The sequence below is a fragment of the Mirounga angustirostris genome, unplaced genomic scaffold (assembly GCF_029215605.1).
Source record: "Mirounga angustirostris isolate CCGP_5_RB_7025 unplaced genomic scaffold, mMirAng1.0.hap1 SCAF_12, whole genome shotgun sequence".
NCBI classification, from domain to species: domain Eukaryota; kingdom Metazoa; phylum Chordata; class Mammalia; order Carnivora; family Phocidae; genus Mirounga; species Mirounga angustirostris.
The window spans coordinates 6,392,141-6,460,891 of record NW_026991720.1 but is presented as its reverse complement, the minus strand read 5'-3'; the positions used below and the strand labels follow the sequence as shown (position 1 = coordinate 6,460,891).

General features: G+C 46.1%; 6 protein-coding genes and 1 long non-coding RNA gene across 13 annotated transcripts in view; 2 read left to right on the top strand and 5 right to left on the bottom strand.

Annotated features, from left to right (window-relative positions):
• LOC135362222 (GTPase IMAP family member 5-like) overlaps positions 1-5,065 on the bottom strand; it is a 7,529-nt gene extending 2,464 nt beyond the window's left edge. The window contains exons 1-2 of one of the 2 annotated variants that reach the window (XM_064575748.1): positions 4,576-5,065; positions 302-350 (exon numbers count right to left, since the gene is read on the bottom strand). In XM_064575748.1, coding sequence (XP_064431818.1) covers positions 302-344 — 43 coding nt within the window. In that variant the 5' untranslated portion in view covers positions 345-350; positions 4,576-5,065. Of the gene's footprint in view, positions 1-301; positions 2,368-4,575 lie in introns of those variants that run through there. The other variant, XM_064575749.1, reaches the window with a different exon arrangement.
• LOC123841632 (uncharacterized) lies at positions 4,231-6,997 on the top strand. The gene is made up of 3 exons (XR_006790255.3): positions 4,231-4,376; positions 5,518-5,664; positions 6,299-6,997. It is a non-coding gene; the product is annotated as an uncharacterized LOC123841632 (long non-coding RNA).
• Positions 6,998-9,050: 2,053 nt separating this feature from the next.
• On the bottom strand, positions 9,051-11,347 carry GIMAP1 (GTPase, IMAP family member 1). Its single transcript, XM_045871838.3, has 2 exons — positions 11,305-11,347; positions 9,051-10,293 (listed from the first exon to the last, which is right to left on the bottom strand). The coding sequence occupies exons 1-2, from the start codon at positions 11,345-11,347 to the stop codon at positions 9,437-9,439; spliced, it is 900 nt and encodes a 299-aa protein (XP_045727794.1). The 3' UTR covers positions 9,051-9,436.
• Positions 11,348-21,664: 10,317 nt separating this feature from the next.
• On the bottom strand, positions 21,665-31,087 carry GIMAP2 (GTPase, IMAP family member 2). Of its 3 annotated transcripts, none has more exons than XM_064575746.1 (3): positions 30,969-31,087; positions 23,837-23,872; positions 21,665-22,987 (listed from the first exon to the last, which is right to left on the bottom strand). In XM_064575746.1, exons 2-3 carry the CDS (start codon positions 23,862-23,864, stop codon positions 21,999-22,001), a joined length of 1,017 nt encoding a protein of 338 aa, XP_064431816.1. In that variant the 5' UTR covers positions 23,865-23,872; positions 30,969-31,087; the 3' UTR covers positions 21,665-21,998. The 3 variants fall into 3 exon arrangements, with proteins under 3 accessions (XP_064431816.1, XP_064431817.1, XP_064431815.1); XM_064575747.1 differs by lacking the exon at positions 30,969-31,087 and adding an exon at positions 25,199-25,390; XM_064575745.1 differs by lacking the exon at positions 30,969-31,087 and adding an exon at positions 25,002-25,388.
• Positions 31,088-39,559: 8,472 nt separating this feature from the next.
• On the top strand, positions 39,560-44,411 carry GIMAP6 (GTPase, IMAP family member 6). The gene is made up of 3 exons (XM_064575744.1): positions 39,560-39,844; positions 40,962-41,046; positions 43,517-44,411. The coding sequence occupies exons 1-3, from the start codon at positions 39,671-39,673 to the stop codon at positions 44,272-44,274; spliced, it is 1,017 nt and encodes a 338-aa protein (XP_064431814.1). The 5' UTR covers positions 39,560-39,670; the 3' UTR covers positions 44,275-44,411.
• Positions 44,412-53,973: 9,562 nt separating this feature from the next.
• LOC135362220 (GTPase IMAP family member 4-like) lies at positions 53,974-59,677 on the bottom strand. Of its 4 annotated transcripts, none has more exons than XM_064575741.1 (3): positions 59,577-59,677; positions 57,768-57,830; positions 53,974-55,765 (listed from the first exon to the last, which is right to left on the bottom strand). In XM_064575741.1, the coding sequence occupies exons 2-3, from the start codon at positions 57,814-57,816 to the stop codon at positions 54,834-54,836; spliced, it is 981 nt and encodes a 326-aa protein (XP_064431811.1). In that variant the 5' UTR covers positions 57,817-57,830; positions 59,577-59,677; the 3' UTR covers positions 53,974-54,833. The 4 variants fall into 4 exon arrangements, with proteins under 4 accessions (XP_064431811.1, XP_064431812.1, XP_064431813.1 ...); XM_064575742.1 differs by lacking the exon at positions 59,577-59,677 and adding an exon at positions 59,199-59,527; XM_064575743.1 differs by lacking the exon at positions 59,577-59,677 and adding an exon at positions 57,931-59,070.
• A 1,988-nt stretch (positions 59,678-61,665) lies between these two features.
• The window catches only part of LOC123842136 (GTPase IMAP family member 7), an 11,280-nt gene continuing 4,194 nt past the window's right edge, over positions 61,666-68,751 (bottom strand). Inside the window, exon 2 of the mRNA XM_064575739.1 lies at positions 61,666-66,503. Coding sequence (XP_064431809.1) covers positions 65,588-66,463 — 876 coding nt within the window. The 5' untranslated portion in view covers positions 66,464-66,503 and the 3' untranslated portion in view covers positions 61,666-65,587. The remainder of the gene's footprint in view (positions 66,504-68,751) is intronic.

Sequence of the window (68,751 nt, the reverse complement as noted above, 5' to 3'; positions counted from 1 at the left end):
TGAGAGAGAGGGAGAGAAATAGCACGAGTATGAGGGGTAGAAGGAGACAGAGAGAGAATATGAAGGAGACTCCATACTGAGCAGGGAGCATGACACGGGGCTCGATCCCAGGACCCTGGGATCATGACCCGAGCTGAAACCAAGAGTCAGACGCTCAACCGACTGAGCCACCCAGATGCCCCTCTTCTTCACTTTAAAATAATAGGGTTTCTATCCCTGTGTTTGAAGTGGGGGTTGATGGAGAGAGAACGGCGACTGTCCCGGGTGCCTGGAGCTCCTGAGAACGTCCAGGTTTCCTTACCTTCAGCCATCGTTCCATATCTGCCCCTCTGAAGCCCTTCCATCCTCTTCTGGAATAGAAAACAGGAAAGGAATAAAAGCAAGTGTCCATATAGGAGTTGCTAAAGCCTGAGAACACTTTTAATGCAGACATCTAAGAATAATTATCCTAGGATGAGCCATTTTCATTGCTAATTTTTGAACTCATATTATACTTTCAAATACCTATGACTAACTTTAGGCAAACCCCAGGCGAAGTTAGCTTATGTTAACGCAATGCACTTGTTGCTTTTTTTTTTTTTTGCAACTTACAGGAAATTAGGAAATATTTTAAAACAGATCAGTTGATTCTCTCCCTCCAACTTGAAATGAAATGAAAAAAACCATTCTTCTGTGGAACCAGCAGTGGCACATTATGATTAGCGTTTGCAATCAAAGTAGGTGAACTTGCTAGAACATAGAAAAAAAAAAAACTGCCTTGCTGTAAATGACATTGGTTTGTCTGAAGTACTGAGAATTTCCAGTCCCAGAAGCTGTGTCAGATGGATATTCCAGGGGCAAAGAGGAAAGCACAAGTTTCCTTCCAGTGGGAGGGCAGAGCGGGGACAAGGACTCCTTCAGGGACTGACAGCAGAGGAAAGAGTGCTAGAGAGCCGAGCACTGACACCTTCCTTACCCCTTCCAACCCCCACCCCACCCCCCATCAGGGAGTTGGTGGAGAGAAGGTGGTGCCATAACTGAAGGGAAAGAATCAACATTCAGGACAAATTCAAGATACCTCATCCTCATCGCCTGCTCAGATTTTAATCCAGTTTCTTTCCTGGTGGGCTCTGAGGTCCTGGTCTCCCAATATCATCATTTTTGTATCCCAGCAGATTTAACCAGAAATCGACCCAACCATTGGCATAAAAGTTTCATTGGAATGAGGCAGGATATTGGGTCCTTCTTCTTGGGGTTAGAAGAGGCAAGTGTGCACGAGACACGCAACCGTAATTAAGATGAGCTCTGAGGCTGTATTGTATTTATTCAGTTTTAAAGGTGATGTGGTTATGAAACCACCTTAAGTGGTGAAGTCCACAAAGTTATACAACAAATGGCCACCATTTGCCATGAACGAATGTAAATATTTCAGCATCTGCTGCAGCTGTTCTGTTTGATCGAGAAGTGGAAACATTACACATAGAGCTCCATTTACATTTTCCGGCTCCCCAGTCTCAGTCCCCCTCCCTCTGTCCTTCAGAGGGAACCAATATTCTGAGGATTTTATGGATCATTCTCGTTTGTCTATTTATACTTCTACATACACATGTCTTTATAGATAATGTATAGTACGGTTTTCTATTTGCAACTTTTTACATAAATGATGTTATGTATGTAACATTTTATCAATTTTTGCAAAGATTTTATTTATTTATTTAGAGAGAGCAGGAGTGGGGAGAGGGGCAGAGGGAGAGAATCTCAAGCAGACTCCACACTGAGCGTGGAGCCCTACCTGGGGCTCGATCCCACAACCCTGAGATCATGCCCTGAGCCGAAATCAAGAGTCGGACGCTTAATGGACAGAGCCACCCAGGTGCCCCTCAATTATTTCTTAGCAAACGTTTAAGCTGTTTCAAACTACATGCTTGCTTCTACAAACAATGCTGCAGAATAATCCCATTTCTGTCCCCCGGCGCACACATGCAACAAATTACCTGGGACAGACAGCTGCCCCCTGACTAGATATTGCCAAGTATGACCCCAGGATGGTTGGGCGAACTCCCACTGGCACCGGCCACAGATGAGAATTCCCAAACCTGCACTTGAACTTGGTGACATTAGACTTAATTTTTTGTTACTCTTAAGGGCGTAAGTAAGGACATCTGAATTGGTTTAAACTTGCATTTTACTAATTACCATTGAATCAAAAATGTTTTTCTTAGTTTATTTGTTATTCGGGTTGCTTCTGTTATAATGAAATAACTTTTGCTCCTTCTTCCATTCATGCAGTGGATTTTTTGGCCCTCCTTGGGGGAAAACATCCACTTCCAGGTTATCAGAATATATTAAGACAACTTCTTTCCTTTGTTTCCTTTCTTCCTTTCCCCCGCTCCCTCCTTTCCTTAAGCCCTGAGAAGAGCATTTTCCTCACCCTTTTCCATGGACTGTCCTAGCCTCTGGTCAATTATCCGGCTTCTGCTAAAACTGCTCAAATTCTCTGACATCTTTTGTACTTTGGATGACATTTTCTGAGGTTTGGGAACCTCAGAAAATATGCTGGAATCAATCAATTCATGTGATAAAGACCATGATAGAGGTGAGGATGTTGACAATGGGCTTCATCATCGGAAGCATCCTCTCTGCAGCCATCTGTAACCTTCAAAGTTCTTTCCTGTCCCTGATTCTAATTGTCCTTCTAAATTCCCTGTGATGTGATCAAAATAGGTGTTGAAATGTCTATTTGCATATTAGGAAATTGGACATCAAATGACCTGCCCAAGGTCACCAGATTGCCACAGAGCTAAAGATTAAAAAAAGGGTGGGTGCTCCTTGGCCTGCATATTCTCCTTGATTCCACAGGGGGTAAAAGAGATTATTCTAAACAGGTCCACAAGCCTCTTGGAACACCACATACAATGTTACCATCCACAGTCAGGACATAAACTGATGTTGACAGGCTGGAAGCCTGCCTTAAAATCAACACAGAGAATTGTATTGCAAAACCTTGAGTGCATGGTTTTTTTTTTTTCTTTTTTTTTAAAGATTATTCAAAAATAAAATTGCAGGAGGAAGGAGTTGCTCTGAATTGAAGCATTTCAGTTTAAAACAATCTGATGTTTCGACTTGATTAAGTGAGAGCCAAATGGAGCAATGTGGCTGACACAAAATGCCAGTGAACCTCAGGTTACATTAGCTGAGATGCAGCCCAGGTGGTTCTCCTGAGCCATCTTCTGAGTGGTCAGACTGCAGGGGGAGACATACGTTCCCCCTGAGGGATAGATTTTTAGGCAGATATTAACAGATAAGAGAGTGTCCAGGCCGCCTGGGTGGCTCAGTTGGTTAAGGGTCCGACTCTTGATTTTGGCTCAGGTCATGATCTCAGGGTCTTGAGATCAAGCCCCTCGCCTGACTCGGTACTCAGTGCGGTGTCTGCTTGAGATTCTCTCCCTCATCCTCCCACCCCTGCCTGGGCGCATGCTCTCTCTAAAACAAAACAAATAAATAAAATCTTAAAAAAGAACATGTCCAGAGGCAAGTCAGAAATGATATTGACAGAAAAGCTATAAATGAGTCGTAGACAAAATAGTAACAGGATGGTAAAGCATTAGAAAAGACTGGGGGAAGCACCAGTAGCTGAAGAAATGTGGTATGTGTCAATCTCAGAGCAGGCAAAAGTGAGAGAACAGGGAATGGAGGCAGATTTCTCCTCCAAAAGGAAAATTCTGCCTCATCTCCTCCAAAATGGGACCAGGTGTGAGCAGAGAGTGGCAAGCAGCGAGCAAGCAGAGATTATGACAACATCAGACAGGGATAGTAGGAGGATCTAGCTTAGGTGAGAGTTTCAGGCAAAGAAACATAATGTACATTCTGATTTTTAAATTATATGAGCCTGATTTTATTTTTTATTTTATCAAACTTGAGAAAGCAGGCTCTCTAATGCTGTTCTAAGAAGGATAAAAATACTTCTCGTCTGCCTTATTCATAAGTATCTCCTTCACTCATCTGCGGAGTCCCTATATTTCCTGGTATGAGTGACACTTGTTGGGTACTTTAGTCATTGTGATGTTGTGATGTGTCTTTCACTGAAGGGTTAACAGACAAAAGGATTGTTCCCATATGTCCTGAGCATAGTCCGTTTGCCTTAGAATAGAGTCCCTCCTCATGTCACAGGAAATGGGGGGCGGGGGGATTTGGGAGAGAATGGAAGGGCTTCCAGATCAGAGTCATGAGACAACGCCCCCTGAGGAGTCTCCTTTGAAAGGCTGGGTTCATGGGTGGTGAGAAAATAATGATTCCATATTTGCCATTTGGAACCCTGAGAATCCATCTTCTTCTCCCAGACAGACCTTTTGGACGGAGAAGACTCCGTCATGAAATCGCTGGGTTGTGAGCACAGGGTGAGAGGTTCCCAGCCTGTTTCCCGGCCACCCGAGTGCACTGTGCACGAAACTCTGACCATCCCCGGCCGGGTCCACTGAGGGGCGAACCCACAAGGGCGGTAGCCTGGGTGAGATCACAGCAGAGTCCCCAGCTGGGGCCAGACCCGGGGCCCTCAGACCCCCAGAGATGCTGGGACCCGCACCGGGTTCCCCTTACCAGGCGCAGCGCTGCGGGCTCCGTGCTGGACGGCGGCTCCCCAGGCTGCTCTCAGGGCGCAGGCAGCTCTGGGCGGTGGGCAGCGGGCGGCTCTCCCCGCGGCTCTCGGGGCGCAGGCGGCTCTGGGGGGCGGGCGGGCGGCTCTCGGGGCGGCTGCAGGTTCTCGGGGCTGCTCTCCAGGCGGCGAGGGTGCAGCAGGAAGCGGGGGTGGCGGTGCGGCTGGGGAGGAGCTGCGAGTGAAGCCTTAGGTTCCAGGGCTGGGCCTGGGGGCCAGAAGGCAAAGGGGCTTAGGGAGCACGGCCCGCGGCTCCGACCAGGACAGACCCCCGGGGTCCGCGGCAGAACTGCTGCCCTCAGCACCGGGAGAGCAGGGAGCAAGGGGCATGTGGCTCCCTTAAGGGGTCAACTCCTGCCCCAGCCTGCCAGGGTCGCCATGCCTCCTCCCATTTCCTTTTTAGGACTCCTTGAAATAAGCAGGACGTGGAGGTAGAGGCTCTGAAGGCAGTGATGGGCCCCCCAGGTTAAGAAACGCCCCCATGACCTAGTGGGGCGCCAGCCACTCCCCTCAGCCCCTATGGCAGGAGCACCTGCCCCGCGGGACTCCCCAGGCCCCTGGTCAAGGCTCTGTTTCTAGAATGCTCCTGCCTACCAGGGACAGAAAGGCTGTGCTGGTCCACAGAGGGGCTGAAAGAACAGCTCTAAGCACGGGATTTGAAGGACTTGCCAGACCCCTTGTGCTGGCTGCCCCTTCTCTGTCCTCTGACAAACCAGCCCTAAGGGGCTTTAGGGGTCTGGAGCTTCTGGGCCCATTTATTGGGGATGGGGGGGTGGGGCGGGGAGGGTTGGGAGGCTGTGGCTCTTCTTTTTGTCTACTGATCACACAGTTAAGGCTACAGTGGTGAATATAAAACAATTACTTTGCGTTTGTTTCTCTTGCCATAGGGAGCTGTTGGGGCCACATCAAAATACAAAGCTTCTGCACAGCAAAGGAAACAATCCACAAAACTGAAAGACAACCTACTATATTTGCAGTGCCATTTACAAGAGCCACACTACGGAAGCAATAGATGAATGGATGAAGAAGATCTGGTATATATGCAATGGATCATTATTTAGCCATAAAAACAAAATCTTGCCATTTGCAACCTGGACGGATGTAAAGGGTGTAAGGCAAATAAGATAAGTTAGAGAAAGACAAGTACCCTATGATTTCACTCATATGTGGAATTTAAGGATGGAAACAAATGAACAAAGAAAACAAAGAGATAACCCAAGAAACAGACTCTTAACCATAGAGAACAAACTGATGGTTACCAGAGGGGAGGTGGGTGGAGAGTGGGTGAAATAGGTCATGGGGATTCAGAGTCCATTTATGGCGATGAGCAGTGAGTAACGTTTAGAACTGTTCAATCACTGTATTGAACACCTGAAACTCACATAGCACTGTATGTTAACTACACTGGAATTAGAATTAAACAAATAAGCAAAAACCAGTTACGTTGCAAAGCAAGATCAGAACACAACACGTGCTTAGGCAGGGCCCAGTCTTGTCCTAGAGAATCTCCAGATTCCTTTTTGTTCATATTGGAAGGTAGGCTCAGAGTCACCTAATCATCATTGTCTGCGATTTTGGGGGGAATAGAATTTAAAACAATCTCTTGCCAACTTGGAAAACCTCCCCATTAAAATGGAAGAGAAAGAAAACAGTTCTATCTTTGAACAGGCATGAAACCAGAATGCGATGTGTATCACAGGCGATCCTCCGAGAGATTGCGAAGACAAGGAGACTGTAGCCCGCTGTGCAGCCAAGCAGATGCAGCCCACTATGGATGAACTGTGACTACTCCTCAAGCCAGAGGCCCTGACAATACTATTTGTTACACACAGTTATGAGGAGCGTAGATTTATAGTACATCTTGCAATCAGGGAGTGTGAATCCTCCAATTTCTTCTTGTTCAAAATAGTTTTAGTTCTTTGTTTTTTTGCATACATTTTAGAAGAAGCTTGTGAATATCTACTAAAAATCCCACTCGGATTTTGACTGAGATTGCGTTGCTCTGTTGATGAAATTAGGGGAGGATTGACATCTTAATAATATTGAATTTTCTGACCCACAAACGTAGGCTCTCTCTCCATTTATTTAGGTCTTCTTTGATTTTTCGCATCAACATTTGTAGTTTTCAGCATTAAAATCTTAGATTTATCCCAAAGTAGTTTATGGTTTTTAATGCTATTATAAGAGTACTGATGATTTCATTCCAATTTCCAATGGTTCATTGCTAATAATCGATCCTTGCATGTTGACCTTGCATTCTCCTACCTTGCTAAGCTAATTTATTAGTTCTGGAATATTTTTTCCCTTTTTGGGATTTTCTGCATAAATAATCATGTCATCTCTGAATAAAGAGAGCTTTATTATTTCCTTTCCACTTTTTATGACTTGTGTTTTTGGTTGTTGTTGTTGTTGTTGTTGTTTTCCTTGCCTCATTTCACTGGCTGGATGTCCAATGGGATGTTGAACTGGAGTGATCAGGGTGGACATCCTGGCCTTTTCCTGACCTTAAGGGGAAAGTCTCCAGCCTTATGCCTCCTGTATTCTTACTGATTTTCTGTCTATGTGTTTTACTGACTACTAAGAAAGGAGGTTAAAGTCTCCAAGTATACTTTTGGATTTATCTATCCTTTTGATTTGTTTAGATTTTGCTTCATGTATTTTGAAGAAGTTTTAGGTGCACACATTTTTAGGATTAGGAAGTCTTCCTAGTAAGTTGACATATTTATCTTCCTGTAATGTCTGTATCTTTTTCTTAAAGAAAAATTTATTTATTTATTCGAGAGAGAGAGAGACAGATAATGAGCAAGTGGGGCAGAGGGAGAGAGAATCTCAAGCAGATTTCATGCTGAGTCAGAGCCCAATGTGAGGCTCCATCTCACAACCCTGAGATCACGACCTGAGCTGAAACTAAGAGTCAGTTGCTTAACTGACTGAGCCAGCCGGGCGTGCTTTTCTTTGCTAATATTCCTTGTTTGTAACCTATTTTTCTATTAATATAGTGATTCAGCTTTCTTTTCATTAGTGTTTTCATGGTATTTTCTTTACCCATCCTTTGACTTTTAACCTATCTATATGGTTGTGGTAGACAGAATTCTGAGATGGGCCCCAAGCTCCCTTTGTTCCTGGTGTACATGTCCTGGACTATTCCCTTCCCTTGAGCGTGGGCAGACCTGTGAATAGGATGGAGGCCACTTCCCATGGCAAAGGTGAAGGGACTCTGCCATGGAATTAAGGTCCCTAAATGCTGGTTTTAGGTTAGTCAAAGGGGGATTATACCAGGTGGGCCTGACCTAATCAAAAAAGTTTGAAAAGCAAGAGCTTCTCCTGCTGGCTTTGAAGAAAGCAAATATTCCTTATTGGGAACCCCCTATCAAGAGGGGCAGCAGCCTTGGCCAATAGTGGGAGCTCATGCACACGCGGCCCCGGAAGGCCAAGCTGGGGATGCCGGCCATCCCCTCAACCCCAGCCCCTTCCCTGCTGCCCCTTGGGTTGCCAAGTTGCTCCTTCATCTTGTTAGAGCTTGTTTGAATCCCTAGCTCAGAGCCCCTGTGTGAACCTGGCGGGGCTGCTGAGGATGCTAAAGAGGGGGATCACTAATAGAATTTTGCCCAGCCACGCATCATAGAGCCCAGCTCACTGCCACAGGGGCCTGAGGCCCCATGACCGCAGCTCACCCCGATGTCTATCCTGCTACCCCATTAACCGGGGGCATCTGAGCACAGGTGTGGTGTGTAGGCCCCTGCTTCTCCAGGTGGAGCTAGGATGGCTCTAGGGCCCCTCTCACAACCTCCTTCTTTCCCCACCCCTGAACCCTGGGCCAGGTGAGGAGGTGTCTCCTCTGGCGTCCAATCTGGACTAGAGCTTGGCTGATTTAAAGAGAAGGACTTCCTCTAAAGTGTTTTGTCACATTCTGAAATAGAAATAAGGAAATCCTATCAGTTGGTGACACAACCCAAGGATGGCATCTGATTTTCTAATGATGTGGCCTACAAGCACTATCCTGGGCTGGCCCACCCCCACAAAACTCTACAGGACCAGCATACCCTCCTAATTTCAGGTGCTCTGAGGCCTTGTGCGGGTGGGCCTGCAGCTCCCGCTCCTTTCCATTGCCTGAGAAGAGCCTGGGTTGTTTTGTTTTGTTTTGTTTTGTTTGCATAAAAGTCCAGATCAATACATACATTGAAGACATTACCCAAATGTGTATTTCACTTTGGTGAGACGGGAACCACAATCACTACTGGAAAATTGGGAAATATTATTTTCAGTATGGTTACATTTGTCTTTTTGGCAGTAAATTATTGTAAAGTAAATAGACTGATTAATCAGAAGTAAACATTAACATGCATGAACCTGACATCTCTTTCACAGGGAATAATAAAACCCAGAAGGACCCCAAAGGCGGACATGTAGCCCTATGTAAGAACCAGATAGGGAGGAGGGAGGGTCGTGTCTGCTTCGGTCGGTTGGTGTGCCCCCAGTATGTTTCATGTGTTGAAAACTCAGTGCCCAAGGGGATGGTTGTAGGAGGTGTGGTGTTTCGGAGCTGAGCATGCGGGAAAGAGCTTTTCCTCCCCCTCGGCGCCACGTACTTCGTGCCTTTCAGTCCAGGCTCCCAGTTCTTGGAAGGGCAGCTCCTGGGAGGGCCACGTCCCAGGGGAAGGTTTTGCGGGAGCCCGGCCCTGGCGGGACGCTGCCTAGCTGATCCCCGCCAGGAAAGGAGGAAAGAAGAGCCTGTGGGCCCCGAAGGCACACCGCACGAGCGGCGAAGTGACCCTCAGTCGACGGGCCCAAGTCCTCCTTGGACCGTCAGTCGGGACTGACCTCCCGCAAGGCCTTGGGTCTGAGGCGCCAGAGAAGCAGGCCGAGGAGCAGCGCGCCGCCGAGCAGCAAGAGCGCCCGCCAACCCCCGCGCGGCGCCACCTCCAGCCAGCGCCGCCCCTGCCCCGGGCCGCCGGCCGCCAGCCGCTGCGCCACCCGCCGGAGCCGGAGGTCGGGGGGCGCGTGGCGCAGGGCCTCCGCCAGGCCGTACACGGCGTTGGTGAAGGGCGCGCCCGCGTGCTCGCGCGCCAGCCGCTCCACCAGCACCAGCAGCTCCTCCACCTGCGCGTCGCGCGCCGCGCCCGCGGCCCGGTTGCTCAGGGCGCACACGCGGCCGCCGCACTCGGCCACCAGGGCCCGCAGCGCGCGGTTGTCGGTGTCGCGCACGTAGTCGTGCAGCGAGGCCCCCTCCAGGTCCTCCCCGCGGGTGAAGACGAGCACGGCCCGCGCCAGGACGCCGGCCCCGAAGAGCTGGCGGACGCCGCGCACGGCCTGCTCGTCCTGGGCGGTGAAGCGGCCCAGCTGGGTGACCAGCAGCAGCGCGTGCGGCCCGGGCGCCGACAGCAGGTAGCAGCGGCCCCGCTCGGCGCAGTCCGGGTCGGCGCGGCGGCCGTCGGCGCTGAAGAGGTCCGGGGTGTCGGTGACGTCGACGCGCCAGCGGGCCCAGCGGCGGCTCCCCAGGGCGCAGGTCCTGGTCACCGGGGTGGACGCGAGCCTGGACGGGAAGCGCCTGTGGCCCAGGATGCTGTTGCCCGTGGCGCTCTTGCCCGCGCCGGTCTTGCCGGCCAGGACGAGCCTGAGCTGGGGCTCGTGCGCGGGCGGCGCGTCGTCCGGGTCCTCGGGACCTGTGAGGACACAGAAGGCGTGGGCTGCCCGCCTCGGACCCGCGTCCCGCTCCCGCGGGCCCCGGGGGCGCCTGTGGAACACGGCAGAGCACCAGGCCTTGGGCTTCTGCTTCTCCCACCGAGCCCTCCCTAGGGGTCTGGTCGGAGCTCGTTGCGCCCCGCGGCGTCTGTCCCCGTGTGTCTTCCGTCTTTGGCCTCAGCACAGGCCCCTGTCCCCGCTGCAGCAGCTGGTGCTCATGTCTCTGGAGGGCACCCCTCCGTGACGGCAGGCCCGGACCCCGCGGACGTGATCTCTGGGCACGCACGCGCTGCAGACCTGTTGCTGCTGGACGCCTGCCCTGGCCTCTGGGATGCTTCTCCCAGGCGCCGTCCCAGCGTCGCAGCCAGGAGAGGCGGGAGGGCACGGAGGCCCGGGAGTGAAGGGCTGTCTGCAGTCCCGGCCACCGCGCGTTGGAATCACAGCCCCAGCGTGTGCCCGCCGTGTCACCGTGGGGAAGTTGCCCCATCTGAGTGTTAAACCTCTTCTGCACAGATGGGAGTGGTGACAGAGAGTTGTTTCTCCCGGGGTTGCTCAGAGGATTAGGGGAGCTGGTCTCTTTCCTTCTTCCCTCCTTCCCTCTTCCCCTCCTCCTCGCTAGCTCTTACACCTGCTGCCCGGAAGATACCTGTTAAGCCCCCATCCTTGTTCTCTAGCGCAGTCTACCTAGTAAATCGTGTTCCCTCTAGTCCATGATCTCATTCCCTCCACCTCCTCTTCTGTGGGGGTCAGAGTAGATTTCTTATCCTCGGTTTACCCTCTGGCTTGGGAGGCACAGGCTAGTCAAAGCACTTAATATCTCACCGTAGGGCAGGGGCAGAGATGCAGCACAAAGGCAAATCTGGGCTCTTGCTGTTTCAGCCCAGCATGGAGACACCTCTGGGATTTGTGTCTGTTCAGTCTTGACTTAGCGCATCCCCTTGTTCCCTAGAGCTGACACCTGAGGCCAGTACACACCGTGAGGAAATTCTTACCATAGGCATTTTCTTCATCCCTTGCCATCTTCCGTCCTCCCATTTGCCCTAAAGAGCTCCAAACACAATTTGTTCATTCATTCATTCTTTCATTCATTCACTCATTCATTCATCAAATAGGTATAACTACCTATGTGGGTCAGGCAAGGTCCAAAACGCTGGTGGCACCCCAGTGAAAAGGTCCAGGCTCCTGCCTTCCCCTGACAGCAGCATCTAGGGAAGAACCCTGGAAGGACCTGGCTGGCGTTGGAACGATACCGGGAGAACATTTGGTGACTTTTCAGGGACCCCGAATGCAAAAAGCAGAGGGCAGATGATAGCAGGTCCTCTGTGTCAGAGAGTGAGCTTTAGATGCTGATGTTTTCCCAGGTGGTTCTGTGTCAGTGACATTAGCTGTAGGTTCTGAGTTTGCCCAGGAGATTCCACAGCCAGGGGAGACTTTGGAAAACCCTGAGAATCCGAAAATTTGCTCAGTGACTTAGGAACCGCCTAAGGGCAGTTGGCCTGGGGCAAAAACAAGAAGAGAATTTGCATTTTGTTTTTGGAAATTGGAAAGAAAACATCCCTCCCAAGCTGATCTGAAGAGCCTGTGATCTGCTCTCAGAAAACCGAATAAGTGGGCTTGTATCATTGGTCTAAGTTTGATCTGTGTGCCTGGGGAGACGGGCCACTGCCCTCCAGCTCCTGATGGTCTTGCCCCAAATCTGAGGCCTCTCAGAGTAAGTGATGATACCCAATTCCGACATGGTTTAATACAGTTAAACACCTCATGATGACGTTTGTCTGAGCACACGAGAGCCTGGACACAGGCACGCAGCCCGTCCTCCGTCTGCCTCCCCAGCCCCGTTTCCCACTCGCCCCCTACTCAGCCAGCTGCTCGGCAGAGAGCGGGTTTCAGCACCTTTCCTTTCCCACCTGTGTGCTTGCTCCTCTGACCACTGATTCTCTCGCACGTGTCTGAGTCCTGTCTGTGCCTCCCCATCCAGTTCATGTCTACCTCTTCATGGCGACACCTGCTGACTGTGCGTGACCGTGTTCTGTCCCGTGGGCACCACATGAGGAAAAGCAGAGGGCGGGGCTGCTGGAGAACTTGTCTCTGGCCAGAGGACTCAGGTGACAGGTTTGCCTGGTACTCAGTCCAAAGTGTTTTGTGTTTCTGCAGTAACACCCCTGCCACCCCCCCAAAGCCCTCAGTAAAGGTCACCCCACAGGCCTTAGGTGATGAGTGATCTTGTGCATACAAATCAACAAACTCCCATAACTGACCCCAGAGCAGAAGTGAAGAAACAGCCGGAAGATTCAGTGCAAAGAACAAGCATTTAGCTAAAGCCAGAAGTCCTTGTCCATGCTGGAGATGAGAGATTGTGCTCTAGAATATTCACGGAACTCCTGAGTAGGTCATTAGAATTTTCCGTATAGTTTAAAAAGGGTGTTGATATGTTTTTACCTAGTTTTTAAGTGGGAACTAAGCCCCAGCTGACATCTGGGGTAACAAATGGCATCAACTGTTAAGGTGTATAGTACATATAGAATTCATATTCATAGCACTCCTAGTCCTCAAAGTTCATCTAGTTGAGTGTCTCCAAACTTGCTGCTTTTCAGAATCACTTGACTGTTTTTAAAAGTACACATTTTGGGGGACCATCTTCAGAGATTCTGATTCTTGATCTGATGTGGCTGATGTAATCACTCACCAACCAGAGTGTGGAAACCAGTTATTTATTCAAACTCTTGCATTGCACAGATGAGGAAATTGAGGTTTCCTTGCAGCTGGGAGGGGGAAGCTTGACTTGGGGAGCAGAAGACCCCTTTAAAGGGGCTGGAGACCAAGTTCCTAAGCTCAGATGTCTCCAGAGGTCCCCCTACTGTGGGCAGTGAGGAGAAAGTATGGGGGTAGGAGTAAATTCATATATATCTAGATTTGCCACATTGTAACTTGCTCTGAGGTTAGATTATTTATGGTCCATAGAAATATCTTTTGCTTTTGCTGAGTATGTCATTTGGACTATCTTTAATGCCTTTTAAACTGTATTCTGTTCCTGGAAGGGCTTCTAGCACCCACTGCTCTTACTGTATTAAGAGAATGTGGAAGGAACAGGTTTTGCCACTAACCAGGTGTGTGTGCCTTCCCAGCAGGAGATGATGCTTGTAAAACTTCCTCTGAGCTTACTCAATTTGAAACTCAGCACATCTTTAAACGCCTGGAGGCGAGATCTTGAGTGCTCTGCCTCTTGTTCACCTGCATGGTGTTGGGTGGAATGTAGGTGTTCAGGCAGTAAACACTCTCAGAACCATGTTCCTGCTGGTGGGTCACAGCTCCCACAGCTCCGGCGGCCCCCTTCCCCTGTGGGCTCACCTTTCCCACAGCAGTGGTGACTCTAGAAGCCCCTGACCTAGTATTTTCCCTTCAGTTATGCGTGCAGAAGGCTGTTCCTCCCAGTGCAGGGAGGAAGTCTCCGAGCCTCCTCAGAGCACAGAGCCCCGGGAGAGATGGTGACAATTTAAAGGGACAAAATGTTTGTCTTGAGTTATGGGTTTGCAGTGTTTCTCCTACAAAACCTGCTCCATGCTGTAACTAAGATGGTATGTGAATCCAGCAGGGCCCCCAATACCAAATATTTTGCTGTAGCCGAAGAAGGGAGGGTGTTATAAACCCCCATGGTTTGATTCTACTTCTTCTTTTTTTTTTTTAAGTAGGGTCCACGCTCTCACGGAGCCCAGTATGGGGCTTGAACTCACAACCATGAGATCGAGACCTGAGCCAAGCTCAAGTGTCAGACGCTTAACCAACTGAGCCACCGAGGTGCCCAGGTCTGAATCTACTTCTAGAATTGGTTACTGATCTAATCTTTAATTACTTTTCACTCTCTAGGGGTCTTTCTTTCTTTAAATATATTTTGGGGCGCCTGGGTGGCTCAGATGGTTGAGCATCTGCCTCCAGCTGGGATAGTGATCCCGGGATCCCGGGATCGAGCCCGCATCAGGCTCCCTGCTGAGCGGGGAGCTTGCTTCCCCCCCCTGCCTCTGCCTCTGCCTGCCACTCCCCCTGATTGTGCTCTCTCTCTGTCAAATAAAAAATAAATAAATAAGAAATCTTTAAAAAAATAAACAAATATATTTTAAATATATTTAAATATATTTATTTATACTTTATACAAATATATATATGTATAAATATGCTCAGAGAGTCTTCTGCCCCAGAACAAAGAATGTGACAGTTGTGCTCAATAGCTGTCTATTGATTGGACATTCGTGTGGCCAGAGCTACTCTGGGGTCCAATCTGTCAGAAGAGTCTGAAACAGAATCTCATCATCCTCTAAGGAATAAAGGCTTCCCAGCTATTGAAAGCCCAAGGGCTAGCTGGTACATTGAGTATGTATACCTTTACACAGTTCTTAAATTAGCCTTATTACAAGGCTTGTTCTAGTTATCCATGTTGATATCACCAAGTCTAGTTCTTCTCTCTTTTCTCAAGAGGGTCATGAGAGTAAGATCAGCAAAAGAGCCAATCATTACATGGTGAACAGGCTACAAAAGACTGGCTACAGGCCCAGTAAGGTCACTAACCAGTTGTGTGATCTGACTTAACTCCCATAAACTTTCTGAAGTTGACTATCCTAATGGGGAGGCTAAACTGAGCACTAGTCTATTGACTGGGAGCTGCTTTTTATCTCTTTCTAGCCAGTCCATTTTTTCTCAGGTAGGGAAGAGACTCAACTTCCAGTATTTTCTATCCTTTTTGGGAGACAGAGTTTCTTGGATGGACACCCCTACTGTTTCTATTCAGCATTGCTGAAGCAGTTCTCCCACTAGATCAGCAGGACCAGGACTAGTGCAACTGTGGTGTCCAGGGCACAAAATTTAAGGAGGCACCCACTCCTACAGTCACTCAAGTGCCAACCCTGAAAGTGAGTGCTTCCTTAAGAGTAAGGTGCCTGTTGCTCCCCAAATGTCCATCAACTGATGAATGAATAAAGAAGTGGTGTATATATACAATGGAATATTACTCAGCCATAAAAAGAATGAAATCTTACCATTTGCAATGATGTGGATGGAACTAGAGAGTATTAGGCTAAGTAAAATAAGACAAAGACAAATACCATATGATTTCACTCATATGTGGAATTTAAGAAACAAAACAGATGAAAATAAGGGAGGAAAAGAGAGAGAGGCAAACCATAAAACAATCTCCTAACTATAGAGAACAAATTGAGGGTTGCTGGGGGGAGGTGGGTCAGGGCTGGCTTAAATGGGTGATGGGGATTAAGGAGGGCACTTGTTGTGATGAGTGCTGGGTGTTGTATGTAAGTGATGAATCACTAACCTCTATACCTGAAACTAATATTGCACTGTATGTTAGTTAACTGGAATTTAAATAACTACTTGAAAAAGAAAAAAATAATCCTCCACAAAGCAGGAAAGAATATCCAGTGGAAAAAAAGACAGTCTCTTCAACAAATGGTGCTGGAAAATTGGACAGCCACATGCAGAAGAATGAAACTGGGGCCATTTTCTTACACCATACACAAAGATAATCTCAAAATAGATGAAAGACCTAATGTGAGACAGGAATCCATCAAAATCCTAGAGGAGAACACAGGCAGTAAACTCCTTGACCTCAGCCACAGCAACTTCTTGCTAGACACATCTCTAAAGGCAAGGAAAACAAAAGCAAAAATGAACTATTGGGACTTAATCATGATAAAACGCTTCTGCACAGCAAAGGAAATAGTCAACAAAACTAAAAGGCAACCTATGGAATGAGAGAAGATATTTGCAAATGACATACGAGATAAAAGGGCTGGTATCCAAAATCTATAAAGATCTTATCAAACTCAACACCCAAAGAACAAATGATCCAGTCAAGAAATGGGCAGAAGACATGAACAGACATTTCTCCAAGGAAGACATACAAATGGCCAACAGACACATGAAAAAATGCTCAACATCACTCGGCATCAGGGAAATACAGATCAACACCACAATGAGATACCACCTCACACCAGTCAGAATGGCTAAAATTAACAAGACAGGAAACGACACATGTTGGTGGGGATGCAGAGAAAGGGGGACCCTCTTACACTGTTGGTGGGAGTGCAAGCTGGTGCAGCCACTCTGGAAAACAGTATGGAGGTTCCTCAAGAAGTTAAAAATAGAGCTACCCTATGACCCAGCAATTGCACTACTGGGTATTTACCCCAAAGATACAAATGGAATGAAACTAAGGGGCACCTGCACCCCAATGTTCATAGCAGCAAAGTCCATGCAGCCAAGCTGTGGAGGGAGCCAAGATGTCCTTCAACAGATGAATGGATAAAGAAGATGTGGTTCATATATGCAATGGAATGTTACTCAGCCAACAGGAAGGATGAATACCTACCATTGACATCGATGTGGAGGGAACTGGAGGGTATTATGCTAGTGAAATAAGTCAATCAGAGAAAGACAATTGTATGGTTTCATTCATATGTAGAATATAAGAAATAGCACACAGGATCATATGGGCAGGGAAGGAAAACTGAATGGGAAGAAATCAGAGAGGGAGACCAACCATGAGAGACTCCTGACTCTGGGAAACAAACAGGGTTGCAGAAGGGGAGGTGGGTGGGAGAATAGGGTGACTGGATGAGGGGCATTAAGGAGGGCACATGATGTGGTGAGCACTGGGTGTTATACGCAACTGATGAATCATTGAACACTACATCAGAAACTAATGATGTACGATATGTTGGCTAATTGAATTTAAATTTAAAAAAAAGAAAGAAAGAAAGAAAGAAAAAGAGGGAAAAAGGTGCCATTGGCTCCTCACCAGCCTCATCCTACTCCAAGCCATGCAGATCAGCCTTGACTAAATCTTTGAAGTTTGACATGTACCCTTCCTGAAGATGCTTTCAGTGCTTCTGTGATAACTCCTTATCATTCACTCCTTATCATTTCCATGAATGCATAGGATGTCTTACTTCAATCACTTATAACTCTCTGTTTGAGGGTTTATCTGGCTGCAAGAATTGCTTAGCTAGTGCATGGAACAGGCTGAAATTGTCAGAGAGCTGGTGTTCCCCAAAGCAGAGCTTATCAATGGCAGTCAGAAGTGAGTGATTAGATACCTCAGTGTCCTTGCTTATTAAATTGTCTACTCCTCACCAAGTAAGGTAACTCTGAGGTGTATGTCACACAAATTGCTGAGTTCCGCAGCAGGACCAAGACCCAGTTTTCTATAGTGAGAACATGCTCATTGGTGCAACCCAGATTGGCTCTTTTCCCCTTCTCTGTCTCATATTCCCACTTCTCTCCTAGTGCTTTCTGGGATTACCTTCCTCTACAAAAGCAATTGTCTCTGTCTCCATTTTCCTCTACATTCCTGTTAGCTTTTGATTATTTCTCACTGTGTCTGGGCTTGGTCTCCTATTGTTCACTGACTTGCCATCAATTGTGGAACCCATCTGAGGTCTATGGCCCTGAGACTCCTGGGACTCAGAATTATCCAGGACCTCTGCTTCCTCTCCTCTCTTCCTACAGTTCTTCTCTCCTTTTTCAGTATTTGCAGGTTCATTGTTTACTTCTCTGTCCTTATAAAGTCAGGAAAGATGACATGGAAAGCATTGAATTCATGAGTTTTAAGGAAAACATTCTTCCTGAACAGATCTCCAGTGAGAAGTTCAAATGTTCTGGGATCATTATTCAGCCCTGATGTTGCCCTGTCTTTTTTTGGTGTGCCCAGAGTTCAATTATCAGCATCCCTGGGGTTACAAAAGAATAAAGTAATCCAGATATCATCTCAGCAGAGGAGGTTATAAGGAAATAACTCCTTCAATAAAATACTGACTATGTGAAACACATTGGCCCACTGTGCCCCAGCATTTAGAAGCACTCTTTCAGCATCATGTAGATATTACTTTCCTTTCTTGTGGGGAGAGGGAAGTTGTGGTAATCAAAGTTTCATTGTTAGAAGTACCAACCAAGGCAGTTCTAATAGCCGAGGAGGTGGTAGTATCTAGGATTCAGTTTCACAAGACAAGAATCAGGTCATGCTTCTTAGTTTGACAGCGTAACATAAAAGGGGGTAGAAGTTTGTAAGCCAAATCAGAAGCTAAAATGTCATGTATTTCACCTCCAAATATTATGTATGATGGGTCACTGAAGTCAAAGGTATAAAATAGAGGTTCTGGGAGAGACACAAATATTATAATAAACTGAGACTTGTGTAAGAACCCAGGATGAGTTTCAGTTAGTAAAGGACCAGGAGAAAGGACTTAGGTGGAAGTATATTTGAAGAAGTATCAGCATGCCACAAGACACAAATGGATGGTGGGGGGAATCACTCAGAGAAAATGTGTTGGGTATGAAGAAAAAAGGACTGAGTACAGAACTCCAAAGACCCTTATAATTCTGGAACCATCAAGGGGAAAGCAGTGCAAATATTTGAGAAGTGGGACAAAAGCTGAAAATTGTGTTGTTATTAAAGACAAGTTGAAGGAAGTTTGAAAGAGAAAAAACTCAGTGAAATGAAGGATTTTTTTTCTTCTGGTTAGATCGGAGAGAGATGCAAAAGTCTTTAGTCTCCATATTGACAAAAGGAATTATATGGAGTAAAAACATACTTCTCTGTGTCTAGTGAAGGATGTGGATGCCAAGCAGAACTGAGGAACTGAATTCTCTGTAGAAAACAGCCCTTCATAGGTGAGCAGAGAGGTGGGGGGCCTTCTATACCTGGAGTAGGGACTTGGTTTGTATATGTGCTGCCGAAGCGAGCACTGGGGACTTGGTTTGGATAGAAACAAATGGAGGTGTTGGCTTGCCAAAGAAAGTAGACTTTGCAGAGTGGAGGAGAAATCAGATGATCATTTGACAATGTGGACTATTAAAATACATGGGGATCTATACAATCCCAGGGGGAAAACAAAATTGCTTATCTTGATACCTCCTCTCCTTCCCATCACACATTTTTCCTAAGAAAGCAGCAGTGTAGAAGGACCAAGAAAACAGGTAGAAGTGATTCAATCCCATTAGGCCCTATTAGTGAAATAAAACCATTTTCAGTTAGAGGCTGACACTATCCCATTTCCAATGCTGACTAGATAAAAAAGCTGCTATTGGTTGTATAGGAGATTATTGTGGGTTGCATGAATCAGAGGTAAACTCAATCTGTTGGTTTTTTTTTTTTTTTTTGAAGATTTTATTTATTTATTTATTTGCTATAGAGAGAGAGAGAGCACATGCAGGGGGACTGGCAGGCAGAGGGAGAAGCAAGCTCCCTGCTGAGCAAGGAGCCTGATATGGGCCTCCATCCCAGGACCCTGACCTGAGCCAAAGGCAGATGCTTAACCAACTGAGCCACCCAAGCAACCCAAACTCAATCTATTTAAAGTGGCAGCTCATTCTCAGTTCAACTCAAATTTAGGAGCCAATGATGTGATCACTCTAACCAACAGACAGATCAATGAACTTGTACTCTTCAGGAAATAAACAAAACCAGGGTAAACATACTTGTCCGGAATAGAATACAAATTTACATGACACATGAAGAATCAGGAAAATAGGACTCATAATAAGAAGATTAAACAGGTAGTAGAAACAGAACCACCGATGACTCATTCATTGGAATTATGGTAAGGATTTTTTAAAGATTTTATTTATTTATTTGAGAGAAGGAGAGAGCAGGAGTGGGGGGAAGGGGCAGAGGGAAAAGTGGCTCCCTACTGAGCAAGGAACCCAATGTGGGGCTTGATCCCAGGACCCCGGGATCGTGACCTGATAGGAAGGCAGATGCTTAACTGACTGAGCCACCCAGGGGCCCCTCAGTTAAGGACTTTGAAATAACAATTATAAATGTGCTGAAGATTTATAGAAAAAGAAATATAATGACTTAATTTCAGGAGAGAAATATAAACTCTAAAAAGAACTAGAAAATAAAATATCTGAAATTTTAAAAAAGAACAACTTAAGTGGATGGACCTACAAGCATATGGGACATTGAAGAAGGCATCTATAAAATTGAAGATAGGTTAAGAGAAATTATTGAGACTGAAGCACAAAAAGGAAAGAAAATATTGATAAAAGAAATGAACATGGCACTAATGATCAGTGGAATAGTATCAAGCAGTCTAAAGCAATTAGAATCCAAGAAGGAGAAGATAAGACTGAACTAGGTAGCATAAAAACAAATTGAGATGATAATGACCACAATTTTAAAAATTTGATGAAAAACTTTAATTCTTAAATCCAAAAATCTTAATCAAACTTAAGTAGGAAATACAAAGAGAAACAAACTATTGAAAACCAAAGAAAATGAAAAATTTTCTATCAATCATAGGAGGAGCAAAGACCACTATATATATATATATATATATATATATATATATATATATATATATATATATATATATATATAGGACCAATATAAGAATGACAGCTGCTTTCTTATGAGAAACAATGTAAGCCAGGAAACACTGGAATATGTTTAAAGTGCTGAAGAAAAATAAAAGAACAACCTAGAATTCATTACTCAGTACAAGTATCCCTCAAGAATGAAGATTAAAAAAAATACATTTGAAGACAGGGCAAAACCAGAGAGAATTTGTTCCACTAGGGCTTGCATAATGGAAATGCAGAATGATGTTAGGTTAAAAAAAAAAAAAAAACTTGGATCCACAGGAAAAGGCAAACTTTTCCAGAAATGTAAAACATGGAGGAAATATGAAAAGACTACTAGGCCTTATGTATTCAGTTAAAAAATGAATTTGTAATATTAGTTCCCCGAGGAGGTCCTGACATAACAGCGAAGCCTCAGAGTCAGCTCTTCCACTACCCGACCACCCAAGGCTGGTTTTTTTGATCTCCAGATTGATAGTGGCATTTGTCTGTTGGTCAACCCTGCCTTCTACGTGTGCATCTTCCTAATGGCTCTCAACTCATTTTAGCCCCGCATTCTTTTTATGTGTATTGTTTGCTTCACCCTTGGAGTTTTCCTGATTTTCTAGTGAGCTCATCGATCACAAAGATTCTGTTTATTTTAATAAATTCTGCTTCTATTTGTCTCGAACAGGACAGTGCTGCTGAATACCCAGCAGACCACCTTGTCTGAAGTGTAAGCCTCTATGTGTGTTTTAATACTAAACATGACTGAGGCCAAAAATAAAATCTGGCTGAGCCCGTTTCAATATTAAGCAAATTTGACACACATAAAACAGACGACTGATGTGTGAGTGTGTCTATGTGTCGTTGCTGCACATGGATTCCTTCCATTCTAGAGTAAATAAGCCCTGTGTTCACTTACCAACTTCTGAGGATAAAACTACAGAACAGAATGAAAGACATGGGATCTCAGGAACTTGACAACTTATTTATTATTGCTATGTTCTTACACCGAGTAGAAGTTTTATTGTTGTTTTTATTATATTCAGTAGAAATAATAGTATCATAAAGAAGAAAAGGAGTTTCCAGAAACATAAAACTGGCTTTAGAGATTTGCAAATGAGGAATTTTATGCTTACAGCTTTCAAACGCTTTTCGTATTAAATTTCAAGGCAGACAGTAACTGTTAAAATAACTCGGTTCATTAAGAGAGTGATGTTAAGATTTAAACACTTCACAGAATCGCAAACATTTACTGATGTCAGGCACCGCGTTTTCCAGGGGAGGCACGTGGATTCACCCAGTATCTGGTCATGAATAAATAATTGCTGACCTGTAACTATAATCTAGGAGTCTTTCCTTCCAGCCCAGTGATCTTTCTCCAACTTATCAGCAATATTTTGGCTATCATTAACAGTAAGGTACAGAACAAACAGCATACACTCAAAAGAAAGCAGCAAAACGAGACGCACATTCTGTACAATACACAAAATAACAGAATTAGCAATTTGAGAAAGAAATGAATAAAAAATAAAAAATAAAAGGCTGGTGTCTTGATTAGGGCTTGTTTCAGGTAATTTGCTTTGGCCATGGTGGAGTAACGTCTCTGATTTTCCATGTACTTCCTAAGATCTCTTTTGAAATCCTTTAACCTTTCCTCTTCGCACACAGGTCCACATCCTGACGCTGTTACTAGGCTGTAGAGCCCATTGGTGTAGTGGCCACCCCCTCTCTCCAACACCAGGCCTTCCATCAAGTCCATTAGCTCCTTCGCTTGGCCATCCCGATCACTCCCTGTAGCACAGTTGTTAAAGGCACACACTCGCCCCCCACATGCTGCCACCAGCTTGCGGAGGGCTGTGTTATCTGTGTCCTGGATGTAATCCGTCAAGGAGTCTCCCTCGAGGTCTTCTTTGTGGGTGAAGAGGACAATTGTGTGACTCATGGCATCTTCTCCAAAGATCTCCTTCATCCTCTGCACAGCCTGCTGGTCCTGGGCGGTGAATCGGCCCAGCTGGGTCACCAGGAGCAGCACATGGGGTCCTGGTGCCGAGAGTAAGTAGCATCTCTGCACCTCTTTGCACAGGGAATCGGAGTGGTCCTCCCCAGAAAACATATCCGGTGTGTCGATAATGACCATCTCTCTCTTTCCCCAGCTTCCCTGACTTTCACTGCAAGTCTTAGTGAACGGCTGGGCAGTCAGCTGCGACCCAAATGCTTGCTTCCCAAGGATGCTGTTCCCGGTGGCACTTTTGCCCGTTCCTGTTTTGCCCACCAGAATGATTCTCAGCTCTGATCCTCTGGCACGTTGGTTCTTCATATATGGTCCTGTGAGAGCGAGTTTGCTACGTTATGACTACTGGTTACACCAATGGAATACTTTTAACAATAAGAGATATTCCCACATTATGAGCAAAGGTAGTCTCCCAATACATTGGATTTATAAAATAGAGGCTAACTCCATTATCAAATCAAATCAAGCCAACAGTGATTTTTAAAACATCTCTGTTTCTCAGGGCACCTGGGTGGTTCAGTTGTTTGAGTGGCCGGCTCTTGATTTTGGCTCAGGTCATGATCTCAGGGTCCTTAAAATGAGCCCCGTGTAGGGTTCTGTGCTCAGCGGGGAGTCTGCTCAAGGATTCTGTCTCTCCCTCTCCCTCTGCCCCTCACCCCGCTCACTTTCCCATGCTCATTCTCTCTCTCTCTCTGAAATCAATAAATAAATGTTTAAAAAAAAACTCAGTTTCTCTAGGACTGCAGGATGCTGCCATGTTGGATCATAGAAAAACATACTTGGGGGACGATGTGGATTTAGAAACATATCTAGTCATGCAAGGCTTGCCTGATTCACCCAGTTCTGGCTGTGTACAAGACAAATTTTCTGAAGATCAGAGATGTGTAGTAGCCACGACTGTGGGTTCGATCTCCAGGTGGCTTAAGTAACTTGACTCTGTTCTAAGGCCAGAGATGGCTCTTCTGACCTCGCTGGGCTGGGCTGTGGTCTTGACCACCAGTGAAAAGCCTGGACTGGGGAAATACTGGAATAAGCAAAGTAAAATTATTCTCTCTGAGGAACTATCTGATAGCTTATACTTTGCTTAGAGAAGGTTGCATGATTTTTATATAAAATTGGCACAGAAATTGGTAAAATAATCACACACACAAGAAGTCACTTACCAGAGTGACCGCATTCGTGTCGGTCCATTGTTGTTCCTGAGGCACAGAGAAACCAGAGACCAATTATATATATAATGTATATATATTCCCGAGCCAGACTGGGAGTTAACAGTCATTAACCCTTAAGGGATTTTGAAATAACTCTCTCATGGCTTCCGTGGCCCCTGCTTTTCTTTCCTATCCAGCTCTGCAATTTCAGGGAATATAGATATATTATAGATATCATATATTTAGATAATTGTTTTAGTTCTGCATCAGGAAAGACCCTTGTATTCCTACAGCACTGTCACACCCACGCCTCATTTGTTTACACATAGCTGATGGGGGAGAGAATTATCCTGTCTTACAGGGACATAGTCATTTGCCCAGAGTCACCCAGTGAGTCAGTGAGTGGAGAAGAAGTAGGTTTCGTTTGTCCGCCCCTCCTCCTCCTGGTCTCCATGCCCACCTCTTCTCTGTGTCCTTCTTCCTTCCTCCCGTGGCCCCCCAGCCCCTCTCTTGCTCTCCCTGGCCTCACCCATTCCTTCTCTCGCCTTCCTTTCTTGTTGGCCTTCCCTGATGCGAGGTTCAGTCTTCTCTTTCCTTCTCTCCTGCTTTCCCCACCTTGCTCCCTCCTCTCCCGTGCTCTTGCCTCTCTCCAAACCTCGTCCTTCATTTGAAATTCTTGTGAGAGACTCAGTGAATTAAGTACACTATCCTTGAAGCCTGAAATACATTTCATTCAATCCATCAATTACTTGAATTTTCCTCAATCCTCAACAGCCAGCTTGAAGAAGCCTTGGGACCCATTCCCTTTCCCTGTGCAGTGAGAAACATCCGTTCATTTTCATCAGATGGTTTTTCTCTCTTGCTTAAGTCTGGCAGCGTATACCAAAGCGACAAGGCACAGAAGACTCACGAACACATGTGAATGCCCACATTCTTCCCAGTTAGCACTCTTTATTGGCTTCGTGCTAAGGAAGCTCTGTTTGCCAGTAACGTGTAAACGAAAACTGTACAAAGTTTACGGTCTTGTAAACCGGCTGTACTTCAGCCAAAGGCAGCCACTCTAAATCGCTTCCCTTAAAACAGGGAAAATTTGTTCTAAAAAAGATTTTTTTTTCCCCAAGCATAGCCTGGGAATTAGAAATCAACACTGTGGAACTTTTCATGAATGTGGGCTTACCTGATTGACTGTCCAAAGAAACCCAGATGACTCCCATTCAAACCTGAGACTTGCCAGCTCAGCTCAAAGAGAAAGAGAAAATAAAACAAAAGCCCAGCCTGTCTTCTTCCTCTCCTTAATGTCTGCAGAGCTTCCCTGCTGCAAAAGAGCCCCTCCGTATGCCTGTGTTAAAATGGGAAGATTTAATCAGTAGTTACTTGCTATCGTGTGGACCCCGTTTTCTTGCCAGTAGTGAAAAAGCAGTGTTGGAATGATTTCAGCTGGACAGGGGAGGAAGGCAGGCACGTCAGGGTAGCTGGTAGATTTGATCTCTTCCTGCCCCGGGCTGTGTCGTGCGGGTCACAAGTTTGCCCAAATGCAAAGCCCGCCCAGGAGTTAAGCCTCATTCTCACTGGTGGCAGTGACTGTTCTAAAGGCAAGTATCATTGCGGGGGGTGGGGGGCAAGTGCATGGGTCTGGGGGTTGGGGGGACACCTCTAGCGGGGCACTGTGCAGAGGGAAAAGGTATGTAGAAAGGGGAACCTGTGAGAAGCCCATTTCTTGAGTCAGACTGGGAGTTAACAGTTACTGGGAGTTAACTGGGAGTTAACTTGAAAGGATTTTGAAATAACTCCCGATGGCTCCCATAGTCCCCCTGCTTTTCTTTCCTAACCAGCTCTGTCATTTCAGGGAACACACCTCTGGGGAGTAATGATCTAGTAGTGTCTACAGTAATAATCGGGAGTGTCCACTTTCCGGAAGAACAACCCAAAGAGTTAAAGTCGAAATCGTTCAAATGCTCTTTCTGCTTATTTATGTGACAGTCAGCACAACAGGGAGAGAGAAAATATGGAGTTTATGTTGCCTTCATCCCAGATTCCTAGTGACCACATGTGGCTTTCTCTCCCAACCCACTGATGAGGAATAATCCACTGAGCTCTGAGCTCACTCTAAGGGAGGCTGGGAAATGCAGGGGAGCCACGGGACTTGGGTGAACATCACTACCTTGCTACAAACTATTATTTGTATTGAATTATTGCATTATTCACAATAGCCGAGTTATGGAAACAATCTCTGTTTGTCAATGGATGAATGGATAAAGAAGATGTGATAGGTGTATACAATGGAAAATTGTTCAGACACGAGAAAGAAGGAAATCCTGCCATTTGCAACAACATGGATAAACCTCAGGTCATTATGCCAAGTTAAGAAAAATCGGACAGCGAAAGACAAATACCGTATAATCTCACTTATACGTGCAACCTAATACGAAGTGGAACCTAACAAGAAATGGAACTCATAGAAACAGGGAGTTATCACGGTGATTACCAGGGGCTAAGGATTGGGGGAGATGGGGAGTTGCTGGCCAAAAGGTAAAAGCCTTCAATTATAAGCTGACTAAGTTCTGGGGATCTAACCCACAGCATGGCAACTAACTGTAGGTATAATTAAAGTTGTTGAGACAGCAGATCTGACGCATCCTCACCACACATATAAAGAAGTGCACTGAGAGGGTGTGACATGAACTAGCAAAGGCTGGGGTAGTGTGTAGAACAATCCACACCTGAGGTTTGTTGCTGACTTCCAACGTTTCATGGAAGAGATAAGTGCAAACCAAAGCAAAGGAGAGACACAACACAACAGACAAACTTTGATAAACAAACAAAATACCAAATTGGATCTTTTGGAAGAGGTTAGATTTAGTGACTTGTCCATTGAAAAGTGTGGAGAACTGTTAGCTTAACAAAGCATAAGACCTGCCACCAAGGAATTCGATAAAATTGACACCCATAGTTGTAAAAAGGGCCAATCTCACAGTATAATCATAAGAATTAATAACTAAAGTTTTAAATTAAAAGTTTTTAAAGACCTTTTAAGTCCTACAAGAGTGTCGTCACGCACCGAAATAAAGTTCTCAGACATCAATCTGAACGGCCCTGCAGGGCTGCCTTTGCAAGGGAGAGCAGGGGCAGCTAAATTCTGCACATAGCTTTTACTTTATTTTTTTATCAGAAAAGCAAGGACAGAGGCATGGGAAAGGAGTACCAAGGGATGGCAACTATCTCGAAGGCCTAAGGCAGGCTTGCATCCTCCCCTAGGCGCCCACACACACGGAGGCAAGTCATGGGATAAGGGAGGAGGGGGACGTTTGGGCTAGCAATCCCCAGGTGCGGAAGGGGGACTGAGGGTCACATTCTTTCATGGCTCCTAACCTATGCCCTGCCCCTGGGGATCGTGGGATCCTGCTCCTACCGGGCCATTGCGTTCAATAGCCCGAGAACAGGAGCGCGGCTGACTTTTCAGCTCCTTCCACAATCGCTCCTTAGGGTTTACAGTACATTTTCTGAGAATAACTCCACACAAAAGACATCAACAGGAGCATTCCACTAAATGATTCGATTCCCAGCAGTGTCACATCACCGAGAGCCATATCCTGCCAAGTGAGGGAGCGCAGAGACGTCCATTTTGAATTTTATTCCATCGCTTTGTTTATAGTCTCAGAGGATGGATCACCATCATCCCCTTCTGGAGCATCAAGTACCATGATGTGAAGACAGTTCCCAGTTCCTTGGAATGGGACACGGGCAAGCCTGAGGCATGGGTCCTTCCACTCTCTCCTTCACCAGTTCACCCCCACACCATCTCAACCCCTCTGAACAGCCACTGTGGCCGCTCTTCAAACTCCCTACTCTCTCAGGGATTAAAGCTGACCAATACTCCCTTTAAATTCCTGACTTGACTTCACTGTGAGGAACTAGTAATCCAAACAACCAGGAGAAGAGTGCTGTCCCCTTGGTGAAGGAGTGGAGAAGCCATCTTGGATGTTCCAGCCCCAGCACGTGCAACATGGAGAAGAACTAGGCACACACAGCTGACAACCAGGAAGCCACAGCCATGTGGCTCTCATCTAGCTGTGTCCCAGCTACCTGCAGCCATTTCAGCCACCGCAACTAAAGCCCCGGTCTGCCATGTAGGAGAAACAAGTCATACTCTCCTTCTCTGCCTGAATTCCTAGCACATGACATCATGAACGTCATAAAACTGTTTTATGCCACTGAGTGTGGAGTGGTTTGCTGTACAGCAGGAGAAAGTTGGGTCACCCGAATAGATTCCTAGAAGTAGCACTGCTAGACTCTTGGTACACGTATTTGTAATTTTGATAGATACTACTGGATTGCCCACAGTAAAATGTTCATCAAATTACTTACACCAACATTGTATTAGTTTCCGCATATCCTTCCTCATGATTGTATCTGCCTATCTGATCACTGAAAAACTGTATCTTAGTGATTTTCATGCATTACTCCACATGAGTGTGGGTGAATATCTTTCATATGTATAGGAACCGTCTTTTTCTTTATTGACATCTGTCTTATATATTTGTTGCCCACGCTAATCATTTTGATCTTGGTTTGTTAGAGTTCTTTCTGGGGCCCCAAATGATCATTTTTCCTCTTCTTCTTGGCTTTTTTCTTTTAAACTTCCAATTATGGTTCACTTTTATCGTGGCTAGTATCTAGAAGAATGTCAAATGATCACAGTGACAGGAGGCCTCCTTATGCTGTTCCTAACTTTTGTGGCAATACTTCAGTGATTCTCATTGAGCAAGATGCTTCGAGGTTCAGATGGAAAATTCTACTATGCTAAAAACATAACCGATTATGAGATGTTGAATTTTAACAACTTACCTTTCAACAGCTAAACGGATTATCAGATTATGTGGCCTCATAGCTTTATAATCCATCAAGTTATACCAAAGTATTTCCTGATATTGATCCTTCTTTGCCTAGCAGTTAAGGTATTGCTGGATTCTATTTGTTAATTGCTACATTAGGATTTTGCATTGCTTCATAGTGATCTTATCCATCTCTAGAAGAGAGTAGCTCCTCTCTCTCTGATTGCCCCATTGCCCGGGTTCCAGCTGTATCTGGTTTCAGGCTCCCCTCTTCCCTCCAAACGTAATAGCCATGTTGTTTCTCTGAACAGAGAATTCCGCTCCAGAGGAATTCTGATTCTATCTTTGAAGAAAACAAGATTTTTTACCATCACCACCCTTCCACCATCACGACATCCTTTCTTAGGCAAGCCTGACACCGAACAGAAACTTCAGCGTGGTGAGTGTTCTTAAGGAGAGCGTAGGGCGCGCTGGGGGATAAGCTACACTGATGGGAGGGAGGTAATCGGGAAAAACTTCTTAGAAGTAACATCGTATGAGCTGAAGTTGAAGAGTGAGTAGAAGCTGGAGGGATTGAAGGAAAAAGAAACAGCGTATTTTGAGGCAAGTCAAAGCGTGGAGCTCTCTTGGGTATTCATTCCAAGGAAGCCAGGATGTCTACCCAGAGGCAGGAAGTCTGATTGTGTGGAAGTGAGGCGGGAGTTTGGAGATAGACCATCCGTATGGGGACTTGTCATCGAGTTTGGATCCTGAAAGTTCTCTTACGAAAAGTGGAAAATCGCGGCAGGATTGCCTTGGGGTCATGTCACAGTCAGATGTACGGTGGGCTGTGTGAAGAATGGATTCGAAAGCCCTGTCCCTCATTGTGCTTGACATGATCTGCTTTTGGGTAACCTCACTGGAGTCCTGCATCACGTCCTCTGCCTCCCTCCCCCTCCCCCCGCCTTAGTGCACAGAAACAGAACAGGTGCGGTTAAAGCTAGCTGGAGAGGAGCCCTGGCCGTGACCTCGGAGGTGAGCACTCTGAGTCTTGGCCCCCATCTATCTCCTGACACCTTCCCCTGTGCTCCGGACCCTGCCTGCCTTCATTTCCTCACCAACATTTCTGTATAAAAGCTTTTCATGTTTACTTCTTGTTCTTGCGGAGTTCAACTGTATCTTGAAAAGAACCTGCTTTCTGGGTGTTTTTGCCAAGACTGAAAAATAACTTTGTGGTTTAGTGCAAGAAAACCACAAGCGCAAAGGTGCTCCTGAGGCAAGCTCTGTCCTCTGAGGGAGCAGAGACCCATCTCACCTGGTGTGATCACAAGTGACTGAAACTCTGTCCAAACACCTGTCGGCAGCCCACCACCCTAGAGCTATCGTTCCTCTCCAAGGAGGAAAGAATTTACCCGGGATAGTGGGTAGGTAAACAAAACAACACCCAGGGAAGAGACTGAGAAGGTCAAAGGCATTCAAGCAGAGCTGAAGATTCACATGCTCAGATAGCAGCCAGAAGATGCATTTGGTGTGGTCTGTGGCCCAGGGCCCTCAGAAGGGCAGCGTCTTAGAAGGCATGAGCTCTGCAGGTCTAACTCGTGACCAGATCCCCAGTCTGATTGTTACCCACCGAAATGGTAGACATTGGTCTATTTGGTCTATTTGGTCTATTTCTAACTTGCCCTCTCCCTCCTTGCCCCCAAACACCACCCCCACCCCCACCAATATTTTTAGCTGCCCAGAGTTCATCAGCAACCACGTATAGCCAAAACACATCCTCCAGTGATCTGTGGTCCTTGAGCTACAGCGATAGGGTCTACAGTGATGATGGTTTCTTGAGCAACAGACACATGCTAAATCTGAACGGCATAATCTTGACTTTGTACACACACATTAAACTAAAGAAGTGAAACCAGGACAAGAACTTCCTTCTATCTACATAAACTCCCCCTTTTCTGTCCCTTCTCTCCTCTCTCTTACTCCCCAAATCCTGTATCCTCCACTCTTGTCTGTGCCTCTCTGTCCCACCTCACTGCATTTCTCTCTTTCTTGCACAATGTCCCTTTGGCAGTGTTGGTCCCAATACCAGGAGGGGCCTATGCCGGGGAATCTAAAGTATCCCGCCCTGCTAGAACACTGTTCCCCTCAGTCCTGGCTTGCAGTCCTGAACAGATTCCAGAACTGATGGGTCCTGATGCTCACAAACAGCTGACAGAAGCTTGGGCTCTTCTGGAAAGGCCACTCTAGACTCTGCCCAAGCTGCTTCTCAGATACAGCCACAACCAAAATACAACCCCCCCCACACACACACAGCCCCCCTGCCCATTGCCAACCTCTACTTTTAGGTGTTATCCTTTCTGAGTTGAGCACCTCTGTGGAGGAACTTGCTTCAGAAGGTAATTTGATCTGGAGACTAAGCAATGATTTCCTCCCCAAGAGTCAGAGGAAGTTTCAGGATTCAGGCAGACCGTTCGGCTAGGGTGGTGGGAGGTGGTTGCAGGGTCCCCATTTCCTCTGAGCGTGACTCACTGGGCATGAGACATTTTCACACGATGACAGGAATTGGAATTTCTAACAAGAGATCTGTACAGATGTTAACAAAGGGGAGTGTATGAACTCCCAGATCTGTGTTCTACTGCATGAACACAATGGGACTTTTTTCTAGCCTTCCTCTACAATCAGCTCTGCCCCTTCCCATCGATACATTAGGGCCTACCTTCTCTGAGTGGCGCCATGGTCCCGATTGTGATCACGTAGTGACGAGAGGACTCTTCCTCAGCACAGAGGCGCTGGTTTTCCCGCATGGCACTTTCCCATTGTCACCTAGGCGTATGTGCCTTGCGTTGATACACAAGCAGAGTGGAAAGAACACGGGTTTGAGGAACAGGAGGTGCAGGTTATAGGCATTAGGCTGCATGTGTTTTGTGGCGGTGGGCCGGACTCACAGAGGCTCTGAGGCTCCCTTCATGCGTTTTATGGTTAAAATGAGGGCTGTGGCATTGATTGAAGGCCTTTTCCTACGACGGCATTAGAGTCGTCTGCTACTTCGGGCTTACCCAGTGGGCATGACTCAGCCCACCAAGCCCCTTCAGGGCTGACCGGATTCGCAGGGAGCCCGGTGGCACGTGCCTGTGACTAGTGATCCCTAATGGGATACCATAGGTAGTGACCAGATCAGGGGAGGGACAGTGACAAAACTGGGAGGTTTGGAAGAACGCGTCCTGTCAGGGCAACACCGGTGAAAGCCCACTGGCCCGCTGGTCCTGGGGTTTTGACTTCTAGGGTCATCGGAGAAGTGTTGAGTGGGAGACATTTAAGGGTAAATTAAGTCAGCTCTATCCACCTCTTGGCACAAGACAGTCAAGGAGGCGAGGTGTGCACAGAATAGTTCCTAGTATTCTCAGACCCTTTCTCAGCTCACCACAAGCAGACGGTGCCCTTCAGAGCCCTGAGTTCTGCCCTACTCCCCAGCCTCAGTGGCGGGGGCACGGCCGGCGGGAGAGCATGCACAGTGGGGAAAAGCCCAGGCTCATGGCTGGGTCTGCGCAATGTCCCCAAAACGTGGGGTCTCCTCTTTGCAACGTAACGTCGTGTCTTTACACATGTTCTCCATCACTCACTCACCCAAGTGTGTAGCCCTTTATTAGATATCGCCAAAGTTCAGAAATCACAGAAGGAAACCCAGTGAATCGCAGCAGTGGGACTTAGTACAAGTCTATGGTGCACGCACCAAGAAGACAGATTGCAAACCAGGAGCAGTCACACCGAACGCGGACCGAGGGTGTGTGGTTCTAAAGCCCCTGGTACTGGGAGACCGCAGAGCTGGGTGTTCTTCCCTGTGGCGGCTTCTAATACGAGAGTTTTCTGAAATGGTAGGGACTTGGCAACTCGTTCCCTGGTACTATTCTGGGCGAGAGTTTTAGGTTTTGCTTGTGATTTCCAGAAGCAGAAGCAAGAACTGACCCACGTCAAGTAGTCTTGCAAAATCAGCCAAATGAAGCTCTGTTTGTGTGGCTGGTTTGTTTGGTTTCTCCCAGAGAATGGCCAAGCAGGTCTTGTGTGTTCTACTTAAACAAGATGATGGGGTTTTTCTTCTTGTGCATCTCCAGGAAGTCTGTGGTATACACTCGATGTCGGCCCATTTCCCAGAAACGTTTCGAATGATGAGAACGTTTGCTGGTTGCTGTAAATTCACCCGTTTGTGCCTCAACACTCCTGGTGTCTTCTCACCGTCCCTTCCTCCCTCACCTCCTCCACAGTTGGTCTTCCCTGTCCCATAACGTCATGCTCGCCTCACAGGACAGAGCTGGAACGTTGGACCCATGACCCCAACCCCGTATGGGGGTTGGCGCTGGGAACAGGTTAGAGGGGTGGGCAGGGACCAGGAGGGATGGCCCCGCAGAGACCGCTCTGAACCCCCTGGCTGGGCTGGCGAGGGTGAAGCAGGAGCGTTTTCCCCTCAGTCTCAAACCCACACCAGGGCCTCATGCAGAAGAGGCAACGAGCACTTTTGACTCTCTTGTGAGCAAACAAGCGGCCACTCAGTGGGCACAAGTTTTCCTGCCCTTACTCTGCCTTCCAGCCTGAGCCCAAGCTGTGGGCTCCAGTGAAGGGAGCCTGGGGTGTGAGCAAGCACACTGAGCAGGTGAGCCGACGCCAGCCCAAGGGCACCCTCAACCACTCGGTGATAAGCACTGGGGTGACTGCGTCAGCCAAGCTCCTGGGGGATGAGGGCCCGCTGGAAGTGAGGGACATAACCGTGTCCTTGCCGTGTGTTTGTTTCCGTTCCTGTTCCCGCTTCACGGTGTGCAATTGCCCTTTCCGGGTCCCATTGGATCTTCATGAAATGACGCAACGCAAAAGGAGGCAAACATGGAAAATGGGAGCAAAACTGGCAAATGCCAGTGGAAGACCAGAAAAGGCAATCCCTAAATGTCAGGCGGTGCTCTCCTGCACAGTTTTCCCCACCCGACGCCTCAGTATTCAACCCTTGGCTCTACACGTCCAGATTACCCGGAGGGGCTGCCACCAGCCTCCCGGCCACTGGGGCGCCCCCCATCCCCGCCCTTGCTGGCTGCGCGCAGACCGGCCCCCTGCCCCACAACCACGTCTCAGGGGGGCCCTAAGCAACTTCCCGTGTGCGAACCAGTGCTTCTCTGCAGTCCTAATTAATAAAACCCCAAATGAGTGATTGTTAAGAGCTGGAAACCGAAGCACCGGAGCAGATTCATAGAGGAGATGCTTTTGAGGATAGAGGGGGGAGGTTTAAAAAGCTGGCTCTCCTGTCCCGCATAAACGGCACGCCTGTAGACCGGAGCCAGAATCATCAACTAGGGAGCAGGCCAAGTCCATTAGCAGTGGTTCCCCTTGCTCTCCTACAGAAACGCTCATGGTGGTACCCAGCAGTACAAGGTCTCTGTTCCAACTCTAGTCTCCTCCCCTTGGGGGGTCCCTCTTGTATTTTTCAACACCTGGGTTAGATTTTCCTTTGTGGTGAAGAAACCCCGAAATACGTGCCCATTTGTCTGTCTCCTGCATTTGCACATCAACAGACAGTAAACTTCTTCCCATCTGTGTAATTGCCAAGCATGTTTGTCTTGATACTTTTAGTCAGTTCCTTCCTCATTTTCGGTAATTATTTTACGCGCTTCTTTCATATTCTTTGCTACCCCACTCTGAACAGTCCACGTTGGCAATACCCCCCAAATCTAGTCTCTGGAATTGATCATAAGCTTGTAGCTGTTGCCGGTTCAACTCAGAGACCCTGGACTTCCTTCAATAGAGCCTGACTTAAAGGGGCTGCTTTTGGTGACTGCTTTTTTGCACCATTGGTTCATATTGAGTTTGAGCTCCACTAAGAGCTCCAATTTCTTTTCTACTGAAATTTTTCAATGAGAACACCTCCAGTCTGATCTTCAAAAATTTATTTTGGGAAGAACTATCATTTAAGAATTTTCAAAATGATTATCGAGCTTTTTTAAAGATTCTCTTTATTTGTCTTTTTATTTGAGAAGGAGAGAGACAGAGATACCAAGAGAGAGCAAGAGCATGGAGGAGAGGGAGAAGCCGGCTCCCTGCTCAGCAGGGAGCCCAGCATGGCACTGGTCCCAGGACCCTGGGATCATGACCGAGCCAAAGGCAGACACTTAACCTACTGAGCCACCGAGGCGCCCCATATCCAACTGGTTTTAGTGCATGGTTCTAGCTTGCCATTTTGTTTCCTGGCCTTAGGATGTCTCAGGGCAAGTATTACTTAGAATAATAGTTCTTCCTCCAGAGAATTAAGAGAACATATGAAAAATAGAAGCTTGAGTTAGTCTTATCATCCCAAGCTGCACAGAAAAAGGGAGATAAATTTGATGTCATTATTTTAAAAATACTCCAATATTTAAGAACAATACTAGGTCCCTTGGGCTCTATCGTAAGATAAGGTGTAACCAGCACTCGGATAAAGAAAGAAAATCCCAGAGGTGCCCGTAATGCTCTCCAGGGTGATCTCTAACTGAACATCTAATAGCATAGATTGATTTTAGCCATTCTTGTACTTTATATAAATGGAATTATGTACTATGCATTCTTTTGTATCTGCTTTCTGTTTTTGTTTTTTGCTTACCATTATGTTTGAGATTTATCCATGTGTAGCAATAAATTGTGTCTTCTCACTGCTATTAGTATTCTATTGTGTGAATATAACTTAATTTATAATACATGTATAATTTATAATTTATGAATGAATATGTAATCTGTATAATTAATCCAACAATGTAGGCTATGTTGTTTTTGCGTTTTCATTTTACAAACATTTTTCAGCTATTTTACCTTATTTTTAAATTGTTTTTATTTAAATTCAATTCCTTAACATATAATGTATTTTTAGTTTCAGAGGTAGAGGTCAGCGATTCATCAGTCCTGTATAATACCAGTGCTCATCACATCACGTGCCCTCCTTAATGTCCATCACCCAGTTACCCCATCCCCCCACCCACCTCCCCTCCAGCAACCTTCAGTTTGTTTCCTATGATTAAGAGTCTCTTATAGCTTGTCTCACTCTCTGATTTCGTCTTGTTTTATTTTTTCCTCTCTTCCCCTATGATCCTCTGTCTTGTTTCTTAAATTGCACATGTGAGTAAGATCATATGATAATTGTCTTTCTCTGCTTGATTATTTCACTTAGCATAATACCCTCTAGTTCCATTAATGTCATTGCAAATGACAATATTTCTTTTTTTGGTGGCCGATATATGTATATACCACATCTTCTTTAGCCATTGATCTGTGGATCATAGTTTGGCTATTGTGGACACTGCTGCTATGAATATTGGGGTGCAGGTGCCCCTTGGTTTCACTCCATTTGTATCTTTGGGCTAAATACCCAGTAGTGCAATTGCTGGGTCCTAGGGTAGCTCTATTTTTAACTTCTTGAGGAACCTCCATACTGTTTTCCAGAGTAGTTGCACCAGCTTGCACTCCCACCAACAGTGTAAGAGGGTCCCCCTTTCTCTGCATCCTCGCCAACATCTGTTGTTTCCTGTCTTGTTAATTTTAGCCATTCTGACTGGTGTGAGGTGGTATTTCATTGTGGTTTTGATTTGTATTTCCCCGATGCCGAGTGATGTTGAGCCCTTTTTCATGTCTGTTGGCCATTTGTTGTCTTCTTTGGAGAAATGTCTGTTCATGTCTTCTGCCCATTTCTTGACTGGATTATTTGTTCTTTGGGTGTTGAGTTTGATAAGATCTTTATAGATTTTGGATACTAGCCCTTTATCTGATAGGTCATTTGCAAATATCTTGTCCCATTCTGTTGGTTGTCTTTTGATTTTGTTGACTGTTTCCTTTGCTGTACAAAAGCTTTTTATCCTGATGAAGTCCCAATAGTTCATTTTTGCTTTGTTTTCCTTGCCTTTGGAGACATGTCTAGCAAGAAGTTGCTGCGGCTGTGGTCAAGGAGTTTACTGCCTGTGTTCTCCTCTAGGATTTTGATGGATTCCTGTCTTACATTTAGGTCTTTCATCCATTTTGAGCCTATTTTCATGCATAGTGTATGAAAATGGCCCAGTTTCATTCTTCTGCATGTGGCTGTCCAATTGTCCCAATACCATTTGTTGAAGAGACTGTCTTCTTTCCTGCTTTGTCTAAGATTAGTTGGCTATAGAGTTGAGGGTCCATTTCTGGGTTTTCTCTTCTGTCCCATTGATCTATGTGTCTGTTTTTGTGCCAATACCATACTGTCTTGATGATGACAGCTTTGTAATAGAGCGTGAAGTCCGGAATTGTGATGCCACCAGCTTTGGTTTTCTTTTTCAACATTCTTTTAGCTATTTGGGGTCTTTTGTGGTTCCATAAATTTTTAGGATTATTTGTTCCAGCTCTGTGAAAAAAGTTCATGGTATTTTGATAGGGATTGCATTTTACTTTATTTTTTTTTCTAAAGATTTTATTTATTTATTTGACAGAGAGAGACACAGCAAGAGAGGGAACACAAGCAGGGGGAGTAGGAGAGGGAGAAGCAGGCTTCCCGCGGAGCAGGGAGCCCGATGCGGGGCTCGATCCCAGGACCCTGGGATCATGACCTGAGCCGAAGGCAGATGCTTAACGACTGAGCCACCCAGGCGCCCCTGCATTTTACTTTATTTTATTTTCCAGCTTTACTGAGGTATAACTTCGACAAATAAAATAAACTGGCAAATAAAAATTATATCTATTTAAGGTACACAACTTGATGATTTGATGTAGGCGGACATTGTGAAATATTCACCCCAATCAAGCTAATTAACCTATCCACCTCCTCACACAGTTACCATGTTTCCTTCTTTCTTTCTTTGTGAGAACACTTACCCCTTGGTGGGCACTAACATTTTTTCCAGTGGTTTGCTCTTCTGAGTGCCACCACTCTAAATACCACAGGCATTCCCTTGCCTGGAAAAGAGGCACAATGTCTGCTGGGTGTGTGCCTCCGGGGAGGATAGCTCAGTACTGACTCTGTGTAATGTTCAGGTTTCCTGGGTACTACAGATTTTTCCAAAGGGGTTCTACCAATTTATATTTTTCACCGAACATCATGCGAGAGTTCTATTTGCTCTATAGCTTCAGAAGTTTCCTTTATACAGAAGGTTTGCACTGTTGTCAAGTCTATTCTTAGGCATCTTACTTTTTGTTATTTTTTAAATCAAACGTTATCTCTAATTGGCTACTCTTTGTTAGTCAATTCTTATGGTTTGTATTTGATTTTGCATTCATCAATTTATTAAGTTCTCTTATTGTATGAGACCTTATTGGTTTATTATTTTTTAAAGATTTATTTAGTTATTTGAGAGAGAGAGAGAGTGTGTGTGTGTGTGAGAGAGAGAGCAGGGGGAGTGGCAGAGGGAGAGGGAGAGAGAAAATCTCAAGCCAACTCCAGCATGTGCAGGGATCCCAATGTGAGCCTCGATCCCAGGACCCTGAGATCATGACTTGGCTCGATGTCAAGAGTTGGATGCTCAACTGACTGAGCCACCCAAATGCCCCTTGGTTTATTCTCTTGATTTTTCCAGATATGAAATCATAACACTTACAAATAATGATAATTTTATATCCACCTTATGTTTTTTATACATGCAATTTATTTGTCTTTTATGGTCTTCGTGTATATTTCCTCTAAACATTGAAAATAGTGTTAATAGTGAACATTAAACCTCCAAATCTCCATTAAACCTCCAAAATGCTTATCAAAATCTTTTTATAATAGAACACCTTCCCGGAGAAACATTTTGGTTCCAGTTCTTCACAGCAGCTCCAGAGAAAAAAGGTGGGATGAAGCATCAAGTAAGTAAAGGAAGTCCATCAAGGCCAGAGAAGAGGGAAGAAGAGAGAGACTGGAATCAAATGGGGAGAAAAAGGTGGAAAGTGATCAGATCACCTGATTCACTCAAAGCAGGCACAGCGGAGGAAAAGGTAAATAAATTGGGATGATCACAGCCCATCACGGACCCACTAAGAGAGGGCGATTTAATTTCAAGATCATGCTCCCCCCACCCATTCCTGCCACCACATCGACAGGGCTTTGGTGTAAAAACAGTGAATTAAAGCCAAAAGAACGGCACAGCACAAACTCTATTTAAGAAGGGCTTCTTAGGGAAACCCACAGACAGCAGTGAAATGAGACTAGAGTGCCGGAGGAAACCGAAAACTCTGCACCTACAGCTACAGCAAACAGAAACGCAGCCCGACTCCTAGACAGATGAACACACCACCTCGTGCTATAGCCCTAGTGACCTCACTTCCTAATATCCCGTAGATCGCATCCAGCCTGGCACGTCAGCACACGGCATGCTAAGAAGCAAGAAGTATAGTCTGGACACAGACCAAACCAGACTCAGATAGGACTCAGAGTTTGGAATTGTCAGACGTGTGTGTGTGTGTGTGTGTGTGTATACACGTACATAAAGAGATTTATTATAAAGAATTGGCTACATGATTTATTCTGAGGGATCGGCTCCACTGCCGTGCTGCTGACAAGTCCCAAGGCCCCCAGTGCCAGGAGCGGGAGGCCCAGGGGAGCTGGTGGGGCAGCCCCCATCTGAGGACGGGCGACTCAGGGCCCGGGAAGGGCTGGTGCTTCCGTTCCAGCCCTTGTCCTGAGAGAAAATACTTAAAGGAAGTTGGAATTAAGGAGGGAGGAAGAGACGACAGGCATCTGCCACGATGGTGAAGCCATGGGTTATCTGTAGGAAGCGGGAACTCACACAAAAGGGAGATCCGTGAAAAATCATTCCCCTGGCACAAATTTCCTGGAGCATCTGTTGCTTCTCCCTAAGCCTCTGAGATCTAGTTGTCCTCGTACAGGATCAAAATAATAACAACACCGGTGTTCTTGTTCTTCCCGTTCACACTACCAAAACCGCAGACAAAATGCAAACGGCACGTCTTCTGACTGAGGAGGGCCTGGCCTGCGTGTTCCCATTCACTTCCTGTTCCCCCCACAGCCCACAGCTGCTCTTTCAGGGCAGTTCTGGAGCTGAGCTTTCTCATCCCAGGTTGCTGAAAAATAGAAGCCATGTCCTTTCTCTGTTCCTACGCGGTGGACACTTTCCTCTACCTCCTCCACTCATGGTCCGCAGAAGCCTACGATGTGTCGGCCCCAAAAGGAAAAACAAAGAATTCACAAGAGCACATGGCCCCAGGAGACAGAAAACATCGCCATTCCTCTTGCCCAACAGCTGACAGAGTGGTAAGTCCGAGTGTGAGGGGAGCGTGTCTGTGTGCCTGGGTGCTGCGTGTGTGTTTGTGTGTGTTTATATATTTGTGAGTACATGTGTGGTAATGCTTTGAGTGTATGTTTGTGAGTCTGTTTGTATGTTTGTGACTGTGTGGATGTGTGTTGTGTTTGTGACTGTGTATGTTAGTGGGTGTGGGATTGTGTTGTGTTTGTAAGTGTGTGGGTGTGTGTTATGTTTGTTAGTGTATGGGTGAGTATTGTGTTTGTGTGTATATGTGAGTGTGGGTGTGTGTTGTGTTTGTGTGTATATGTGAGTGTGGGTTTGTATGTTTGTGAGTGTGGGTGTGTGTTGCGTTCCTGGTTGGAGGGACATGGCCCTACTTTGCAAGGAGGACTAGGAGTTGCTCTAGAAAATGTCATAAAGTGTGTTGGAATCTCACAGGGGAGGAAATCTCAGGGACGTTTAGCTCAGGCCCCGCACTCACACTTACGGGAACACTAGGGCCCCAGGCAGTGTGGCCATCGTAATGATGGCGGTTGGAGAGGAGCACTGAGGTCCCCCGGCTCTCAGGGGGACCCTGCCCCCCACCCCGAAGACCCCTTCCCTGTCGTCCTCACCGCAGAACCCGGCCACCCACCTCTTGCCCTCCGCAATCCTCACTGCCGAGCCTTCCCCACAGGTCAGGCCTGGACTGCTCTTTTTGGCCCAAGACTCCTGGGACTCCCCCCGCCACGCCAGGCCAGCTCCCCGCCACAACTTCCTGCCCGTGCCCTCCACATCTTTCCACCGCTCTCAGGACCCAGGATCAGACCTGCCTCTGCTCTCTGCTCCTTTCCGTCCTCACAGAACAGCTCCAGGTCCCTGTCTATCCAAATGCCACTGACTCCTGAGCCGGCAGGGCCACTCACCTTTCTCCATGAAGTCTCTTAGAGTGACAGTAGAGACCACAGTGGTGGGAGTGGGGAGAGAGGAGAGCAAAGGAAGTGGGGTCCCCCCAGACCCCCTCCCCCTCTCCTCATTCAGGCTGCTCCCCCTCAAACCAATGCTTCTGGCAAGAGAAAGGCAAAAGTCAGGTGCCTCTTAAAACTCTGTTGAAAGCCTACTAAGACATATTACGATCTTCTCTAGCCAGAGGAAGAGGAACTCGAACGTATTCTCGAGGACAATCCTGCAGGAGCGCTGTGTCAGGATCCTAGACGAGACGTTTTAGGAGGTAAACTACTTTCTAGCAGAAATGAACGTGAGCGGGGTGTGGATGGGGATGTTCGGGGAGCGGGTGGTGCACTGGGACAGGCAGCAGGGCTCACCCTGGCCAGAGATGTGCCCACCTGGGCCGCCGTCCGGGGGCCTCTGGGTTGGGGCCCTTCTCTACTGCAGCCAAGTAAGAGGGAAAGGTCCCTGAGAGGCGGAGCAGGCGCAAGGAAGGGGAGACACAGTGCTCGTTGCCCCCTTTACTAACTCTCTGTGCCAGGCCCGAGGAAAAGGGTCCGTGCGTTCTGGGCTTTCGTCCCCAGGAGGGATGTGCCGATGCTCAGTGTGACCAAACGGCTCACCCGGGCCTGAGGCTCTGAAGCCAACAGACCCTGTGCCGGTGCTTGGCCGGAGCCCACGTGAGAGCTCTTGGGGTCGTATGGGCTGCAGAGCACCACGGGGACAAGCAGGTGTCCTCGGCCGACCGCTGCCTCAGAACCGGGCTTGGCCTTCTCACGGGGTCCTGTCCCCCCAAAAGCTATTGCATCAGGGTCAGGCGCGCAACCTCCGAGGGCTCAACATTGCCATCTAACCTGGGAAGACGGAATCTGGGAATGCTGGAAATCCATCCATTTTCCTGGCCAGCAGAAATTATTTGTGATTCATTGTGTATTTTAACACAAACGGCTTTTTTTTTTTTTTTACTCTATGAACCCCAATGGCCTGAGGCACCGGGAGAGAGCCTTTTTAATAAACCACATAAGAAATCTGCCTGTAGGGGCGCCTGGGTGGCTCAGTTGGTTAAGCGACTGCCTTCAGCTCAGGTCGTGATCCTGGAGTCCCGGGATCGAGTCCCGCATCGGGCGCCCTGCTCGGCGGGGAGTCTGCTTCTCCCTCTGACCCTCCCCGCTCTCATGCTCTCTCTCTCTAATAAATAAATAAATAAATAAAATCTTTAAAAAAAAAAAAGAAAGCTGCCAGTAGAAGCACTGACACCTGATTGACCTTTTCATGCAGCAATCAAGGTTAACTGTTACTTGCAAAATCCTCCCCAGAGCTCAAGTGATAGGTTTCAAGGCCAGCGGTGTGCTCGGGCTCCAGGCTTGCCCGACAGGATTGCTGTCGCTGTCCGGCTTTGCACTGGCTAGGAGGGCACGGAGGAACCTTCCACTCTCCGTGCTCCCTGGAAGCTCCCACCCACTCACCCCCGTTGCCTTCAAGCCCACTGGGGGCAGCCGGAGGGAGCCAAAGCCACTCCGTCCGGATAGGCAGCGGGGCAACAGCAGAAAAGCATGTCGTTGCTCAGGAGGGTCCGAGGAAGACGGGGCCCATCCTGCCTTCAGGAGGCCGAGGGCTCTGACACGGAGACACCTCAGTCACTTCAGTGGGGAACAGACCTGGAAACCAGCTATGACTTGGCATTGCTCCGTGTGCTCTGGGTCTGGGATCTGAGAGGCCCGAAAGGAACCCCCCTCCTGTCCCTCGGGCCCAGGTGTGTCTGGGAATCCTGACACTGGGCTTCTCCGTATTAAGTGGGCATCTCCCGGTCTTTTCTCTCTGCTCATGGTTCTGATATTCTGTGGGGTGAGAATGTCCAGCCCAAACCTTCAGGTTGTTGCCTAAGAATGTGAGCCAGCATGCCTCTGCGCTTGGAGCCTGGGCTCTGGCTGAGGTGTCCCCCACTCCCAACCTTCCCAGTGGGAAAAGCTGAAGAAGGTGATGCGGTCAGTTGCCTCGGAGGGAAGACAGAGACACAGAGGCCACATACGTTTTCTCTTCCTTCTCTTACTGAGAAGGATCTGCAATCAGGGATATTCAGCAAAGCTCAGGGTCCCATATTCATGCTGGGCTAACTCCCACCTGGGTGCGAAGAGACGGCCCTGGGAAGGGGTTCGAAAACCTCCCCACCCGGCCATCTCCCTTCTGGGTAGATACCCAACACAATGGAGAGCAGGGACTCAGAGACATTTGTCCTCTAATGTTCATGGCCGCACCATTCACAGCAGCAAAGGGCGGAAGCAACCCAAATGTTCATGTATGGCTGTGAATCAACAGAAAGGGCTCTCGCCCTACAGTGGGGGTATTATTCAGCCTTCAAAAGGAAGGAAATTCTGACCCGGGCTACAACATGGATGAACTGGGAAACACTAGGCTAAGCGAAATCAGCCAGACCCAGAAAAGCAAACACAATTCCAACTTGGGATGACGAACACATTCTTGAGATGCGCGGTGGACATGATTGCACAACACTGTGAATGCCCTGAGCGCCACTGAGCTGCACGCCTCAAAATGAGTACAGTGATAACTTTTATGTCATAGCAGATATTTGGTATATTGTGCCTTTGCCACAATTCCAAAAGCAACCCCCCGAAAGGCAAGGCAGACCGTGAGCCCCCGCCGGGCTCGGGTGCAGAGCCGGGTCTTCGGCGCTCCCACCCGCCCCGGGCACGGCTCTAACCCCAGCCCCCTGTGCTTTGTCTCGGTGCTTCTAGGCCTGGGGGAGGACCCACGGAGCCCGCGGCCCCTGAGGCTGCTCCTGGTGGGCAAAACGGGCAGCGGGAAAAGCGCCACCGGAAACAGCATCCTGGGCCGCAGAGAGTTCGAGTCTAAACTCAGCGCTCAACCGGTGACCCTGACCCTCCAGCGGGGCAGCCGCGCCTGGGCCGGGCGGGAGCTCGAGGTGATCGACACCCCCGACATCCTGTCCCCGCGGGCCGGGCCGGAGGCGGCGGCAAGGGCCATCTGCGAGGCGGTGGCCTTCTCGGCGCCCGGGCCGCACGCCGTGCTCCTGGTGACGCAGCTGGGCCGCTTCACCGACGAGGACCGGCAGGCCGTGCGGCGCCTGCAGGAGGCCTTCGGGGTGGCCGTCCTGGCGCACACGGTGCTGGTGTTCACGCGCAAGGAGGACCTGGACGGCGGCTCGCTGGAGGAGTACGTGCGGGCCACCGACAACCAGCACCTGGCCCGGCTGGACGCGCTGTGCGCGCGGCGCCACTGCGCCTTCGACAACGCGGCGGCCGGCGGCCGGCAGGAGGCGCAGCTGCGGGAGCTGCTGCGGATGGTGGACGGCGTCCTGTGGGAGAACGAGGGCCGCCCCTACAGCTACCCGGCCTGCCGGGAGACGCGCATCAGCCGCGGGCAGGGCTCCGACGGGGCGCCCCTCCGGGAGCCCCTGCTCGAGGGACTGTGCCGGTCGCAGAAGGAATTCGAGAAGGCGCACAGACATCTGCTGAAGAGCGCGCCCATCTGAGCTTCCGCTGGCCCGCGGCCCCTGGAGCCCGCTGCCAGCCCGTGGCCTGCTCTCTCCATCCCCGGGGCTCACTGGCCATCCCAGGCTCCTGGGGGGTGTCGGGTGCGCCGAGAGGCGGGTGCGTTCCCCAGTTCCCGCTCGCACCCCGGGGCCCTCATCAGCCCTTCCAGGGAGCCCGCAAAGGAAGCAGTTGGATGACTTAAACGCGGCCGGGAGTAGCCTGCCTGCTGGGGGTTGGGGGGGGACCTCTGCAACACGGGGGTGTCCTTCTGGAGGGCTGCTCCTACAGACCGGGTCCCTCAGAAGCCACCTGCGATTGGGGAAGAGGGCAGGATGGGGGTCTGGCTCTGGCCACCTGACTGCCTAAGGACATGGAGGCGCCTCAGGGGCCCCTCAGCTTCTTTGAGGTTCTAGGGGCTTCTGGGGAGTCTGACCAACTGATGGAAAGAGAATAGGAGCAGACCGGGGCAAAATGCCTCCCAGTATGCTCCTCTTTTCCTTTCTTGGAGCTGGGTGACCGAGGGCCTCCAGCTACCTTCTTCTGGGAGAGCTGGGAACTGGAGGTGGGGGAGACAGTGCTGGAGGACAATCAGAAAGCAGAGGACACGGCCTCAGGTCTGTCTGGACACTTGTCCTCTGGTTGGAGATTCTCTACAATCAGAGGCCCATGGACTACAGTCTCCCAGTGTGGAGGCCATGACGCCCATCTTCCCCAGACTCAATGGACTCCTAAGAAAGCTAGAGCATTTCTTTTGCTGGGAGATTCAGAAAAGTGTCTCAAGGCACCACGGAGACTTATTTTGAGTGTATACTTAAGATAGTCCTTGTGGGGGTGCCTGGGGGGCTCAGAGGGTTAAGCGGCTGCCTTCAGCTCAGGTCGCGATGCCGGGGTCCTGGGATTGAGCCTCTGCTCAGCAGGGAGTCTGCTTCTCCCTCTCTCTCCCTTCACTCGTGCTCTCTCGCTATTTATGTCTCCTTATCGCTGTCTCTCTCTCTCAAATAAATAAAAATCTCTCTCTCAAAAAAAAAAAGAGAGTCCTTGTGCCAGAGCCATTTATTAAATATGCCCATTTCCCACTGAACTGAAACACAACATTCATCATGTAAGAAATGTTCATATTCCCAAAGATCTATGTCAGGATTTTCCATTCTGTTTTGGTCTTCGACTTTTTTCCTTTGTTATGAATAAAATATTGATTTGGTTACAGAGGCTTTGAGTGTAGTATGCACACCCGATTTCCTCCTCAGTCTACATGTTTATATTTCCTTTGTTATTCTCAGGCATTGATTCTTCTGTGTGAGAGTTAAAATCACTTGTTTCATTATCAGAAAAGAACCAATGGGCATTCCAGTTGGAATTGTCTTCCATTAGGTTTGGGACAACTGGTAAACATGCCAAGGGTAAATGGATCAAGGCCATCGTACCTCTAAGTGAGTAGACTCCCAACTTCAGAGCTATGGAGTTAAAGCTAAAATCATTTGCATTTCCATTAGAAGATTAATTTCTTTAATTTGAGTGATCTTATTTTAACTGTTAGCTCCGTTAAATTTCATAACAGAAAATATAAGCATTGACCAAATGATAGCCTTTCAGTGACTCTGAATGGCAAGTCACTCAAAACGTGTCAGTCATTAAAAACCCTAAAGGAATTGGTTTTAATTGCATCAAATGCAGTGGGTTTGTTTGTTTGTTTTTCTCCTTTATGATTAAAGATCAGGGGAGAAAACTCCCACCACTTTTCAGGGGGAGGGATAGATCTTGCACCGCCATCACTCCCTGGGCCTCACAGAATGCGGAAGGCATGGGTGCGTATGTTCTAGAAACGCCAGTCTCTGTACCAGTAAGAAAGATGTGATGTGAGTGGAGGTGGGGGTGGGCTGAGGACGGAGGGTTGTCTGGCCAAGGCTATGAAAAGAGCCAACTTTAGACTTTGTGCCTTTCTAGAAACGTCTCTACACTGGAGCAAAGCATGAAAGATGGGGATTTGGGCAACTAGAAGGGGTCAGTGCCTACAAGGTTGTTTCCTCCCTGGTGGGTCAGAACAGCTGTTTGAAGTCTCAGGGGAGTTTCCAGCTCCCAGTGCTCCTGTAATAACACTTGATAAACTATGCAGAAAATACAAAATAATACTAATTTTACAACAATTGTTCGAAGGCCCAGGGAAGTGATCAAATGCGGGCAGACGCTATAAGGAACTGTCATCCCCAAAGGGTCCAGGAGAAATTTTTTCTGGAAGCCTGAAAGAGATGTCACAGATGTCTGTGCCCATGGCAGCAAAGACAGAATCTGAGGTTCTAGTGCATCAGACATTCCACTGAAATACTGAACGGGTCCTATTTTAGGTGTAAAAACCGTATCAGGACAAATGGATTTGCCCTAAAAGAAGAACAAGGTTGAAGTAATCCCTTGCTAGTCTAAAACCAAGCCTTCCCAAAGTCAAAGTGATCTGCCAGTAATTTAAGTGCCTGCTAAAACAAACTCAATATTCTTCAGAAGGTAGTAATATCCTGAGTCTCTACAACATATTATCCACAATAACCTATAGATTGTTAAAATTTCTTCTTTTCTAACGTAAGGATAGAAATCTATGAAATTTTCCTCTCGGGGCTCCTGGCTGGCACGTTCAGTTAAGTGGCCCACTCTTGATTAGGACTCGGGTCATGGTCTCAGGCTCTTGGGTTTGGTGGGGAGTCTGCTTGAGATTCTTTCTCGCCCTCGCCCTCTGCCCTTCCCCCTCCTCTCTAAAATAAATAAATACATCTTTATCTTAAAAAAAAGGAAATTTTCCTCTACACACGCATATCTATGTCTCACAAGCTTTTGTATATTCTGTTTCCACTATCATTCAGTTTAGAATATTTTCTATATTCTTTGTGATGTCTTTTTTCATTCATGGATTATTTAGAAGTATGTATTTGATTTCCAAATATTTGAGTATTTTCTAGAAACTGTAGTATTCAATATGGCAGCCACTAGCCACATGGGGCTACTGAGCACTTGAAATGTAGCTGGTACACCTGAGAAGTGTAACATTTTACATAATTATAATTAGTTTTAACTGAAATTTAAAAACAGAAGCAGTGTAAACGATTTCACCATGAAACACAGCTTTGTTGTTGAGGCAGAAGTAAATTTCCCTCCAACTGTTCTATCACATGTTATTGCTGTTATGCAATGCAAACGTTGGCCATGTGAACTGTTTCTAGTGTTACACACAAACCCATCGTTGAGCTAGTCATGTCAATAGATCGATTCGGTTCGAATAATCCTTTTCCACTGATGCAGTACTTTTGTTTGACTACCTGATATAGAGAGGACGAGTCACGGTAACGCCTATCTACATTGTACTTGGCAATTCAACTTAAAGACTGATTATTATTTTATTCATAATACACTTAAATTGATTTTTAGTTTAAAAATAAATATGGACAGATTTTTAACTTTAAAATGAAGGCAGGGGCACCTGGATGGCTCAAGTCGTGGTCTCAGGGTCCTGGGGTAGAGTTGAGCATGGAGTCGGCTTGCGAGTCTCTCTCTCCATCTTCCTCTGCCCCGCCCCTGCTGGTGCCCTCGCTCTAAATAAATCAAATATTTTACAAAATGAATGCATAACACCGATGCAGAACAAATGGAGATGACCAGGCAAGCCCTATGACAGAAACGGAGAGAGAGAAAGAGACTAGAAGAAGATATGTTACAAAATTCTTGACCAGTAGCCATTGCAATTTCCTGCAGTCCAGCAAAGCCAGAGAAAAAGTGGTTGGAGACATTTTCAGCATACACATAGGAATTCTGATAAAATGTTTCCTCTCAACAATCAAAAACAAAGTTGATAAAACTAGTAACTGGAGCCAGAATTAAATGTCCAACAAAACAATTCTAAACAATTTTTAGCAGGGTCTGAGCTTGTAACTTGGGCCACTTAAAAGCAGCTTGGATTGGGCGCCTGGGTGGCTCAGTTGGTTAGGCGACTGCCTTTGGCTCAGGTCATGATCCTGGAGTCCTGGGATCGAGTCCCGCATCGGGCTCCCTGCTCGGCGGGGGGTCTGCTTCTCCCTCTGACCCTCCTCCCTCTCATGCTCTCTGTCTCTCATTCTCTCTCTCGCAAATAAATAAAATCTTAAAAAAAAAAAGCAGCTTGGATTATTGCAAACAAGAAAACAACACTTTTAGTTGGAGAGAGTAAAAAAAAAAAAAAACTACTGTGGGTATGAAAAGTTTCGGTGGAAATTTTTCAGAAAAGCCTAAGAATTTTAAAGTATCAAAATAAGAAAGACATACTACGACACCAAACCATTGTCCATAAAAGACAAGACCTGTTTAATAATCTCAAAGATGAATCAATTTGAAATTTGAAAAGCTGCAAGTATTTTTCTTTAGAGCTATAGGAGAGGAGTGACATAAGACACTGCCCAAATAATATTTTGAGTGTGTCTTAACATATTCCCAAATCTATGAAGACATGCTGTAAATTCAGGGCAAAATATCAGATTGGTGGGATGGATATTTCAAAATCTTTTAAGCCTGTCAAATGAGAATTTTCATAGATATTTGGCACAAATCTCTTGCGATGGAAACACCTGCACAAGATGCCAATCTGAATCTCATCCTGTGTGCCCCAGAACTGCTGGACCATGCTCTTTTCCACCTCTGGATCCTACTTCATTTTGCTTCATTTGTTTGCAGAAATATTTCAGCTCCCACCGCTTATACAGAGTATTTGATTGGGAAAACTGAAGTCCATCTAGGAAATGAGAGGCTTGCCCAAGCGCAGGAGGGCTGGGAATGCAAGGGTCTGGGGAGTGAACTGGGGCGCTGAGCCAGGCGGTTCTCACGTCGTCAGCCTCGAAGCACAACCGCTGTGTGTTTGCAAAGGCTTCCGGACAATGGTGCTCCTTCTCATCCACGTTCCGAATCTCGAGGGAGTGCCTCTCTTTAGCAGACTCTAACCAGGACCTAAGGGAGAAGGGATGATAGGGAATGTCCTTCTAGGCTCCTTCCCCGGGATGCAGAGAAGGGACGCTCGGGGAGAATCAGTGGTGCCACAGGGACAAGAGAGGACTCAGCACAGTGAAAAATTCATAGGTAAGGGTTCACCTTATACCCAATCTTATGGGAATGTTTCCTATCGCATCCAAGGCATCGAATAAGACTTGTACCTGTTTTCCTGATCTCAGGGTCCGGAGATGAGCCCTAGGTTGGAACCTGCTTAAGATTCTCTCTCTCCCTCTGCCCCTCCCCAACACACCGGCCCATGCTCTCTCTCTTTCTCGCTCTCAAACAAGACAAAACCAAACCCCAAACACTTATACCTATTTAATGCTGGGTAAGCCTGGGACAAAGTATTAATTTAATATCCAGTATTTTAGTTACTTGCGTCTCAATATGCTGACACATACTCTCACAGTAGTGAGTGGGCGGCGAACTTCCTTGTTCACGGCGGTGCACCAAATTCCCTGCATCCCTAAGGCACTTGCTAAATATTTTTATTTCTAGAGAACAGGAAACAGATGGTATTCGCTCCCTTTTAACCTGCTGTGACCAGACATGACCGCACTTTTGGTTCCTTGTTCCACCCTATATGCACACCAAAGAAGTTCTCCTCCGGGCACTTCCAGCTGAGTCATCTCAGACTGTAACTCTTTGGTTGTCAGCCGGCCCCATTAGATGCAACTAGCTCTCTTCCATTCAGGGAGAAGAAGGAAGACGTCTAACTTTGGATTCTGGTCCCTGCTACGGTCTCCAGTTCTCTTGACTCGGGAGTCCTAGACTTCTGGTAGAAATCTGGCATTTTGCCCTATTTGGTTTAGTTCTGTGTGTGGATGCTTTTCCATCAGAATCTCGGAGAGGAGGAGTCTTTGGTGCCCCGAATCCAGCTGGTAACAATTGGAACGAGGGAAATGCCTTGAACATTATTGAAGTGACTTTGCCTTTTTCCCATTCAATCACAGAATCTTTGCCCCAGGCCAGTCACTCTCAAAGTATGGTCCCAGGCCAGCGCTTCAGCAGCACCTGGGAGCATGCTGGGAATGCAGATTCTCAGAAACTTTGTACTTTAGCAAGCCTTCCTGGTGGCTCTGACGCATGCGAATGCTTCCCAAAATACAGAGAAAAACCTGAAGAATCAGCTTCTGATAGTAAGAAATAGTAATAGGGTTTTGTTAAAAGCCGGCGGCCTTGTAATCCAGGGTGTTTCTTTAGAACGGATTGTCTATATTCTATCACTCCTCCAACTGGCATGACAAGGTCCAGGTCTCATTTGCTGTGCAGTAACATTTTATACAGTAGATGTCCAGATAAGTGGAGTTGGGAATACTCCATCATCTTACAGGGGAAAGAAAACAGAGAGGAAGAAAGGAGAATAAAGCAATGAGATGTGTGTCCCAAATTCTGTCTGTCAAACAACAAATTTCTCAACAAGTTCCAATGTCACGTAGGCATCTATCCCCCACTGAAGGAGAGGAACATGGTGGCTGGGGGATAGTTACTGAAGTCACCTACATAGAGAGACTGAACCCTGTCTAAAGGGTCTCTTTAACAGATCAGATTGGACTGCTTTAAACAAGATTAAACATTTAGTTATAGTTTTTCCCTAGAAGTAATGGATAGGAGCTAGGAAAGACTAGAAAAATTAAAAGTAAAAGTAAAATTTTTACAATTTCTCTTTATATTAAATGTAGTCTACATTTAATTTTGCTATGTAGGCTGTTTCCAATGCTATCCACACTACTCCACAAGAACCAATTGACTTAAAGTCTTAGGGGACTCATTTCCATAAGCTTGCTCCAAGCATCTTTCCTATAAAAGCAGCTACTAACTCAAAGGGAATTAAAAATAAAATTAAAAGTTCCCTATCTCATGTCCCTTCTCACAAATCTATACCAGAGATATAATGCTTAAGAAAATGTGCACACCGGGGCTCCTGGGTGGTGCACTTGGTTAAGTAATTGACTCTTAATTTCGGCTCAGGTCATGATCTCAGGGCCTTGGGATCAAGCCCCGCGTCGGGATCCAAGCTCAGTGGGGAGACTGCTTCTCCCTCTCCCTCTTCCCTCCACCCCACTTGTGCTCCCTCTCTCTCTCAAATATCTTAAAAAAGAAAAAAAAGAAAAAATGAGGGAAGGAAATTGCACAGCACCTGAGACTTCTTCAATAAAAACAATGGAAATAAATCAGTTCAATTCCCCCCTCAAGAGAAAACTGGAGAAGTACAATGAAGTAAACCAAAAGGAAAGCACAAATACGGAAATAATAAGGATAAAAATAAGAGTTGATGTAGTAGAGAATACAAAACACTAGATTTAGTTAACACATTAAAATTCTTGTTTGTTGAAAAAAATTAAACTACTTTTTCAAGAAAAAAAAAGGGAAAGGGGCACAAATAAAATTTTCAAAATGATAAGAGGAAATGACCCCTGAGTTAGAGAATTTTTAAAATTTAAGACCTCTTTGCAAATAAATGTGAAGACCTAGACAAAATGGATAATTTCCTAGAGAAATACAGATCACCAAAACTGTCTCCACTAGAGAGATAAAGTTGAAATCGACCAATTTACATGGAGAAGATAGAGAAAGCCATCCAGGAACCTCGCCAAAAAGTAAGCGCAAGGACCAGATGGTTTGACATGGAAATTCTTCCAAACCTTCAAAGTGCGGACAGTCCTAGGGCTCTTTAAATTGTTCCAGAACGTTGGAAATGAAGGGAAATTTTTAAAAGGAAGTATAGTATTGATACTTAAGCCTGACAACACTGTACAAAAGAATAAAACTATAAACCAATATCTCTCATGAGTATCCATACAAAAATATCAAATAAAATATTAGCACATAGACTCCAGCACCACACTGTCAAATGTGATACATCATGACCAAATAGGATTTAAACAGAAATGAAAAATCGGTTTGTTATTAGAAAATCTATTAATATCATTCACCTTACTAATAGATAGAAGGAAAAAGAATCATAAGATTATTCCCATAGATGATTTTTGAAAGCCTTTGACAAAATTGATTAGCTGTTCATGATAAATAATAGAATAGCTGTTCACTCAAGAAAAAAGTGGCTGGAGAATACTTGCTGAAAATGACACACACACAAATTATAGACTACTGTAATTGAGCATCTCACTTACTCCACTGGGAATCAGTGAAGATATATCAGGAACCAAGCAAGTGTGTCCATCCACTACCATTCAATATCATGATAGAGGTTTCAGCCAATGCAATGAGATGAGAGAAAACAATTAGGGACATAAGACTAAGTACAGAAGAAGTGACAAAGTGTGGTGCATCCATCAGATGGAATCTTAGTCAGCAATAAAAGAGGACAAGCTATGGACACACACCACTTGGATGATTCTCAGAATCTTTATACTGAGGAAACCAGTCTCAAAAGGGACTTTGTTTTACTTAGCTCTAGATTCTCCGTGTTTTCTTATGGTATAAAATCTACCCTGAAGTCAAACAATCTATGAGTGTTAATGAGTGGATGAATAGATATAGGCTCCTAAACCTCAAGAGACGGGAATATGTCACATGTTTCATCCTCCTATTGGATGAACCACAATGGGTAGTATTTATCAAGGACCTTCTATCTGCCTTCTGCCCTGGGAGACAAGTGGGCAACACTGCTTTCAGGGCACTTCACGTGGGCCTCCCGTCTCATGAACCTGTATTTCCTTTTTCTTAGGAGGTAGATGTGGCTCTTTGATTAAATATTTGCTTACAGAAGGTCGTAACACAATAGGATGTTAAATTCATAATGGAATTTTGGCTGAAACTCCAATGATAAAAACAGTAGATTCAAAGTGCACCCACATTCTGTAGAGTGAAATCAAATCTGTCTCTGAGTGATAATTTCGAGAATTATTCTTTCAATATTCTTTCGATAATTTCTTTGTGTTGTGCTTCTCTTATCCTCAAGCCTTTGCTAACTTTCATTAAATGTACAGTCTAGGGACCCCTGGGTGGCTCAGTCGGTTAAGTGTCTTCCTTCGGCTCAGGTCGTGATACCAGGGTGCTGGGATGGAGCCCACATTGGGCTCCCTACTCAATGGGGCATTTGCTTCTCCCTCTGCCCCTCCCCCTCCACTCGTGCTCTGTCTCTCAATTTCTCTCTCTCTCAAATAAATAAATAAAATCTTTTTTTTAATGTACAGTCTAAATCATATTTGTTTTGGGAAAATAAGGGAGACGTATATGTCCCTTGGGGCAAAATGGCTTGGAGCGTGGAGAAGCCAATTTCAAGATGGCAGAGCAAGGGGAGTTGGCACAAGTCACATACGACCACCAGGACATGTTCGTAGAACATGGGAATGTGCTTTGGGAAGCCCTAGAAATGATTGGGTGAGAAGTACCCAGTGGAAAAGGGATACAGACACCTCCTTCTGTTATTCATATCTTAAAGGGGAATTTTTGCACTGGGAAAACCAGAAAGGTCTCTGAAACCTTGGTTACACATGATTTCTATCAATGCAGAATGAATCAATCCAAGGTGTTTGACTGGCAGTGTGTGGCGTGGTATTTGACTGGCAGAGGGGTTGAGAATGTGGCTGGAATCTTCCAGGAAAAAGGAGGAGAGATGTCTTGAGGGTTGACCAAGACTAGCTCCCAAATCATATTGAACTTTTACCCAAAAAGTGAAACTCATCACTGTGTTCTTAGAAGAAGGAGCAGTGGTATTTTCCAAGAAAAAGTGGACTCCAATTCTGTACAAGTATGAGAGAACAGAAAAGTTTTATTATAGTAACAAGAAGCAAGCAATTCAACTGGGTGGGGGGTGGTAGTGTGCGGATGACCTACAAAGCAGTAAGTAATCAAGGTGTTGGTAGCAACAGTGAGTTTCACAAGAAAAGGAGAGAACTGGTTAATTCAGCAAATATATTACACTGAATTGGGTCAAAGAGCTGCTATAGATGTGTCTGAACACAGCAAACGTTGTTCCCTTATGTGCTGAATCTCTGTCTGTTGTCCACTCTCTCTGGCATTTCACTTAGTTGAGTTCCGAGAGATCTCTTTTCCAGACGACTCTTTGTTCTTCAATGGGCAGCTGATAAGGAACAATTTGAGTCCTTCTGTAAAAATGTAATTAAACAAATTTCCAATCATCTGCAAAGAATTCTATAAGCCTCTCCATCTATAGATTACCCAACACAAAACCAATCTGTCTAACAAACCATATGGATGAGGTGATCACTGTGTCCTAAAGGCGAAAATAAGGGAGTAGACGTCACAGAGGCAGATGATCCAGCAATCTAGGAAGAATCTAGAGGAGAAACTTTTACTAGGGAGCAAAAGAGAAAGTTTGGGGTCATCTTCTTTGAAGAATTCACAAGGTAGAGAGCATCCATACTTTCTGCTTTGCAGTCCCACAAACTGACAATTTGTCCCTCACCTGTTAAGTCAACCAAACCTCTGCCGATCAGTAACAGTGAACTTTATTACATCGCTTAGTTGGGAGAGCCTGGGAGACGCAGCTGAGAGCACTCTGACTTTGGTGAATGAGTTGTGGGGGCAGGACCACCAGAAAACATGCAGGAAATAGATCTTTGCATTCCGTTTAATCTTCCTTAAACAGAAGTAAGAAAACAAATTGAGCAATCTTCAATGCTTGCATGATTAAGTCAAGTATCCCACCTTGACTCTCAACTTCATCTCTGGCATTTTGCTGCTTTAGAGCATAGAGAGCCTCCTTCTCTGCTAATTCTCGCTCCATTTCTTCCTTTTGTTTCTGCTGCTCCAGTTTGTCCTCCAGCTTTCTGATTTTCTCTTCGAACTCCTCTCTGATCTGCACTATCCGTCTCTCTAGCTCTGCTCTGTAAAAATCTTGTGTCACTCGGACTTGTTTCTGAATCTCCTCTTCGGCCTTTTGGTACATCTTATTGGTGAAGCACTTTCCTTTGTTCTCCACCATGACGCGCTGGACCAGCGCCAGCAGCTGCGTTCTCTGGGCCTCCTGCTCAGCTCCTGTCGCCCGATTGTTGAACAGGCAGTAGCGATCCCCAAACTCATCCACCAGCTCTCGCATGCTGTCTGGAGCGTCCTCTAAGAATTTATGGAAACTCATGCCCTCCAACTCATCTTTCCGGGTGAATAAGAGAATCATGTATCTCCTAGCTTGGGTTCCAAACATTTCCAGAACCTTCTTCGTGGACTTGAACTCTTCCTGCGTGTACCGGCCCAGCGAGACCACCAGGAGCAGAGCATGAGGCCCAGGGGAGGTCAGGAGGATGCAGTGAGCGATCTCCTTGCCAGTGTCAGCATCCCGTACCTCGGGGTCGAAAATGCCAGGCGTATCCACGACGACAAGTTCTCTCCCTTGCCACCGGCTACCCCCTTTCTTACAGACCTTGGTGACTGATTTTGCTGCAAGGCTGGAAAGAAACACTTTCTCTCCAAGGATGCTGTTGCCCGTTGCACTTTTTCCTGCTCCAGTCTTACCCACTAAGACAAGTCTCAGTTGTGCATCTCTGTGGTCTTGGGTTCCAAGCCCTGGGACATCAGGAAACAAAAGCCAGGGCATTAGGATGGACCTCTGGCCCTTTCCCCAGCAGGGCTCCTGTTCCACTCACACACTCCTCCTCTCTTGCCCTAGGGTCCCCTCCCGTGAGCGACCTCTGCACTCACAGGAACGCTACAGAAGGCCTTTCTACAGAAGCCCTATTGAAAGTCTACAGAAAGCCTGATGTTCCTCTTGCCGCACATGGGGAAGGCCCAAGGACTTTCCTGGATTCGGCGGAGCTTCTTACTCTTACCTTTTGTAGCTAAGTAGCCCACAGAAGAGGAAACAAAATAGCTCAAGAAGAGAATTCTGAGCTACTGCAGGTAGCTCTTCCCCATAGGAGCAATGCAGGAAGTAACTCGAAATCTGACCTTGGGATGTCTCTGTGGGCGCTCCTCCCCCAGTTTGTAGTCCAAATGGAACTGTTCTTCTTCCCATTCAGAAGCCAGGTAGGGGGGTTCTACAACCCATCCCGTCCTGGCAGGGTACAATAGGGATGCCTGGGCAGAAAGACAAAGCGTCCCTTTCTAGTTCCTGTGTGGGACCAACTTGTTAGGGATTGTGACCTGAGAGAGGACAAAATTCCTCCATTTCAAGTTAAAGACCTTAGCTTCGAATCTAGTGACTTTTTTTACATTCGAAATTAATACATTAAAGAATGATAGCCAGAAAATAGTGACAGTTAGCTGAAGTGACTATAAAATCCCTTGATAGATAAAAAATGAAAGAAAGAAACCCATACAGGTTAGTGCCAGTGGAGTTATCCTTTCTTAGTTCCACTAGATGAAGCACATTCTCCTTCCTAGGAAAGTGGACAGCTAATCCCAGCACGGCACAGCTTAGCAATAGAAACCCTGTTCTCAGAATAACCGGGCCTTGAGTGAAACACCAAATCACCCATACAGCTCTTCTGCATTTGTCTTCAGTATTTCTCTGCATATCTCCTTCCTGTGTCTATAGGGTCCTGGGCTTCAGGATTTGTTAAGCATAGAACCGGGACCCGCAGGATGGAAGACAATGGGCAATCTCATTTGGGAGCCTGTTTCTCCGAGAAGGCAGACCCTGCTGGCCCAGCCCTTGAGTGAGTCTGGTTCCTGCGTGAGGAATCCTGTATTACAACCATCCATTTCGGCTTGAAGGTGATGCATACATTACCACACTCACAACTCCAGACACTATTACAACTCCATTTTATTTCTCAGAGAGGGTATCGCCATTTACCCAGTTGCCCAGACCAAAAATCTAGGCATTGCTCTTGATTCTTCTCTTTCCTTTCCTTTCCCCATCCAGCCCATCAGCAACCTCTCTTGGCTCCACCTGCAAATCTGTCTGCTTCTCTCCACTGTGAAGCCCAGCACACCAGCTCAAGCTACCATCGGCATCCATGCCTCCCAAGGAGGCTCCCAGTTGGTCTCTCTGCTTCCATTTTGTCCCCTTCTGTCTACTCTGTAAATTGGAATATTCTTTTAAAAATAGCAAACAGAGGAGAGATATTGCAGAACCCCCAACTCTGCCTTCCACAAAATCTGTAGGTATCATCCCCATCACCTTCTGAGCATTAGCAAAACCATCCCTGATGCAGTTTCTCACATCTGATCACCAGAATCCTGGGGTGAGAGAAGGAGATTTCCAGAAACCAAGAACACTGAACACAGGATGGTGAGGATTATCTAAGGAAAAAATGTGGATGGGAGTTCAGATGATTATTCAGTTAGCAGGACAATGGAAGACTCCAACCTGGGGACATCCTTAGGGCATCTGTAGGCCTAGTGAGAGGGAGCAGCAAGTCAGGGGAAGAGACACTGAAAGGCCCTGTAGCAGGAGAAAGTGCAGGGGGTCCAGAGGAAGTAAATGGAGAGGAAATCAGATATGGGGGTTGGATATTTTGCTCCAGCAAGGATGAGGGCTGGCTGCCAGCTCAGGAGAACCCCCTGCTAGGTCTCCTTCCTCCCCCCGCCCTGCCGCACAGGGGACCCCCCAACACCCTCTCACCAAGGCTCCCAGGTTTGCTGGAGCATGCACCACACTTCGTGGCTGACATTGTAGCGGGAACTCCTGCACAGAAAGGAACACAACTAGTCATTTTAGGGACACGGAAAGTAAGTGGAAACCTCAGCCTCCCCCGGCCAGCAATTGCTTTTCCCTGTAAACTTACTGCTTGCTTTCTCCTCCCATATTTCCCAAAGCTTCTCCACTCTCCAGATTGGCTCATCTTCAGATTGTTCCTTTTTCTCTATACAAGCAAATGCTTGGAGGGCTTTGTTGGTACTGCTTCTGGGCACCCTTCCCCAGGAATCCTAGGGATTTACTGACAGACCCCAGACACCCCTCCCCCCAGGAAACCAGTGTGCCTAAACAATGCTTTCCTTGCTAATAAATTCCTTTCTTCTTCTTCTTTTTTAATGTCCTCTCTGTGCCTTTATGCCTTTCTTCTGTGTGGCTCAGGGGAGGGCCCCTCTACTTGCAGGGTGGGGTGCTGCCTGCTTCATGAATGCTCAATAAAATCAATTGGATCTTCCAATTTACTTGGTTGAATTTTGTTTCCTAACAAAGAACTCTCACTGGAGCAGACTTTGACTAGGACAGGCTGAAAATACTAGTTGTTAAGGACAGGTTCATCTGATAAGAAGCCATCCCAAAACATTTAAAACATTATTAGAAAGACAGACACTCCTTTTGTAGGAAGAGTTATTTCTTTATCTCTAATGGATAGGGAGTAGGAAACAGCTTCTTGTAAACTGAGAAGAGAAATCACAGACTTTTTTAAAGTCAGCTTTGGCCACAAAGTTGATGTTGGTGATAGGTGTTAGGGAGTAAGTAGGATAACAGAAATAGGAAAACAAAAGGTTTTTGGGTGTTTCTTAAGGTCCTTGTTCCGGCATGTGGGCTTTCTCTCTCTCTCTCTCTTTTTAAAGATCTTTCTTAAGTGAGTTGGGGGAGGTACAGAGGGGAAGGGAGAGAGAATCTTAAGCAGGCTTCATGCCCAGCCCAGATCTCGATGCGGGGCTAGACTCAGGACCCTGAGATCATGACCGGAGCCCTAGTCAAGACGCAGACACTCAACAGACCGAGCCACTGAGATGCCCCTGGGCCCTCTCTTCATTCTGCAATGCTGTGCTGTTTCTCCCAGTTTAGATGGGAAAACAGAAGACTGCCCTAGTGGCTGAGTTCTCCCACTGCCTGAAGAAGACCAAGTATCCAGGGGTCCCTGGGGGGCTCAGTCGGCTAAGTGGCCTACTCTTGATTTTGGCTCAGGTCATAATCTCAGGGCCCAGTTGGGCTCCACGCTGGACATGGAGCCTGTTTAGTGTTCTGATTCTCTTTCTCCTTCTCCCTCTGTCTCTACCTGCCCCCTCCTTCTCTAAAAAACAAAAAAAAACCCAACATGAAACAAAACAAAAACAAAACATAAAAACAGGGCACCTGGGGGCTCAGTTGGTTAAGAGGCTGCCTTCGGCTCAGGTCATGATCCAGGGTCCTAGGATCCAGCCCCACATCAGGCTCCCTGCTCAGCGGGGAACCAGCTTCTCTATTTGTGCCCCTCCCCCCATTGGTGCTCTCTCACGAGCCCACATGAGCTCACTCTCTGTCTCCCAAATAAATAAGATCTTAAAAAAAAACAACCACCACCAAATTTACAGCTTAACATCAGCAAATACAGGAAATAGGAACCAAGAAGAAATACACTTTCTGAGAACAAATATGCTGGTAGGTTTAAGATATACACCCAGGGGAGAGGTCCTCTCTCCACCAAATCACGTTACCCTCTGTCCCCTCCCCCAAATACCCGTTTTCTCTTACCTAGAAAATCTGGGTCCTGCTCCCTTCTCTAACTTTAAGGCAATGCTAAGCCACAATGTTGAGAAAAAGGAGAGAGGAAGTGAGGGGAGGAGCTGTTCAAACATCTTCATGTAAGAGACCTGCCCACTTCAGCATCTAGCCCCGCAAATAGAACTTTCTCGATGATGGATTTGATTCGTGCAGTCCAATAGGGTAGCCATTAACCACATGGGCTGTTGACACATGAAATGTGATGTAAGTGTGATTGCAGAACCGAATTCTTAATTTTACTTCATTTGTATTAATATTTTTAAAGATTCTATTTTTAAGTAATCTCTACACCCAATGGGGAGCTCAAACGTGCGACCCCAAGATCAAGAGTTGCAAGCTCCACTGATGGAATCAGCCAGGTACCCCATTTGAATTAATTTAAAGTTAAATAGCCACATCTGCCTAGTAGCTACCTTATTCAGCCATGCAAACGCTCTGCCGTGAGGGATAAAATATGGTTTATGCTGTGACATTCTGGAAAAACCGCTGAGTTGAAACCAGAGGCTGCCAGCTATTCCGAAAAGCCTGCGGTCCCGGACCCCACGTCTCAGCACATCAGGCCTTGCAGCCCAACACCTGCCCCTAGAGCTTTAGGCCTGTATCAGCATAAGCAGCCCTACCTCCTCTCCTCCCTCCCAGTGACTGGGGGAGAGACAGTTGCAATTTCCAAGGTCTCATCTGCTTGAAGCAAGTGAGGGTAACTGATCTGCTTTTAACTAATGAGACGGGTCCAGAGTCACCCTGCGAGATGGTGCTCAGACCATTTGCAATAGGCTAATCCTTGACATCTGACACTATCTGTCATGAAAATGTAAACTGTGAGACTATGGGGCGGTGGTGAGCAGCATGGATCCCAGTTCCCTAGAGACATGGATTCCGTTATGAAAGAGGTGCCAATTTACAATTACACCGCCTAACTGAGACTTTATTTCAAGTTGCGTAACACTTGAGTAATTATACAAACTGCTAACAATTCCAAAGAGAGAAAATAGAAGACATAAATATCTCTGAGGATAGTATGTGGTCGGCCTTGTGCATACAGGCACAGGGTAACTACTCCTAAACAGGAGACAGGGCAATGGAATAAACTGTGCACTAGGAGTGAGGATAAAGAACATTCTAGAACAATATAACCCAAACAACAAGGACGACTCAGCCGTTGGGTGAGATAGGCAAAAAAAGCAAGTCAAAAGAATAGGCAGGGTGTAAACACATGTCTGTGATTCCGAAGTGATTTAAAGAGAGAAAGGGTAGGATTATATTCTGTTACTAAGCATAAGCCCAGCCAGAAGGTTTGTATCATTCTTTATTTAAGTGTGGGAGTGAGAGCAGAGATTGATGTAAAATATGATCCAAATCGAAATTTTAAGTACTATTAAACCCCCAAGCCATTACTTAGATATTCCTTATTGGGGTTACAAGGATCACTACATATAGGGAATTCCCTATTATGGCTGACATTTGTAACAACACCCAGGTTCACGACCTGAGCCGAAGTCAGATGCTGAACCCGCTGAGCCACCCAGGCGCCCCTGAAATGTGTGTACTTTGCTCTCATTTTTGACGGCTATTTTCCCTGAGTGCAGGATTTCAGGCTGGCTGTTATTTTCTCTTAGCACACTGAAAATCTGCCTCCACTGTTTTCCTGGCTTCCTCCTGACTGTGAAGAAGTCAGTGGAGGGACGCTTGTGTGGTTCAGCCGGTGAAGCGTCTGCCTTCAGCTCAGGTCATGATCCCTGGGCTCATAGCGGGGAGTCTGCTTCTCCCTCTGCCCCTGCACCCCACCCCCCGCTCGCACTCTCTCTCAAATAAATAAATAAAATGATAAATAAATAAATAAAATTTTTAAAAGGAAAAGAAAAGAAATCGGTGGGCACCCGGCCGGCACAGTTGGTGGAGTGCACAAAAATATTTGGAAAAAGAGAAATTACGTAGGAAAGAGAGCAGAGGATGACTCCTACACACCTCACAGTACAGCCCCCAGGAAGTGTGTGGTCCACGGTCGATGTCAGCCCGGCCCTCAGAAGCCTCTCACAAGAACACCCACAAGCTTCTCACAAGAACTTCTCCCAAGAACACAAATTTGTTGTAAATTTACCTGTGCACGACCGCACTTCTTTCCTGTCTTCCCCACAACCATATCCTGCTCCGTTCTTATCTCACCCGCCTCATGGAGTTGCGGGCACTTCACAGGATACGTACGAGGTTAAGGTGCAAGGTGCATGCCCGCTACCCAGCCCTGCCACAGACGCCTAATGAAGGACCGTCCCAGCTCTGACCTGAGCTGAGGGAAATGGCCAGGGCAGGCTGTCCTGCCTGACTCTGACCTTCAGAGTCCTGACGGTGGAGCTTTAAAAGCCCAGACTGCTTACAGAAAACTTCGGAGGTTGATTTTTTATTCATTTTATTATTGCTTATTTGAAGTAGTAACAATTTGTACTTGGAATTAGAATTTCTTTTTACAAGTTGTGAACGGCCACAAATGATGGTGTGTGAATATAAATATGTAAAAGTCGTTTGCACATTCTTACCATATTTTATTTCTATTTAACAAGAGATCAGGGATTTCAAATTCAAGACGGCCAACTGGACATAGGCTAATCATTGTAGAAAAGGGATTAATAGAAATTGTAGACCATAGACACTCTCTCTTTCTGTTTTTTAAAACTTAAAAAAAAAAATCTGGGGCACCTGGATGATTCAGTCAGTTGAGTGTCTGACTCTTGATTTTGGCTCAGGTCATGATCTCAGGGTCTTGGGATCAAGCCCCAAGTCGGGCTCCCTGCTCGGCAGGGACTGCTTCAGGATTCTCCCTCTCCCTGTGCCCCTCCCCCAACTTGTGCACCACTCACCTTCTCTCTCTCTCTCAATTAAGTAAATCTTAAAAAAAAACAAAAAACAAAAACTTTTCCTCTTGACCCCTTCAAATACCTATCAAATTAGTTGAAGAACTAAACCTCACAAAACTGGTTCTTGCTCCTTCCTTTGCAAGTCCTGTACGGATCTTCTAGCATCTAGCTTTGGACTGTGGGGATATTGGCAATTATTGAAGACTCAGCTGCAATTGAGGGAGATATTTATATTACTATCCTGCCCCATTCACCCCAAGCCTTTCACATAATCTTCAGACCCAAATTTCAAGTTAATGCAGATCATTTACATTGGACCCTACCTTTGACAACTGATATTCAACTTGGCACAAACCTAACTGAACGCTATTGCTCCTGACTCTACCCTTCCCCTGACAACCTTACTTGTCACCCTTAAGTTTCCTATTTCTGGAAAGAAGCATGGTCGTCGGACCCATCACCCACGTGGACGCATCCCACACATCCTTCACAGTAGACGTCAAGCCCTGAATTCTTCCTCAGGTCTTCCTCTATAAATCCTAGTTTAAATTCGGCATTATGGATCATGGCTAGCACATGTTTCAATAACGGGGATCATGCACACATTAAAGGCTGGAACTTCCAGAGTCCTCAGCACTCAGAGAAAACTCGGTTATAAAATAGGTTAAGATGAGTGAGCGATATTTCATTTGTCAAGTAAAAAGATAATGATTTATTTGATTTACTCCTTTTTTCTTCTAGGTATGTCTTACCTTCCAAAATAGAATATAAGGCTGAGAGAAAAGAAATCAGCTCACAGAAGTTGCATGTTCAATAGGCCTTAACACAGGTTAATTGAATTCATAATGCTTCTGCACATCTCTGAGGGAAAATGCCTTTTAAATGGTTTTTAAATGAAAAAACATCAGGACACGGCATAAATACTACTGCACAGATGAGTCGCTCACAAGGAAGTATTTTTGAATATAAGAATTGCATGAAGGCAAAGAGCAGTTTGGTCCAGCGGTGTTATTTGACATATGTTATGAATATGTTTGCTTATGAGAGTTTTTTTTCTTCCGTGTCATTTTTACTCCATTCTTAATACTTGTGATGAGCAGAGATTTAGGATCTTATTTTTTCCAGACTTAATCTCTAATCCGTCTCCCTAAACTTCATTGATACAGTAGATACTCTTAGTCGTGTTCATAGTCAAAACAAAGACGACTGTAAAAATTCCAATGATTTGGGGGCGACTGGGTGGCTCAGTCGTTAAGCATCTGCCTTCAGCTCAGGTCATGATCCTGGAGTCCCAGGATCGAGCCCCACATGGGGCTCCCTGCTCAGTGGAGAGTCTACGTCTCCCTCTGCCCTTCACCTTGCTCGTGCTCTCTCACCCCACTTCTGCTCTCTGGCTCTCACTTTCTCAAATAAATAAAATCTTTAAAAAAAAATTCTGATGATTTGAATTTGGGATGTCTGCCATCACTGTAAATGATAGAAAGTCACCCCTCCAACTTCGAACTTTCTCAATTCTTTTAGCAAGACACAACCTTTCAAATACTCACTGCCCATGTCACAGCTCGGAAGGGGAAGGAAGCGATTTTTCTGGTGGCAGAAAAGACTAGAGGGAATTTCAAACCAACAACAGCCATAAAGATCAGGGAATGCTCTGAAAGAAAAGTGAGACTCCTAAGATTTATCAATCAGAATTCTAGCAGCAAAAAGATGGCTTACTCTCATCAGGTCCCGCGGGGAGTTCTAGAGAAGGGACTTCCTACAAACTGTGGATACAGGGCTTTGGAAACGACAAGGGGGAGTGCTAGTAATGGTGAGAAGATGATATCCCAACCCTAAGGGGGTGAACAAAGACTGGAACCCAGAAGGTGAGTTGGGTAGAGAGGCTGTCTTGGGAGGAGCTCTCGCCATTGGCTTAGGGTTGTGGCTGATCAGAGATGGCCCTGCAGGGAGAGAGGCAGGAGAACGAAGACCCAGCCTTGCTTTTCTACTCCCCTGGGGTCTCCTACTTGGACTTCCCATTGGCCAGGCCAAGCAGAAGTCAGAGAGCAGGAGATCCCACCAATGTAGTCCATTGAGATCGGCCTCCTGGGGCAGAGAGCTAGGGTGAAGAAGGCGGAAGTGTGGGTCTGCAGAGGCCAGTGAAAAATATTTGGCACAGAAGAGATTTTTAGTTACAGTCAGACACATTTTCAGTTAGGATGGGACCTAAAAAAGAAAAGAGAGAAAAGCATTAAGAGAATCTACCAACTTCTAGATCTCCGTGAACGACAGAAGCAGCTTTCCAGAGAAACCCGATGCTTCACTAACAAATTACTCATAGACCAGCCCTGCAGCAGCACATGCCCCGAGGGGCGTGCACACGTAACGTATGCGGGATTTCGATTTGAATTTTCCTAAACTGAGTCCTTCAAGTCTATATCTCATTGCCTGAGGATGCCAATTTTGTAACTTCTTACGTTTGTCGGCACTGTGAAGAGGGACGGCGGGGAATGGGCGGTGGTGGGGACCAAGCTGGGAAGAGGTTTCATTCTGGTTAGCTGTCACTGCAGAACAAACCATTCTGAAGTTCGGTGGCTTAAAACAGCAACCACCATTTATTTTTTTCTCATCAATCTGCAACTTGGGCAGGACTCAGTGGGGATTGCTCATCTTTGCTCTTGGCAACTCTGTCTGAGGTGGTGGGGCAGGTGGAGAACCTGCTTCCATGTCACCTTGCTTGTATGGCTAGCAAGTTGGTCCAGCTGGAAGATAAAAGATAGAAGAAGATAAAAGGGGAGCTGGCCAGCGACGCCAAGCTGGGAGCCTCTCAATGGGCAACATGGCCTTTCTCACACCATGATGGCCCATTTCCAAGGGCAAGCACCCCAGCGGGGCAGGGGGCATTTTCCGTGTCTAGCCTTAGAGTCCCAAGGGGTTGCTTCAACCATCTGTAATTTATCAAAACAGTCACAAAGTCCATCCAATTCCAAAGTAGGCGACATAGACCCCGCAACTTAGTGGGAGAAGTCATGAAGTCAGATTGTAAGAAGAATAAGTAGGATAGAATATATTGTCAAAGCCATCTTTGGAAAATACAGTCTACCGCTATTACAAATCACAGTAAATTCAGGAGCAAAAGTGAAATTGACATGACTACCAAAATACATGCCATATTTTTGAAAGCACCTTCATAATCCCATTTAAAACCTCTGCAAATATACCCTGCTCAGCTTCTTCCCTTAGATTTTTTATTTTTTCATCATACTTCATCTTCAGCGCTTTTATTTTTGCCTCTCGTTCTTGCTGTGATTTATGAGCATATTCTCTTTCTACTAGTTTAATTTCATTCTTTAATTCATCAGTGTAGATTTTCTTCAGGACTTCTGCCTTTTGATTCAGCTTTTCCTCTGTATCCTTGTAAATGTCATCAGAAAAGTAAGCCCCGACTTTGCTCCACACCATCTCATCTATCAGCCCCAACAGCTCCTGCACTTGGGCTTCCTTCTCGGCTTCCGTGGCTCTGTTGTTGAAGGCACAGCAGCGGTTCCCACATTCCTGGATGATGCTCCTGAGGGTCACATCTGCGTCTGCTATATAGTCACTTAGGCTCTGACCCTCCAAGTCATCTTTGCGAGTGAACAAAATGATCATGTGCCTCAAGGCTGGCTTCCCAAAGAGAGCCTTGATCAATGCCACGGTCTTCTGCTCTTCATCTGTATAGCGGCCCAGCTGCAGAACCAGGAGGATGGCGTGGGGCCCGGGGCAGGAGTAGAGGACACAACGGCTGATTTCCTTGCAGGTGGTTTCCAGGGTCTCCTTGGTGTCGAAGAGCCCCGGGGTGTCAACAACAAGAAGATTCTTCCCCTTCCATTCCCGGGATGCTCTTTGACAATTTTTGGTAACAGCGTGAGCAGCAATTCTAGATTCAAATTCTTTTCTCCCAAGGATGGTGTTTGCTGTTGCGCTCTTCCCATTTCCTGTTTTCCCTACCAGAACAATCCTCAGACTCCTGTTCTGCAAGTGAGCCATGTCAGTATCAGGAGGCTCCAGGGCTTAGGTATCCGCAGACCTTAAGGAAGGGAAGGAGAAGAAAATGGGTCAATGGAAGTAAGTGGAAAACATTACCCCCTCTTTTCTCCTTTCTGTTCCTCCTTGAAAATGTGTAGTGGTCTACTATCCATGTGGATCCCATAAAGACAGAAAGATGAAACAGTTCAATCACCATGGAAGAAATAATAAAATAGTTAAAGAGTTTCCACACCAAAGAGTACCAGGTCCAGGTGGTTTCATGGGGAACTCACTTCTACCCTTAAAGATCTAAGAAACTCTGTGCATCTTAAGCTATTCCTGATGATTTAAAAAGAAGGAAAACTTTTGATTCTTTCTATGACATAGGTATGATACTGATTCCGAAGACTAACAAAGATCCCACCAATAAATAAAGCTACAGACCTGTCTCATTTGTGAATACTAATACAAAATCCTAAATAAATTATTAGACACTAAAAAGTAACACACCATGATTAAATGTGATTTATTTCAGAAATCCTAGGGTGCTTCAATATGAGAAAATGGGTTGTTACAACACATTCTCATGAATAGATTAAGAATAAAAATACCTAGATGCAGAAAAGACATTTCACCAAATGCAATACTAATTCATGTTTAAATCATGTCATAACATTTGAGTTATTAGATACTTCTTTAATGTGATTTTATATACATATAAATTTAAAATTTTTTGTCACCACTTATTTTCCACTGCAGCTAGAAGAGTTGATTATAAAATTCATTTGGGGAGCGCCGGGGTGGTTCAGTAGTTAAGCGTCTGCCTCCGGCTCAGGTCATGATCCCAGGGTCCTGGGATCGAGCCCCGCATCGGGTTCCCTGCTCTGTGGGAAGCCTGCTTCTCCCTCTCCCACTCCCCCTGCTTGTGTTCCCTCTCTAGCTGTCTCTCTCTCTGTCAAATAAATAAAATCTTTAAAAAAAATAAAATTCATTTGGATGAATGAAAAAGAAAATTATCCTGGACAATCAAGAAAGGTAAGAACTACGAGGGAGGACTGGCTCTACCAGAGTATAAAGCATTTTAGCCTCTATATTTAAGGCGTTGTGATGTCAGTGCATGAACAGAGAGTCAGAACAGTGAAACCAATCCAGAAAATTCAGAAACAGACCAAATTGATCATACTACATTCATGAATATTCAATTCAATTATATTATGTTACATTTATATTCAATAAGGCAGCATCTCACATCAATGGCGGGAGGGTGGGGGGGAAGACGGACTAATAACCAGCACTGAGATAACTATAAAACCATACAGAAAAACACAAAACTGCATCCACTTTCTTATGCCATTCAAATTCTAAATAGATTAGAAATCTAAACGTAAAAAATAATCCATATAAATACTAGAAGAAATGTGGGTAAATTCTTGGTAACCTGGAGTGGATAAAATATTTCTAAGATTTTTAAGAGAGTAAGGAAAAAGACTCATAAATTTGATTACATAAAAATCTAAAAGATAATGTGAGGCAAAGAACACTACAGACATTAAAACACAAATGTCAAACTGAGGGAAAATTTTTTCCGCCGATATCAAAGAGGGTTGATTTTCCTACTATACAAAGAATAATGATGAATAAAAGAGAAAATTAGCCTATTATACAGAGAATTCCTAAAAGTAGAGAAACAAAAGACCAACAGCTTGATAGAAAATGGAGTAAGACATATGAATAAGCAGTTCAAAGGACAAAGTATAAATACCCTTGAATATATGAAAATATATGAACATTCACTTAGAATACAGAAGAAGAAATCAAACATAGAAAAAACAAAATAACTAAATTAAAGCAATTCAAATTACCCTGAGATACTATTTCTCACCTACAAGTTTGGCAAAAATCCAAAAGTTTGCTGATATAATCTGTTGGTAAAGGTTTAGAGGAAATAGGTCCTCTTCTCCATGGTTAATGGGAATGGAAAAACAGTCCAAAACCTACAGAGGAGAAGTTAGCACTATCTTGTCAAAGTACATGTGCATTTATCCTTGGAGTATTAGTCCCAATTTTAGGATATATGCCTGTATGAGGACAGACCACCCCAAAATGTGCCACTTCGGCATGCTGATTATTTTCAATAAAAGTTACTAAAGAAACAGCCTGAGCAAGAAGGACACCCAGACCCTCCTCTGTCCCCCTGCAAGTCGGAAACTAATCTCCCATGTGAAGGATGCCCTCCCTGTCCCAGGAGCTAAAGAGACATCCTTATGACCAGAGATGGGAGATTTGGAGCCAAGAAGCTGTACAGACAA

Coding starts and splice junctions, on each gene's coding strand:
- GIMAP1 (XM_045871838.3), bottom strand. CDS start 11,347: ATGGGAGGACGGAAGATGGCAAGGGATGAAGAAAATGCCTATG. Junction 10,294..11,304: donor GGATGAAGAAAATGCCTATG/GTAAGAATTTCC, acceptor GTGTCCTCACAG/GTCCCGAGGACCCGGACGAC.
- GIMAP2 (XM_064575745.1), bottom strand. CDS start 25,038: ATGGGAGTCATCTGGGTTTCTTTGGACAGTCAATCAG. Junction 23,873..25,001: donor TTCTTTGGACAGTCAATCAG/GTAAGCCCACAT, acceptor TCTGTGCCTCAG/GAACAACAATGGACCGACAC. Junction 22,988..23,836: donor ACACGAATGCGGTCACTCTG/GTAAGTGACTTC, acceptor TCGCTCTCACAG/GACCATATATGAAGAACCAA.
- GIMAP6 (XM_064575744.1), top strand. CDS start 39,671: ATGTCCTTTCTCTGTTCCTACGCGGTGGACACTTTCCTCTACCTCCTC. Junction 39,845..40,961: donor GCCCAACAGCTGACAGAGTG/GTAAGTCCGAGT, acceptor GATCTTCTCTAG/CCAGAGGAAGAGGAACTCGA. Junction 41,047..43,516: donor TAGACGAGACGTTTTAGGAG/GTAAACTACTTT, acceptor CGGTGCTTCTAG/GCCTGGGGGAGGACCCACGG.
- LOC135362220 (XM_064575740.1), bottom strand. CDS start 56,213: ATGGGAAGAAGAACAGTTCCATTTGGACTACAAACTGGGGGAGGAGCG. Junction 55,766..56,146: donor GCCCACAGAGACATCCCAAG/GTCAGATTTCGA, acceptor CTGATGTCCCAG/GGCTTGGAACCCAAGACCAC.